The sequence below is a fragment of the Schistocerca gregaria genome, chromosome 4 (genome assembly GCF_023897955.1).
Source record: "Schistocerca gregaria isolate iqSchGreg1 chromosome 4, iqSchGreg1.2, whole genome shotgun sequence".
Taxonomy (NCBI): Eukaryota; Metazoa; Arthropoda; class Insecta; order Orthoptera; family Acrididae; genus Schistocerca; species Schistocerca gregaria.
The window spans coordinates 198,173,744-198,245,832 of record NC_064923.1 but is presented as its reverse complement, the minus strand read 5'-3'; the positions used below and the strand labels follow the sequence as shown (position 1 = coordinate 198,245,832).

At 43.8% G+C, this 72,089-nt stretch overlaps 1 protein-coding gene across 1 annotated transcript; it reads left to right on the top strand.

Moving 5' to 3' along the window:
• The first annotated feature begins 30,872 nt into the window (after positions 1–30,872).
• LOC126267217 (peptidoglycan recognition protein 1-like) lies at positions 30,873–68,909 on the top strand. The gene is made up of 4 exons (XM_049972190.1): positions 30,873–30,997; positions 45,005–45,109; positions 65,078–65,277; positions 68,407–68,909. The coding sequence occupies exons 1-4, from the start codon at positions 30,913–30,915 to the stop codon at positions 68,809–68,811; spliced, it is 795 nt and encodes a 264-aa protein (XP_049828147.1). The 5' UTR covers positions 30,873–30,912; the 3' UTR covers positions 68,812–68,909.
• The last annotated feature ends 3,180 nt before the right edge of the window (positions 68,910–72,089 follow it).

Sequence of the window (72,089 nt, the reverse complement as noted above, 5' to 3'; positions counted from 1 at the left end):
CAGCCTTCAAGGTCCGGGCAATCGCAGAGGGTGGGCTTACTGGTAGTTGGGAGCTCCAATGTTAGGCGCTTAATGGGGCCCCTTAGGGATACGGCGGCTAAGGAGGGGAAGAAATCCAGTGTGCACTCCGTGTGCATTCCGGGAGGAGTCATTCCTGATGTGGAAAGGGTCCTTCCGGATGCCATGAAGAGCACAGGCTGCAGCCAGCAGCAGGTGGTGGCACATGTCGGCACTAATGACATGTGGCGCTTTCGATCTGAGGAAATTCTCTCTGGATTCCAGCGGCTATCTGATTTGGTGAAGGCTGCCGGTCTTGCTTACGAGATGAAGGCAGAGCTCACCATCTGCAGCATCGTCGACAGAACCGACTGCGGACCTTTGGTGCGGAGCCGGGTGGAGTGTCTGAATCAGAGGCTCAGACGGTTTTGCGACCGTGTTGGCTGCAGATTCCTTGACTTGCGCAATAGGCTGGTGGGGTTTCGAGTTCCGCTGAATAGGTCAGGAGTTCACTACACTCAGCTGGCGGCTACACGGGTAGCGGAGGCTGTGTGGCGTGGACTGGGCGGTTTTTTAGGTTAGAAGGCCTCGGGAAAGTACGGGGTGGGCTGCAATGTCAAAGGGTGCATGGCAAATACAGGACGTGCTTGGATCAAGGAACAGTCGGAATTATAGTTGTAAATTGTTGTAATTAAGATGGAAAAGTCCCTGAACTTCAAGCGCTAATAGAAAGCACAGAAGTTTATATCGTTATAGGTACAGAAAGCTGGCTAAAGCCTGAAATAAGTTCTGCAGAAATTTTTACGAAGTCTCAGACGGTGTTCAGGAAAGATAGATTAGGCAGAATTGGTGGTGGAGTGTTTGTGTCTGTCAGTAGTGGTTTATCTTGTAGTGAAGTCGAAGTAGATACTCCGTGCGAATTGGTATGGGTGGAGGTTATACTTAACAGCCGAATTAAGTTAATAATTGGCTCCTTCTACCGACCCCCAGACTCCGATGATACAGTTGCGGAACAGTTCAGAGAAAGTTTGAGTCTCGTAACAAATAAATACCCCACTCATACGGTTATAGTTGGTGGGGACTTCAACCTACCCTCGGTATGTTTGCAAAAATACTTGTTCAAAACCGGTGGTAGGCAGAAAACATGATCCGAGATTGTCCTAAATGCTTTCTCCGAAAATTATTTCGAGCAGTTAGTCCACGAACCCACGCGAACTGTAAATGGTTGCGAAAACACACTTGACCTCTTAGCCACAAACAATCCAGAGCTGATAGAGAGCATCATGACTGATACAGGGATTAGTGATCACAAGGTCGTTGTAGCTAGGTTCAATACAGTTTCTTCCAAATCCATCAGAAACAAACGCAAAATAATTTTATTTAAAAAAGCGGATAAAGTGTCACTAGAAACCTTCCTAAAAGACAATTTCCATTCCTTCCGAACTGACTATGCAAATGTAGACGAGATGTGGCTCAAATTCAAAGATATAGTAGCAACAGCAATTGAGAGATTGGTAAGAGATGGAACGGATCCCCCGTGGTACACAAAAAAGGTCCGAACGCTGTTGCAGAAGCAACGGAAAAAGCATGCAAAGTTCAGAAGAATGCGAAATCCCGAAGATGGGCTAAAATTTACAGACGCGCGAAATTTGGCACGGACTTCGATGCGAGATGCCTTCAATAGGTTCCACAACGAAACATTGTCTCGAAATTTGGTAGAAAATCCGAAGAAATTCTGGTCGTATGTAAAGTACACAAGCGGCAAGATGCAGTCAATACCTTCGCTGCGCAGTGCCGATGGTACTGTTACCGACGACTGTGCCGCTAAAGCGGAGTTATTGAACGCAGTTTTCCGAAATTCCTTCACCAGGGAAGACGAATGGAATATTCCAGAATTTGAAACACGAACATCTGCTAGCATGAGTTTCTTAGAAGTAGATACCTCAGGGGTTGCGAAGCAACTCAGATCGCTTGATACGGGCAAGTCTTCAGGTCCAGATTGTATACCGATTAGGTTCCTTTCAGATTACGCTGATACTATAGCTCCCTACTTAGCATTCATATACAACCGCTCGCTCACTTATAGATTTGTACCTACAGATTGGAAAATTGCCCAGGTCGCACCAGTGTTTAAGAAGGATAGTAGGAGTAATCCATTTAACTACAGAACTATATCATTGACGTCAGTTTGCAGTAGGGTTTTGGAGCATATACTGTATTCAAACATTATGAATCACCTCGAAGGGAACGATCTATTGACACGTAATCAGCATGGCTTCAGAAAACATCGCTCTTGTGCAACGCAGCTAGCTCTTTATTCGCACGAAGTAATGGCCGCTATCGACAGGGGATCTCAAGTTGATTCCGTATTTCTAGATTTCCGGAAAGCTTTTGACACCGTTCCTCATAAGCGACTTCTAATCAAGCTGCGGACCTATGGGGTATCGTCTCAGTTATGCGACTGGATTCGCGATTTCCTGCCAGGAAGATCGCAGTTCGTAGTAATAGACGGCAAATCATCGAGTAAAACTGAAGTGATATCAGGTGTTCCCCAGGGAAGCGTTCTGGGACCTCTGCTGTTCCTGATCTATATAAATGAACTGGGTGACAATCTGAGCAGTTCTCTTAGATTGTTCGCAGATGATGCTGTAATTTACCGTCTAGTAAGGTCATCCGAAGACCAGTATCAGTTGCAAAGCGATTTAGAAAAGATTGCTGTATAGTGTGTCAGGTGGCAGTTGACGCTAAATAACGAAAAGTGTGAGATGATCCACATGAGTTCCAAAAGAAATCCGTTGGAATTCGATTACTCGATAAATAGTACAATTCTCAAGGCTGTCAATTCAACTAAGTACCTGGGTGTTAAAATTACGAACAACTTCAGTTGGAAGGACCACATAGATAATATTGTGGGGAAGGCGAGTCATTGGTTGCATTTCATTGGCAGGACACTTAGAAGATGCAACAAGTCCACTAAAGAGACAGCTTACACTACACTTGTTCGTCCTCTGTTAGAATATTGCTGCGCGGTGTGGGATCCTTACCAGGTGGGATTGACAGAGGACATCGAAAAGGTGCAAAAAAGGGCAGCTCGTTTTGTATTATCACGTAATCGGGGAGAGAGTGTGGCAGATATGATACACGAGTTGGGATGGAAGTCATTACAGCAAAGACGTTTATAGTCGCGGCGAGACCTTTTTACGAAATTTCAGTCACCAACTTTCTCTTCCGAATGCGAAAGTATTTTGTTGAGCCCAACCTACATAGGTAGGAATGATCATCAAAATAAAATAAGAGAAATCAGAGCTCGAACAGAAAGGTTTAGGTGTTCGTTTTACCCGCGCGCTGTTCGGGAGTGGAATAGTAGAGAGATAGTATGATTGTGGTTCGATGAAACCTCTGCCAAGCACTTAAATGTGAATAGCAGAGTAGTCATGTAGATGAAAGAAAAGCAACTTACCTCTTGCACAGCATAAATTTTTCTTTATTTGTCAGAAACAAACTGTGACTGCATGCTCACACTACAAAATATTTAAAATTATACAGGGAATGATGTAGGAAGCTTTTACTGTGTAGAAAAGCGTCTGTGAAACATTAAATTCTGACATGACTTAAAAATTATGAAGTTCTCTCGTTACAAAAATTACAGACGTTTAAACCAATTGCATTACTAGTGACATAATGAAAACAGAGAGATCAAATTAACACTAATCATGAATATTAATTATGTAAGGCATAAAGATTTCCTTCAGTCAATGGTCCTGACAAATAAGTATTTCATTGTTATGCATGCATTGGTTACCTTGAAATGTTCCTCCAAAAATCTCTCCATCAATGAAGTTAAGAAAACATCTTTAAAAACAAGCTTTCATCTCCACAAGAAAGTATTCCTGATAATTTCTCAAAGACTCACAAATGTAAGTAAGGATGCCCTAGCAGTCCACAACTGACTAGTGACCAAGCGCATCCCAGGTTAAATTACACACAGAGTCAAGGTTCTTATCCACTACCTGTGAGTAGTAGGACAACCTTCGTGCCACTCCACTCTCCATTGTTGCAAATTTATTCAAGATGGCAGCGATGACGTCATCCAAGATGGCGGCTTTTGGCGGGAAAATAGGCCAATTGTGCTACGTCCACTAACCTAACCTCAAGAAAAAATGTCGGGAATTTTGAATTTTGGCGGGAAAATAGACCATAGGGCTATGTTGACTAACCTAAGCCTCTAGAAGAAAAAAATGGCGGCAAGTTTGAATTCCAATAGGATAATGCAATCAAAGACCATACTAGTCTTTATTATTATTGATTATCATTTATTAACATTCATTATCATTCATTGTCATTTATTATCATTCATTATCATTTATTATCATTCATTAACATTTATTATTATTATTATTATTATTATTATTATTATTATTATTATTTATTATAGGCCTACCACCACTACAAAATTGCGCCAAATTCAAATTCCAACACGATATTGTCTCGAAAAATGTACTTCTATTTATTATTATCATTTATTATGTATTCAAGATGTCCGATTTTCTCTGTGAGAAGGCCATTTTCCTTACATCCATAACAAAAATCTATCACAAGTTCAAATCCCAACACCATAATTGATCATACGTATGAGCTTTCTCCATCACTTATCTTTTTTCACTGGTAGCCTATCATAATCACATCAAATAATAAACTGCACTTATAGTAACATAAGTCACGTCCTTTGATTTTGCAGGGGGGAAGGGACTGAAGACTTTATTTCAAGCAGCACAGTCGTCACTTGTTCTCCAACACAGTCAGCATGCACATCTTTGATATCGCAGTGCAGTCACCACGGCATCCGCGCTCCAACTGAATTAGTTCAAATCCTAGCCACCCCTGGCCAGCGTGTGGAGACAATGCCGACGCCTGACACGTGAGGCCTCCGGCCGCTCGCGCTGGGGGCGAGCCCAGCAATCACTCCCACGTAGTAAATATGTTTTCTCTGGACACTGGAACTTGCCGAGTTTGACGTCACAGCGGTCCCTTGTCCGCTTACCACATGTATTCGTCGCCTCCACAGGTTTCCCTCAAAAACTGTTTGCCTCGGAGCTGAATCACACAACGGTCAGCTGTTCCCTGCCACACTTTTGGTACCCAAGTTGTTTTCCAGGACACATTCAAACCTCTCGATGCCGACCGCTCACCGTCCACCACGTGTCCCTGTGTGAGCGAGAACGCAGTGCTACACTTTTGGCGGCAAAGTTTGCTCGACAGTGGAATCCGCCATGACTATATAACAGCACATTTGGACCGCACTAGAACGCTCGTTAATTGACTCGCTCTCGTGCGTGCGTAATAACTGTACAATCGCTGCACCGCCGCCCCGCTTACGTCACACACCCTCCATACACGCGATGGATATAGTCTTCCGTAAATACCTAAGTACTTAAGTTTGAATTCTGGCAGTAAACAAAGCTCACTTGCGCTCCCGCCACCAACCTAAGAAAATTGTTGCAAACGAAGCTCATCACTACTAAACTAAGCCACCAGCACTCAACCTCTTCCTACACTTTTCATCCAAAAGGACTCACCCTGCACTAGACCCATGGATGGAGGAACCAATTTACTTTATTTAGGAATGGAGTATATGTATCACACCGACATGCTCCACACCATACAGACCTGCAAAACACTCCTACATAACTCATTTATAATGCTCTAGACACACGCTTGCTAATTGTAAACAGTTAAAAATAACTCATAGCACATCCTACAGACATGTGAACCGCTCGTAAATAATATAAAACATTTATGTCCAAATAGCCAAACAACTGCTAATTTTCGGAAATAATTTCAGTCCATAGGCTGATGGATGGAGCAACGAGTGTACTTTATTTATTTGGGGCATATCTTTTTGAAACTTTTGCTTCTCACAGGTTTCGATATGTAAGGCTGACCTAAAGCATGTTCTGAACTCCATTAGTGCACTACACTTGGCAACGCAACCACACCCACCAAGATATTCATTCCAACCCAGACCTGTAACTCCTATAAAGATAAATTTGTCCAATTATTTGTCAACTCATTTACAGTCTGACCAGATTGCTGTTATTGCGCAAAAACAGCTCAGACTGTGCTGTGCTGCTCGGGGAAGTAAGGAAGGACTGCACTCTATTTATTTCAAGCCCTTTTATTTAGTCGTGGAGTCTATTTGTCACAAAACACCCACACAGATCCGACTGTGGTCATCTGACACAGGCCACAAATACGTAAACAAATCCTAATTTTACCACACAATAGCAAACAGCTCTTAAATAATGCAGTACACAATATCCGCTACCCAAATAAAGCACAGCACTGTGCACAGACATGCTCGCAAAATAGTGCAACAGAGGAGCCCATACACACACAGCTGCCAAAATGACCAAAAGTCTCTGTTCGGTCCCCCCCCCCCCAACCCCCCCCCCTCCCAAACATGACCACAACACAGTCGCATTCGCGCCTAACACCAGGGAAATTGATATCGCCTATGCACCTTAGATTACGCTCCAAGGCATGCTGGAGAGAGGGTTCCCAAGTTGCTTCCGCGCTCGCTCGTGATGGCCGACCAGAAAGGGCAATTCACGCGCCATAATCTCGTGAACCGTATTTCTATTTATTATTATTATCATTTACTGTTATGTATTATGATTTATTGTTATTTATACAAGATGGTCGATTTTTGCGGCAAGAAAGTCAATTCCCTTACATCCATAACAAAAAATCGCTCACAAATTCAAATTAAAACACGGTAATCTGCCCCACGTACGAAAAAAAAGGATCAATTGGGGCCATGTGCAATAACCAAAGTCCACCTCATCCTACGAAGTTCGAATTTTTCGCCCTCACTTATTTTTTCACTCCTAAGCTATGAAAATCGCGTCAAATAGTAATAAAGTGCACTTTCACTAACGTAAGTCATCTCCTGTTAATTCGTGGGAAAAGGACTGAAGCCTTTATTTCAAATAGTACCGTCATCACTTGTTCTCCAATAGAGTTAGTACACACGTTAGATCGCAGTCCAACCGCCACGAGGCCCCCAGTCCAACTGAATTAGTTCATACGGTCGCCACCGACCCGCGCGCCACCGGCCAGCCAGCGGTCGCCTCACGTGATGGCCGTCAGCTGCGTCCGCGCCCGCTGCCCGTCCAGCGGCCCGCCCACGTCACAGCCCATGCCGCCGGCTCGCGTCACAGGCCTGCGCTGGTCCAGCGATGTAAACATGTTTTCGTGGACAGTGGAGTCCACCCACACCGACCGGTTGGCGCCAAAGCTCTTTGCTGCACAGTTTGGAACCTGCGGATTTCATAACGGTCGGTCGGTTGATCCAGCACCCGGTTGACAAAGAATGCCCTTCCGCACGATTGACGCCAAAGTTTGCTAGAGAGTGGAACCCGCCTTGACGTCACACAGGTGGTCCAGCACATGTGCTCGCCACGACGTCCCATGCTACGTTAATTGATCAACCGACGCAGGTCCAACTTCGAAAAATATTTACCCAGGCACAGTTTGTCAAAAGATCTTCCGGGCGGGGTAAAGGAGAAGTTGCAATCACTAGTTGTGGTTCCACTGTTGCCTTGAAGTCCACACAAAGTCTCAACTTTCAGGAAGGTTTTGGCAAAATTACTATGGGTGATTCCCTGAGAGAAGCCTGCACACACCTTGTGATTCCAAATCGTATAATGTTTTTGCGACCTCATCACGCAATGCGTGGGGAACATTGCGCGCTCTGAAAAATTTTGGTTGCGCGTTTGCTTTTAGTTTCAAATGTGCTTTATAGTTCTTAGCGCAACCGAGGCCCGGTGCAAAAATGTCTGCAAATTCTTCACATAGACGAGAAACACTGTCTGATGGCACCGACTGGTTCTCTGATAGGACCTGATATACTATAGGCAAGTTCAACAACTGAAATAAATCGAAACCAAACAAGTTCACTGCAGAAGAAGAACGAAGGACGTAAAATGACACAAGTTTTGTTTGTCCTTTGTATGTTTCAAGAAGGCTACACTGTCCTAACACAGGGATATATTCACATGAATAGCTACTTAACTCAACATTTGCGGCACGCAACGAAGGTGTGCCCAGCAGTTTGTGAGTGTCTTGATTTATCAGTGAAACTGCAGCTCCGGTATCGAGCTGGAATGGTATCACTTTGCCCTTAATGTCCAAGTCCACAAAAAGTTTATTGTCATGCTGACGACAAGAGCGACTGTCTCGTGCAACGTGAACTGACACTGGTACATAATCACTTGCGACTTGACGGGAGTTCCGGCGATGTCGACACACACTATTTTTGGGACGAACACAGTCACTGTTAGAGAGAGTGGCACTGCGCGGAGTGGAATGAACTACATGAATTTCCATGGGCGAATTTTCGCGAGCCTGAGTATCCTTGGTTCGATTCCGATTCCGCCGCGAAGCAAAGGGCCTGGAACGGTTTTGAGCTTCCGATCTGAGCTTTTTCTGGCAAACACTCTGAACATGTCCTTTTTTATTACAATTAAAGCAAATAGCTTGGCGTGATGGGCAATTCTCACGCGAATGTTTAGTAGCACACCGTGGGCATGATTTGATCACTGCATTTGCTCGCCGGCGCGGCACACGTGGCTGAGAGCCTGGCGGCAGCGGTGCGGCTGGGCGCGAGGGCTGTGTACTGCTCCGTGCAGCTCGCCGGCGGGCCGGTTAACCTGACACACTGCTGGCGAAATTTCAAATGATTCCTGAGCAAAGTCAGGTGTGTCCTGCCGATCTAATATGTCCATCACTTGTTGAAGGGAGGGATTGACTAGTTTCAAAATCTGTTCCCTTATACGAACATCAGAAACGTTCTGTGGAATTGCATCACGTACCATGGTATCTGAATAAGGGAGTCCACATTGACACTCAAAAGCACAATCCCTAGTAAGGCCTTGCAAGGTTGCAACCCACTCTGACCTGCCGTACGTTTTGTACGAAAGAAGGTATACCTCTTTGCAACTACATTGTCTGATTCTTTGAAATATGCCTCTAATGCAGACAAAATTTCTTCGTAGGACAGAGTTGCTACATCGCGTCGGGGAAATAATTTGACTACCACACGGTACGTTTGTACGCCGACCGAAGACAACAAAAATGGCTGCCGCTCGTTACCTTGAATTCTGTAGGCGGCGAGATGGAATCCAAATTGGCGTGACCACTCCGTCCAGCTTTCCAGTGCAGCATCAAAAGGTCGAAAAGTTGGTGCAACAGCGTGTTGTGCCTGCGTTAGCGGTGAAGCGGCTGCTGCCGCATCGTTTTGTATCGCACGTTGACCCTGGATGAGCTGTCCAAGGGCATCCAGTAAGGTCTGCGTCTGCTGATTCTGTAAGCGATAAAATTCGGACATTACATCTGGACATTGTGGCGGAGCCATTGCACAAGAAAATCAGGCCAATATCGATAAGAACGCGGTTTTGCGTCGTCGCCAATGTTGTGGTCGGCAGGAGAGCCAACACCGTGTTACTAGAGGAGGCCGAAAGGCATGCAATTTAGCTCACGCAGGCTGGCGTGAGGTCTGGAACAGGACAAGGAAATTAGAATTTAGAAACAACGGACGTAGCTGGTGGAATACTTAACTTTAGTCCATGAAGGATGAACGTCGCTCTTGACGGTACATATTTCACAATATAAATAGTAACTGATAATGGCTCCTTACTAGGTCGTAGCAATTGACGTAGCTGAAGGCTATTCTAAACTATCGTCTCGACAAATGAGAGCGTATTTTGTCAGTGAACCATCGCTAGCTAAGTCGGTTGTACAACTGGGGCGAGTGCTTGGAAGTCTCTCTTGACCTGCCGTGTGGCGGCGCTCGGTCTGCAATCATTGATAGTGGCGACTCGCGGGTCCGACGTATACTAACGGACCGCGGCCGACTTAAAGGCTACCACCTAGCAAGTGTGGTGTCTGGCGGTGACACCACATGATAATCAATAATAATAATGACAAGTACAGTCTTTGCATGCATTATCCTGCTGGAATTCAAACTTGCCGCCATTTTTTTCTTCTGGAGTCTTAGGTTAGTGGACGTAACACAATTGGTCTACTTTCCCGACAAAATTCAAAATTCCTGCCATTTATTCTTGAGGTTAGGTTAGTGGACGTAGCAGAATTGGCCTATTTTCCCGCCAAAAGCCGCCATCTTGGATGATGTCATGCGTTGTTGCGAAGTCTACATGCCGCCATCTTGGATGACGTCATCGCTGCCATCTTGAAAAATTTGGCAATAATAGAGAGTGGGTTGTCCCACTACTCCTGAGCAGCGCGCTCATGCATCTTTTTCGCAGTACAGTAAAGGTGAAATATTCACAGTGTCAGAAAACATATGCAAACCATATACATTTAGTCTACGTACTACGTTCTTTACAGATCGCTAACGAACGATGTAGTAAGAGAAATAGTTTACATTCGGCCTTAAAATTAACCATTCTATAACGCAACAGGGTACTCCTGGATGAAAATGAAGAGTAATATTGAAACTTACTGGCAGATTAAAGCTGTTTGCCGGACCGAGACTCGAACTCGGGACCTTTTGCGTTTCACGGAGAAGTACTCTACCAAGCATTTGCTTCAGTCCGGAACCACGCGGTCTTACGGTCGCAGGTTAGAATCCTGCCTTGGGCATGGATGTTTTTGGTGTCCTTAGGTTAGTTCGGTTTATGTAGTTTTAAGTCTAGGGGACTGATGACCTCAGATGTTAAGTCCCATAGGGCTTAGAGCCGTTTGAACCAAGCATTTGCTTGCGAAAGGCGTAAGGTACCGAGTTCGAGTCTCGATCTGGTACACAGTTTTCATCTGCGATGAAGTTTATCACTGCACACTCCACTGTAGAGTGAAAAATTTCATTCTGGAGAATAATTTTCATTTCGTCGTAATTTCTACGGTTTGAGAGAAATAAATTTAAAACTTACTGTGTTTCAAAAATGCAACACGCATGTTCGTGGTTAATTTTTCTGTGCTCACGTTGTCCCATGCACTGCGTTGTAACAATGGTGCGACACCACCGAAAACTGATGATACAAGAAATGTTTTTAAACATGTTGTTAATGACAGACGATACAGTAGATACTTCTGAGATGCCTGGTGAATGGTATGGATATACAGTGAATAGGAAAAAGTGTGAACAGTGGTAGTAATGGGATGGTTGTGTTTGGTAGTCAATAACGCACGTAAGGCAAGTGTCGCGCTGGATGTGCGTGTTCAGTACGGACCAGGTATCAGTTCAGGTTGTTTACCAGTAGTGCACACTTCGCATTTGGATTCAGAGGTCGAGGTCCACGTCCAATGAAAGACCTAATAGAGTTCCAAAGAGGGTAGATTGTGGAGGCCCGATTAACTGGAGAATCAGTAAACAAGTCAGCCAACTTATTGAATGTTTCAAGAGCTACTTTTCCAACAGTCAGGACAGCCTACACAAAACTTGGAAAGAAATCATCGTGTAAATGTAATAGTGGGCGCAAAATAAAACTAAATGACAGAGCTCGTCGTACGCTAACACGAATTGTGTCAAAACAACACAAAACTACGGCGGCTAAAGTGACTGCCGACCTCAATAGCCACCTTCGAAACCCCGCATCTGTCGACACTGTCCGCCGAGAACACCATAAAGCGAATTTTCATGGACGAGCTGCTATACCAAAACCATTAGTGGCGACAACCAACCGCAATGAAGCGTGCTACATGGTGTCAAGAGTATAAATCCTGGACGGTTGATCAGTGAAAAAAGGTCGTAATGTCTAACAAGCCAACAATTTCATTATTTCCAACATAGGGACTGGTTTACGTCTGGAGAATGCCAAAAGAAGCCTACAATCCTGATTGTTTGATTCCAACGGTTAAGTATGGACGTGAAAGTGTGATGGTGTGGGCAGCCATACCATGGTGTTCTGCTGGTTCCGTGATTACTCTCAAAGGCCGTGTTACAGCCAATGATTATGTGAACATTTTAGGTGATCAGGTGCACCACATGATTAAAATGTTGTTCCCCAACAATGGTGACGTATTTCAGGACGATAACGCACCTATTCACACAGCCAGGATAGTACAAGTGGTATGAGGAGCATGCAACTGAACTGCAGCGTCTTCCCTGGCCAGCACAGTCCCCAGACCTAAACATTATTAAAATCTTGTGGGCGGTATTGGAGCGCAGTCTCCAGAGCAATTTCCGCCTCTCTCGTCACTACAGAATTAGAAGAGATTCTGATCGAAGAGTGCCATAACATTCCACTGGAGAGTATACAGTCATAATATGCCAGTATTACAAGAAGGATCGCAGCTGTATTACATGCAAATGGGGCTACAATCCCTTATCAATGAAGCACTCCCAAGAAAGTATACGTGTTCACACTATTTTGTCTATCCCCTGTAGATGGGAACGTGCTTAAAAAGAAGCGTGCGTCAGCATGTTTAAGCCCATGTAGACGTACATTCGATATGACCACAGCTCTAAAATACAGAAACAATTATAGATAATATACATTAAACCGAAGCGGAATTGTCTGCTGCATCAATCGAACGTAGCGAGTACATCACTATCAAGCATGCCCCCGCACCTACCCCATGCCACCCGCTGTATACTCTACAGTTAGTGAATGATGCACGAGAAAAACGAATGACGACAAGCTTCCGCATGATTTCTAATACCTATGCTTTTCCCGTCATGTTCATTTCGTCAGCTATATAAGGAAACAGTATGTTGTGTGACGGCTTGCAGCATACGCATTCGCAAACTTAAACAGTAAACATCTCCGTAATACGTAACCCCACCCCTGTGGCGTCTGCCACCTGGGACTGATGGGCATAACGCTCTCGCACTAAGAAACTCATGGCGAAGCGTGCAACATTTCTTTGGATCTTCTCTATCTCCATTATTAATACAACGTGTAGAGGGCGACAGACTGACGAACAGTACTCAAATATCGGTCTAGTGCGGTTTTGTTCGCCACATACGAGGCTAATCCCAAAAGTAAAGTCTCCTATTTTTTATAAGTACTTAGATCTATTTATTTCTACAATGGTTTACATCAGTTTGCAGCTAACATTTAGCTATTTTTCGACATTATCACCATTTCTGTAGATGCATTTTTGTAGACGCTGTGGCAGTTTTTGTATGCCCATGTCATATCAGCTTGCCGCCATGCTGTTTTGAAAGTTATGAACCTCTTCTTTCACCGCGTCGTCGGAGCTGAGTCGCTTTCCGGCTAAATGTTCTTTTAACTTAGGGGACAGGTGAGTGATTGTCACTGGGCGCCAAGTCAGAATTATAGGGCGGGTGGGTGATTATGTTCCACTGAAACTATTGCAGGAGAGCAACGGTTTGCCCAGCAATGTGTGGGCGAGCGTTGTCACGGAGAATGTGTACCCCCTTGCTCAACATACCTCTTCTCCGGTTTTGAATTGCCCGTTTGAGTTTTGTCAGAGTCTCAGAGTACCTGTCAGCCTTAATTGTGGTCTCAGTGGGCATAAAGTCGACTAACAATACCCCTTTCCGATCCAAAAAACGGTTGTTATGACTTTACCGGCAGACTGTGTTTGAATTTCCGCAGCTTTGGCGAAGAAAGATGCCGCCACTGGCGTGATTGCTGCTTGGTCTCAGGTGTAAAGTGGTATGCCCAGGTTTCGTCACCCGTGACAATTGAGTCCAGAAAGTTGTCCTGTTCGGCTGTAAGATGGTGTAGAAATGCGCGGGAAGCATCAACTCGTTGCCGGTCCTCAGTCAGCATGCTTGGCACCCATCTTGCGCACACCTACCGGTAGTTCAATGTTTCCGTAAAAATTCTGTGAGCGGAGCTCCGGGAAACCTCACGAACCAACGTGCAGAGATCATCCAAGGTGATCCGCCGGTCTTCACGCATGCTTTGCTCAACCTTCAACACTGTACCGTCAAAAATTGACGGTCTGCTGCAAACTCTCTACACCACTCACGAACATTTTTGACATCCGTGCACATCAGTCAAATGGCGATGGATTCCAATCGGCGCAGTGCCCTTTGCGTTCAAAAACCGAATAACTGTGCGAAATTCGCACTCGGCAGTAACATCCAACGGGAGCTCCATTCTCAACGGCTGCCAAGGCAAGACTCAGCGCCTGTGCACGGCGTGCACATATTTACACACAACGCGTGAAGCACTCTTCATAACAGTGTGACCAACTGAGTTTTGTACTTACAAAAAAATAGGAGTTCTTACTTTTGGGATTACCCTCGTAATTCGCGAATAAGTTATATTGCTTTAGAATTTTTCCAGTTAATCTCACCCTGGCACCTGATTTCTCCATAAAATGTTCTTTTGCGGTGTTACTACTTTAGTCGCTTCAGTGCGGTAACTACCCAAGTTCTTTGGTGTTGGTACTGTTTAAACAAATTAATCTGAATTCGATACTACGTTCAGTTTGCATATTGACGATCAGCACCCAGCGTCGATCCTCTGCAGTTCTTTCTGCATTTCTCTACAATTTTCCGCAGTGGCAACTTTCATATGTACAGCAGCCTTGCCAACCTTGCCGCGATTATACACCAGGTAATTTACACGTATCGTGTGCCCAACGGCCGTCGAGGCGTCCACAGAAATTTATGCAAAGGAGGGGGGAGGGATATTCTAAAACGGTCATTTTTTGTATCAGAAATCTTTGAGAAATTCATGTTGATTATTAATAAAACTAACCATTAAAAATGCCACAGATTATTAGAGGAATTCGGTGCGGAACACGATAGCAGAGCACCACGGGCTTGTGGTTGTTTTCAAAAGCTAGTATAGTGACATATAAATATGTCTCTGAATGGAAGGTAAGGTACGACAGCCATTCTGACTTGGTTTGGAGAGCGACTTGGAAGTGGACGCTTGGCCTTCATGTTTTCAATTGTATTTTTATAATTTTGGGTTATTTTCAACGCAAGATAAGCCGTTAATTGTACGCCCTTAAATGACATATAATCTTAAACTGCATGTCATTCTCCGGCCGCTGTGACCGAGTGGTTCTAAGCGCCTCAGTCCGGCTGGGGTGGCCGAGCGGTTCTAGGCGCTACACTCTGGAACCGGGCCACCACTACGGTCGCAGGTTCGAATCCTGCATCGGGTATGGATGTGTATGATGTCCTTAGGTTAGTTAGGTTTAAGTAGTTCTAAGTTCTAGGGGACTGATGACCTCAGAAGTTAATTCCCATAGTGCTCAGAGCCATTTGAGTCTGACACTATCTCGTCTCGTACCCTCCAAACTTTACAGAAGCTCTCCTGCGAACCTTGCAGAACTAGCACTCCTGAAAGAAAGAATATTGCGGAGACATGGCTTAGCCACAGCCTGGAATATATGTTTCCAGAATGTGATTTTCACTCTGCAGCGGAATGTGCGCTCATATGAAACTTCCTGGCAGATTTAAACTGTGTGCCGGACCGAGACTCGAACTCGGGACCTTTGCCTTTCGCGGGCAAGTGCTCTACTAACTGAGCTACCCAAGCACGACTCACGCCCCGTCCTCACAGCTTTACTTCTGCCAGTATCTCGTCCGCTACCTTCGCAGAGATTAGGTCTGGATAGTACGGAGAATGTAGCAGCACAGTGATTTCGTTTTTTGTGCAATAGTCACGCATCGACAGGGATGAATGTACAGGTGGGTTATCGTGATGCAACACCCGTGAATTGTCTCGCCACATTTCAGGCCGTTTCCTTCTCACATTTTCCCGAAGGCGTCGCAACACGTCGTTGAACAGTTTGTCCTTGTGGCACAAATTCATGATACACTAATCCTTAAAATATAGTGAAAACTATCAGATGGTTTTGACATTTGACCTGCACTGGAGAGCTTTTTCTGGTCGTGGAGAACCTTTCCCGACCCACTGTGAAGATTGAACCCTGATCTCAACATCATAACGGTAGACCCATGTGTCGTCACCAGTTCTGTTAAGGAACACGTCGTTCTCATTTTCGCGGTCCAAAAGCTCTTCGCACATTCCAAGGTGAAGGTCTTTCTGGTATTGTCTCATGAGCCGTGGAATGATCTTGGCAGCAACACGATGCATTCCAAGATGCTGTGTCAGGATTTCATGACATTATCCAACTGGAATGTCACATTCTTCTGCAATCTCTCGGACAGTCAGTCTTCGATTGGCACGCACAATATCGTTGACGTTCATGCCATGAGCGTCGCCGGTAGACGTCCTGAACGGGGGTCAGCTTTAACTTACGTCCGCCCATTTTTAAACCATGTTAACAATTTGTAACACCGAGTCCGGTTTAAGCACTCAAACCATATGCTTCCTGCGTCATTTGGTGTGTCTCTGTAAAGGTTTTCCTGAGATTCACGCAAAATTTAATGCAGGCGCGTTGCTCCTCTAACTCTGCCATCTTGTAATACGGCACTGAACAATGACTAACAGACGTACATCAATGAAACTTCCGGCAGTTAACACATTAATTACAGGCATGTGCAGGGATGCTAACCGAATTTCGCTCAAACACACCATTGGCACGAAACTACACAACTGGCCATTAAAATTGCTACACCACGAAGATGACGTGTTACAGAGGCAAAATTTAACAGACAGGAATAAGATGCTGTGATATGCAAACGATTAGCTTTTTAGAGCATTCACATAAGGTTGGCGCCGGTGGCGACACCTTCAACGTGCTAACACGAGGAAAGTTTCAACCGATTTCTCATATACAAACAGCAGATGACCAGCGTTGCCTGATGAAACGTTGTTGTGATACCTCGTGTAAGGATGAGAAATGCGCACAATCACGTTCCAACTTGGATAAAAGTCGGATTGTAGCGTATCGCGACACTGCTGCTCGCGTTGGTCGAGATCCAATGACTGTTAGCAGAATATGGAATCGGTGTGTTCAGGAGGGTAATACGGAACGCCGTGCTGGATCCCAACGGCCTCGTATCACTTGCAGTCGAGATGACAGGCATCTTATCCGCATGGCTGTAACGGATCGTGCAGCCACGTCTCGATCCCTGAGTCAACAGATGGGGACATTTGTAATACAACAACCATTTGCACTAACAGTTCGACGACGTTTGCAGCAGCATGGACAATCAGCTCGGAGACCATGGCTGCGGTTACCCTTGACGCTGCATCACAGACAGGAGTGCCTGGGTGGTGTACTCGACGACGAACCTGGGTGCATGAATGCCAAAACGTCATTTTTTCTGGCGAATACAGGTTCTGTTTACAGCATCCGACTTTGGCGACATCGCGGTGAACGCACATTGGAAGCATGTATTCGTCATCGCCATACTGGCGTATCACCCGGCGTGATGGTATGGGGTGCCATTGGTTACACGTCTCGGTCACCTCCTGTTCGGATTGACGGCACTTTGAACAGTGGACGTTACATTTCAGATGTGTTACAACTCGTGGCTCTACCCTTCATTCGATCCCTGCGAAACCCTACATTTCAGCAGGATAATGCACGACCGCATATGGCAGGTCCTGTACGGGCCCTTCTGGATACAGAAAATGTTCGACTGCTGCCCTGGCCAGCACATTCTCCAGATCTCTAAAAACGTTTGGTCAATGGTGGCCGAGCAACTGGCTCGTCACAAAACGCCAGTCACTACTCTTGATGAACTGTGGCATCGTTTTGAAGCTGCATGGGCAGCTGTACCTGTACACGCCATCAGAGCTGTGTTTGACTCAATGCCTAGGCGTATCAAGGCCGTTACTACGGCCAGAGGTGGTTGTTCTGGGTACCCGTTTCTCAGGATCTATGCACCCAAATTTGCTTGAAAATGTAATCTCATGTCAGTTCTAGTATAATATATTGGTCCCGTTTATCATTTGCATTTCTTCTCTGTGTAGCAGTTTTAATGGCCAGTAGTGTATGAATTTTCTGCAATTTTTTGAACAGACCTCGTATATTGCAGCCATCTTAATTTTACGCTGAGAATAGGCGCCGGTATTGGGGTGCCAGACTGCTGGATGGGTCCCCTTCTGGAGCTCGATAAGAACTGCACGAAGAAGGGACAGAGGGTAGTTTGGGGACTGCATTTTGGCAAAGCTATGCAAATTGTTACATCCGCATTGAATGCAGGGCAACGCCGAAACCACCTCTGTCCAAAGAAAAGGCATAGTTTCCCGCGAACAGCCTGTGTGAAAATTCTGTGTGCATTTGTACTGCCGCTTCTTTGTCCACCTTTAATACCCCTAATGAAAGGGTAGATTGGGGATAGTTGTTACATGGAGAAACTTTTTATTTGTGAATTTTAGGTTAACTGCTATTGCAATGCATTTTCTTTCCAGTAGATGGTAGCGCCTGATAGTACAGTTCACCTGCCAATTGCTACTGCAGTTAGCAGTAGGACAGCAAGACGCAAGGTTCTTTCTCTGTCTGTAATTTTTTCTTCACGAAGTACTTTTTTTTAACAGTGCAAGTGCTGTTTCATGTGGAAATCTCAACTTCAGACGAGTAATAAAATGTTTAAAATTTCTCTGCAACTGAAAACTGACGCTTATTTGTAACCAAATATGAAATGGTAACGTATGGGGCAATTTGAACAATTTCGTTGCGGACTAGTTGTTACGTGTAACAACCTGCCCCGTCTCACGCGCAATTTCTTGTTATGTATTTTCCTTATCAAGGCAACATCAGAAATTACAAAAAGGGGACAGGAGCATAACACGAAAAGAAACATAAGAAACATATAGTGAAGCAGCAAAGGATGTTATGCCAGATTAACGGTAATTCGTAAAAACAAAACAGACTTCCCTGTAATATTCACCAAAAATTACATGTAATTTTAATAGTAACCTAGCCTTTCCGTACACCTGTGCAAGTGCTCTAACTTGTAGGTCTCAACTTCAGGTGAGTGATATAATGTTTAAAAATTTCTCAGAAGTTTAAAACTGATGGCCGGCCAGAGTGACCGAGCGGTCCTAGGCGCTACAGTCTGGAACCGCGCGACGGCTACCGTCGCAGGTCCGAATCCTGCCTCGGACATGGATGTGTGTGATGTCCTTAGCTTACTTAGGATTAGGTAGTTCTAAGTTCTAGGGGACTGATGACCACAGCAGTAAGTCCCATAGTGCTCAGAGCCATTTGCACCATTTTTAAAACTGAAGCTTGTCACCATCCAAGTTTGAAATGACGATGTATACGGCAATTTGTTATGTGCAGTTTCTTATTATATATTTTCCATGTAAAGCAGCATGCGAAACTACAAAACGAAGACAAAAGCACCACAAGAAAAGAAACATATTGTAAAGCAGCAAAAGATGTAATGTCAGAGCCGCGCGGGATTAGCCGAGCGGTCTGTGGGGCTGCAGTCATGGACTGTGCGGCTGGTCCCAGCGGAGGCTCGAGTTCTCCCTCGGGCATGGGTGTGTGTGTTTGTACTTAGGATAATTTAGGCTAAGTAGTGTTTAAGCTTAGGGACTGCTGACCTTAGCAGTTAAGTCCCATAAGATTTCACACACATCTGAACATTTTTTTGTACTATCAGATTGCCATGAATTTGTAAAAACAAAATCGATTTTTCTATAACATTGGTCACAAATTACATATAAGAGAATAAACAATAAACAAGAGGAAGAATAGCTTCATGTTCCTTCTTCTTTCCTCTGAGACTTGGTTTAGTAAATCTGGACGTGTTGCATTTCTAAAAATGTTTGTCCATGACACTACTGAACCACGGGTGTTAGGTATCCTGGCACTGCATTACCAAGCACGATCGGAATACGTAGGCAGTATCATTGCAGTTTACATTTTTTATAGATGTGATACAGCATAGATCATCCTTAGATCCATTATAGAACTTGGAAACCCATTTAGGGAATATTCTTTCACATTTTTGTTGAACGTAGTTGGTTTTTATCATCCTGTATTAAAATATTTCCTTTTATTAATAGTTTAATTTATAAACATTGTTTTGTGACTGGAATAAAAAATTCCAATGGTAAACTTAACTGCTTTTTCGACGTTATTTTACCATCTAACTAAAAATAGGAAAGCCTTGAACCCCTTCCACTAAATGTAATTAGTATTAAGATTCTTTTACAGGGAGTGCAGTGGAGCTGACGCTGAAATCATTAAGTATTTGATTATATCATCGCTAGTCTCAATGAACTCTTCTGCAGTCTACATGTCATGTGTGGGCTAGCGTCTCCTTACCAGCAACAGGTCCCAGGTTCAAACCAGTCAATTCCCTAGAAAACACGCTCAGAGCGACTTTGCGCGAAAGTGGTAGGGAGACACAACTTAGAACAAACAGACACCACGTAGAATGTTAGAACACAAACACACACACACATATGCCCCTTCTCATCCCATCAAGCCGTTCAACCATTTCAAGAGACTACACCTTTCTGAAATTGTTTCAGAAACTATTGAACGTATTTTAAATCTGTCTTTGCAGCTACGAGAAAATGCGTATTTTTGTCACAAAATGCGTTTCGTTTTATTGAAATAAACCATTATCAGTGGTCTGTGAAATTTTCATACGATCTGGCTCGCTTTCTGCATCTGAAAACAGTTCACTACATTATACGTTAGAGCTACTTACTATATTTTATGCCAGATATTCGTTCACATCAGGAAACGGTGCCTGCTTGAATGTTTATGAAGTATTCCCTCGTTCGGAAATGTTGTTAGTTTTTGTAAAACTTTGATCCACAGCTGGAATACTGTCTAGAAATATTTCAATCATCTCTTTGTATGCCCTATTTTTTTCATTCTTGTTTCTGTAATATCCATGGGTGTTTCCCGATACAGTTGTTTTCAAAGTGGTAATTTTTACTATACTTGTAGCAATTAATACTTGCTGTAACGTGAACATCACACGTTCATCAACGGCTAATTTCGAGTATCACCTATATTACTCTTCTTGCACTGTTAAAATTTGCTTCGGTTGTCAGAACAAAGTGAAGTTTAGACAGTGCCATCTCGTAATGAAGTTGCGAATGCGCCAGAATCCTGAAATAGTCGTTTATGAAACAAGTAACTGGGGACAAAGCTGGTAAAAAGCTTATGAAAGAGTACATTCTCGGTATAAATATAAACGTGTAATTTCTTTACTTCCCTTGTTGCAAAGCGACACCAATCCTCGTTTCACCACCCACCGCAAAAAAATTATATTATTCCACTGCAGAAGTCTGCTATTACTCGTATATCGCGGTAGATAAGAAAATTCCGCTTGTCTACCATATGGCAAAATACTCTTCTATCATTTGCCAGCACCTCATTTCAATATCTCAAAGTGTTTCTGATGTATGAGTATTTCATTTTAGTTATAATGCTGGCGCGCGCAATCGCAGATGAGTCTGACACATAACATCAATTTTCTCGAGCCCGGTGACAGATAGTGATCTCCTCCCACGTCTAAAGAATAATTCAATATGTTAGCTAAATTCAGTACGAAGCAATTACATGGTCTAATATGCTGAGGTGACAAAAGTCATAAGCACATATATAGATGGTGGTAGTATCGCGTTTTCAAGGGGCAGTTCTTGTACAGGTTTCCGACTTGATTATGACCGCACGACGCGTATTAACAGACTTTGAACGCAGAATGATATCTGGAGCCAAACGCATGGGTAATTCCATTTTGGAAATCGTTAGCGAATTGATTATACCAAGACCCACAGTGTCAAGAGTGTGCCGAGAATAACAAATTTCAGGTATTACCTCTCACCACGGAGAACGCAGCGGCCGATGGCCTTAACGACCGAGAGACGTAGCATACGCGTAGACTTATCAGTGATAACAGACAAGCAGCACTACGTAAAACAACCCCAGAAACCAATGTCGGACGTAAGATGAACGTAACCTATAGGACACAGTACGGCGAAACGTGACGTTAATGGGCTATGGCAGCAGACGACCGACTCAGGTACCTTCGCTAACAGGATGGCATGGCGTGAAGCAACTCACCTGGGCTTGTGACCATATAGGTTGGATCCTAGACGCCTGTATGGCCTAGTCAGATGAGTCCCGCTTTCAGTTCGTAAGAGCTGACAGTGGCGTTCGGGAGTGGCGCAGATACCACGATGCCATAACCCGTCAACAAGGCACTGTTAAAGCTAGTGGTGGTTCCATAATGGCGTGGGCTGTGACTATATACACTCATGCTCATAAATTAAGGATAATGCTGATACATAATGAAACAACGCTCTGGTGGGCGGTTTGTAGGTTTAAATCACCTCGGGGTATGACTATGCGGTGCATTTGACCTGCGGTCGTCGCACGGTGGCGCTGGCAGCAGTCCGCATACGCAGAGGTGTGTTGGTGCATGTCAGAGTACGGTGCAGCGAGTAAGTGTGCAGAGGTTTTAAGGCGTGCTAATGATGACCGTGTGTTGAAAATGGCTCAAAGAACACATATTGATGATGTTATGAGGGGTAGAGTACTAGGGCGACTGGAGGCTGGTCAAACACATCAGGTCGTAGCATGGGCCCTCCGTGTGCCACAAAGTGTGATCTCAAGATTATGGCAACGATTCCAGCAGACAAAACGTGTCCAGGCGATACATTACGGGACGTCCACAGTGTACAACACCACAAGAAGGCCGATATCTCACCATCAATACCCGCAGACGGCCACGGAGTACTGCAGGTAGCCTTGCTCGGGACCTTATCGCAGCCACTGAAATAGTTGTCTACAGACACACAGTCTTCAGGCGACTGAACAGACATAGTTTATTCGCCCGGAGACCTACAAGGGGCATTCCACTGACCCCTGGTCACAGGAGAGCCCGTAGAGCCTGGGTCAAGAAAACAGTACATGGTCATTGGAACAGTGGTCCCATGCTCCGTTCACAGACGAGTCCAGATACAGTCTGAACAGTGATTCTCGCCGGGTTTTCATCTGGCGTGAACCAGGAACAAGATACCAACCGCTTAGTGTCCTTGAAAGGGACTTGTATGGAGGTCGTAGTTCGATGGGTGGGATTATAATTGGTGCACGTACACCCCTGCATGTCCTTGACAGAGGAACTGTAACACGTCAGGTGCACTGGGACGTCATTTTGCACCAGTATGTCCGCCTTTTCAGGGGTGCAGTGAGTCCCACCTTCCTCCTGATGGATGATGACGCATGGCCCCACCGAGCTGCCATCGTGGACGAGTGCCTTGAAACAGAAGATATCAGGCGAATGGAGTGGCCTGGCTGTTCTCTAGACCTAAACCCCATCGAGCACGTCTAGGATGCTCCCGGTCGACGTATGGCTGCACGTCTTCAAAGCCCTAGGACAATTCAGCAGCTCCGACAGGCACTAGTGCATGAATGGGAGGTTATACCCCAGCAGCTGCTCGACCACCTGAACCAGAGTATGCCAACTCGTTGTGCAGCTTGTGTAAGTGTGCAAAGGTGATCATATCCCATATTGGAATACATGTGCAGAAAACAGTGGCGTTTTGCAGCACATGTGTTTCGGGACGATTTTCTCAACTTATCACCAATATCGTGGACTTACAGATCTGTGTCGTGTGTGTCCCCAATGTGCCTATGCTATTAGTGCCAGTTTTGTATAGTGCCACGTTGTGTGGCACCACATTCTGCAATTATCCTTAATTTATGAGCATTTATGAGCAGGACTGAGTTCTCTGCTCAAACTGGACCAATCATTGACTGGAAATGGTCATATTTGGATACTTGGAGACCCTCTGCAGACATTCATGGCCGTTATGATTCCAAACAACGATGGAATTTTTATGCATGACAATGCGGCACATTACTGGACCACAGTTGTCCGTGAGAGGTTTGAAGAAAAGTCTGGACAGTGCGAGCGAATGTTTGGCCACCCAGATCGCCTGATATGAATCCCATCGAACATTTATGGGACATAATCGAGAGGTCAACTCATGCAGAAAATCCGATACTAGCAAGACTTTCACAATGATGGACGGCTGTAGAGGCAACATGGATCAATATTTATGCAGGGCACTTCCAACGACATGTTGAGTCCATGCAGCGCCTAAAAATGGTTCAAATGGCCCTGAGCACTATGGGACTTAACATCTGAGGTCATCAGTCCCCTAGAACTTAGAACTACTTAAACCTAACTAACCTAAGGACATCACATAGATCCATTCCTGAGGCAGGATTCGAACCTGCGACCGTAGCAGCAGCGCGGTTCCGGACTGAAGCGCCTAGAACCGCTCGGTCACAGAGGCCGGCTGCAACGTTGAGCAAAAGCAGGTGCAACACGGTATTATGAGGTATCCCATGACTTTTGTCACCTCACTTTATGCATCAAACGCAAATTCGTAGCGACCCTATTTTTTATTGCAAACTTTTCGAATTTTACGCAGTGTTTTAATGATATGCGAAAGATCACTGTAACCATGAGCGTTAGTGAAATGACAAGCACTTCATCGTGAAGCTGACACATAACGCTACAATTGACGTGAAAAACAATTTTTTTTTACTACCGAACAGTTTCTTGTAAAATTGTTTGAGAAGACTGAGGGGTAGGCGACGTGAGCGCGTCGTTATGCTGGAGTTGCGCGTCGGCCACCTGCTCCCCGAAAACTGACTGACTTGGCTGAACGATGCCCATCCTTAAAATCCGACCGTGTATTTACTTGCTGAGATGCCGGATCGGCCGTTCCCAGAACTGAGGGTAACAGTCTGAAGGTCGTTCTCCACTAACGCACTGGCGATGACTGTGGGTATTCACTAATCAGCCTAGACTATCCGTGGCCCGTCGTAGAAATCCGCTCGTGTATAGCCAGCTAATTATCACTTTCACTAGGGCCGGTGCAGCAGCAAATCATAGTTAAGCTGCGATTTAATACGCGTTTACTATTTCCTCCTCCGGTGCAGGTATGTTCCATTGAGTTCAAAAAACAAAACACCTGGGAGGCGCTGGACCACCGTACCAGCCGACATTAAGTCCTGTACTAAAATATTTAATGTATCTTCATATGCGTCTATTTCAGTAAGAACCATCTTTTCGTGTAGAGGCCCTCTACAAAAGACTGCACAGCTAATTTCTTTTTTCAGGTGGATGTAAAAATGATACACTGAACTTACGCTGAGATTCCAGTAATTAGTACGCTTAAGCCCGCCCGGCTAGCCGCGTGGTCTAACGCACTTCTTCCTGGGCGGGAAAACGAACCAGTCCCTGGCACGAATCCGCCCGGTGGATGGTTTAAAAGCGGTTATCCATCTGCCTCGGTGAATGCGGGCTGGTTCCCCTTACTCCGCCTCAGTTACACTGTACCGGCGATCGCTGCGCGAACACCGTTTCCACGTACGTGTACACCACAATTATTCTACCACGCAGACATTTATGATTACACTCAACTGGTATGAGACGTTCCCGGTGGGGGTCCACTGGGGGCCAAACTGCGCGATAGCCCTGCGTTCTGTGTGGGGCGGCGGTTGGGTGGGTGGACTGCTGTGGCCTGTTGTGAGGTTGTGAATCATTGAGAGCTCCGGCGGGACAAAGCCTCTCCGTCGTTTCTAGGCCACACATACGTACTAGTATAATGGAATGTAGTCGAATTAAGTCGGGTGATTCTGAGGAAATTAGATTAGGAAATGAGACACTTAGAGTAGCAAAGGAGTTTTGCTATGGGGAGCAAAATAACTGATGATGGTCGAAGTAGAGATGATCTAAAATGTAGAATGACAATAGCAAGGAAATAGTTTCTGAAGAAGAGAAATTTGAGTATAGATTCTAGTGTCAGGAAGCCGTTTCTGAAAGTAGTTGTATGGAGTGTAGCCATGTATGGAAGTGAAACATGGACGATAAATACACTTCTGGAAATGGAAAAAAGAACACATTGACACCGGTGTGTCAGACCAACCATACTTGCTCCGGACACTGCGAGAGGGCTGTACAAGCAATGATCGCACGCACGGCACAGCGGACACACCAGGAACCGCGGTGTTGGCCGTCGAATGGCGCTAGCTGCGCAGCATTTGATCGAGGGCGTATAGTGGGCATGTGGGAGGCCGGGTGGACGTACCGCCGAATTGCTCAACACGTGGGGCGTGAGGTCTCCACAGTACATCGATGTTGTCGCCAGTGGTCGGCGGAAGGTGCACGTGCCCGTCGACCTGGGACCGGACCGCAGCGACGCACGGATGCACGCCAAGACCGTAGGATCCTACGCAGTGCCGTAGGGGACCCACTTCCCAGCAAATTAGGGACACTGCTACTCCTGGGGTATCGGCGAGGACCATTCGCAACCGTCTCCATGAAGCTGGGCTACGGTCCCGCACACCGTTAGGCCGTCTTCCGCTCACGCCCCAACATCGTGCAGCCCGCCTCCAGTGGTGTGGCGACAGGCGTGAATGGAGGGACGAATGGAGACGTGTCGTCTTCAGCGATGAGAGTCGCTTCTGCCTTGGTACCAATGATGGTCGTATGCGTGTTTGGCGCCGTGCAGGTGAGCGCCACAATCAGGACTGCATACGACCGAGGCACACAGGGCCAACACCCGGCATCATGGTGTGGGGAGCGATCTCCTACACTGGCCGTACACCTCTGGTGATCGTCGAGGGGACACTGATTAGTGCACGGTACATCTAAACCGTCATCGAACCCATCGTTCTACCATTCCTAGACCGGCAAGGGAACTTGCTGTTCCAACAGGACAATGCACGTTCGCATGTATTCCGTGCCACCCAACGTGCTCTAGAAGGTGTAAGTCAACTACCCTGGCCAGCAAGATCTCCGGATCTGTCCCCCATTGAGCATGTTTAGGACTGGATGAAGCGTCGTCTCATGCGGTCTGCACGTCCAGCACAAACGCTGGTCCAACTGAGGCGCCAGGTGGAAATGGCATGGCAAGCCGTTCCACAGGACTACATCCAGCATCTCTACGATCGTCTCCATGGGAGAATAGCAGCCTGCATTGCTGCGAAAGGTGGATATACACTGTACTAGTGCCGACATTGTACATGCTCTGTTGCCTGTGTCTATGTGCCCGTGGTTCTGTCAGTGTGATCATGTGATGTATCTGACCCCAGGAATGTGTCAATAAAGTTTCCCCTTCCTGGGACAATGAATTCACGGTGTTCTTATTTCAATTTCCAGGAGTGTTGTTTGGACAAGAAGAGAAAAGAAGCTTTCGAAATGTGGTGCTACAGAAGAATGCTGAAGATTAGATGGGAAGATCACGTAACTAATGAGGAGGTATTGAATAGAATTGGGGAGATGAGTTTGTGGCACAACTTGACTAGAAGAATGGATAGGTTGGTAGGACATGTTCTGAGGCATCGGGGTATCATCAATTTAGTATTGGAGGGCTGCGTGGAGGGTAAAAATCATAGAGGGATACCAAGAGATGAATACACTAAGCAGACTCAGAAGGATGTATGTTGCAGTAGATGGGAGGTGAAGAAGCTTGCACAGGATAGAGTAGCCTGGAGAGCTGCATCACACCAGTCTCGGGACTGAAGACCACAACAACAACAACAACAACAACAACAACATACATACATACATACATACAACTAGTATGTTTACTCTTTTCTTCAAGTACACATGCTGCACAATCATGTATTGGCTATGAAAATTTTTAACAGTCATATATAAGAAACTTTCGCTCCATTACCCTATTGTGTATTATACATTACAGGAGTACAGTAACATTGTTGTACAGGATACCGGAAGATGTCAGAAGACTTCAACCAATAGTACACACAACGGTGACAGAGGTCATTGTACAGCAATATGCAAATATATAAATGGCGATAGTATCGCGTGCACAATGTACAAAAAGGCAGAGCTTTCATTTGTACTTGGGTGATTCATGTGAAAAAGTTTCTGGCGTGATTATGGCCGCACGACAGGAATTAAAACTTTGAACGCGGAATGGTAGTTGGATCTAGACGTATGGGACATTCTATTTCGTAAATCGTTAGGAAATTGAATATTCCGAGAGCCACAGTGTCAAGAGTGTGCCGACAACACCAAATTTCAGGCATTACCTCTCGGAATGAACATCGCAGTGGCCGACGGCCTTCACTTAACGACCGAGAGCAGCAACATTTGCGTAGCGTTCTCAGCGCTAACAGGAAAGTAGCACTACTCGAAATGTCGACAGAAATCAACGTGGGTAGACGAAAAACGTATCCGATAGGACAGTGTGGCGAAATGTGCGTTAATGGCCCGTGGCAACAGACGACTGAGCGAGCGCCTTTCCCAACGGCACGACATCGCCTGTAGCTCCTTCCCTGGGCTCCTGGCCATATCACCTGGACCCTAAGCGCCTGAAAACCGTGGCCTAACCAGATGAGTCCCGATTTCAGTTGCTGAGAGCTGATGATAGGGTTCGAGTATGTGGCTGATCCAACGAAGCTATGGACCAAGTTTGTCAACAAGTCGGATTGCCGTCCTACGGGGCCCGGGTTCGATTCCCGGCTGGGTCGGGGATTTTCTCCGCTCAGGGACTGGGTATTGTCTTCATCATAATTTCATCACAATCCGGCGTGCAGATCGCCCAGTGTGGCGTCGAATGTAGTAAGACCTACACCAAGGCGGCCGGACCTGCCCCGTAAGGGGCCTCTCGTCCAATGACGCCAAACGCTCATTTCCATTTCCATGGACGTCATGTTTCCAAACAACGATGGAATTTTCGTGGATGACAATGAGCTATGTCACTGGGCCACAATTATCCACGATTGGTTTGAAGAACATTCTGGACAGTTCGAGCGAATGATTTGACCACCGAGATCGCCTGTCATGTGTTCCATCGAACGCTTATGGGACATAATCGAGAGGTCAGTTCGTGCACAAACTCCTGAACAGGCAACACTTTCGCAGTTACGGACGTTTATAGAGGGTGCATGGCTCAGTATTTCTGCAGGACAGTTCCAACGACTTGTCGAATCCGTGCCAAGTCGAGTTACGGCACTATAGAAAGGTGGTCCAACACGATATTAGGAGGTATCCCATGACTTTTGTCACTTCAGTGTAAAGAATGATGTTGTCTGCAGCTCTTGGTAGTTTTAAAAGATTGCCTCTTTTTTCGAGTGCTGTTTCTGGCTACACTCTTAAAAGTTCTATGTTGTCGGATTGTATCTGTTTTCATTGGGTCCTGGTCTCGTAAAAAAGTTCGTAGTTCAGGATTGCGTATTCCTTTCCGTTTATCCCACGCCTAGTGAAGATCACACATGTGTTTGCATCTGTTTAGCTCACTCTGAGGCCACAAAATGGAGACAATGAACGAAAAAGCAAAGAATAACTTTGGTAAACATTTTTCTACTTCGGCAATTTTTATTATTCCGTTCGCAATATTAGATCGTTAATTAGTTGACATGGTGCTGCATTCACTGACAGCAGCAACTGTAATCAATTGTAAGTAACAAGTCACAACACCCGCCTCTGGTCTCTGTCAGTTATGATTTTTTTACGACCACTTTTCTTACGACATGTTACTTGCTTGAAAGCGATACAGCAATCCTTGCAGACAAGTTGGTCTCTCAGCACTATACATTAATAAATCGGGCAACTTCGTTCCCTGTGTGTTCACAGGCATGTCCAACTTCCTTTTTGCCATCCTGTCACGCCCCTACGTAGACACATCTTTCAGCAACTATTCCATATCAATGACTGGCATTTGCACGACTATATGTCCGAATTCCTAGTAAGATGGAAACAAATTTTCATTTGTGGTACAATGCTTTTAACCGCGTTATAGATTGAGCAGTATTTTATGTGCAGCCGATGTTGTTATTTTGCAAAATTTTATAACCTGAAGATACAGTACGACAGTTGCTTAACCCACAATATTTTATTTTGTGCATGTTCGTTTACAGAACGCTTGAAGTTGCATAATCTGGTGTAAAAGATAAAAACACTTAACTACCTGAGGTTATACTCGCCTCAATCTTGTCATTTAACCAAACATTTCGTGTCAAAAGGATAAAAGGGACATAAATTCCGTAAGAACCGTTTCCCCATGCTGCATGACTGTTAACACAAATAGGAAAAGGCGCTGTTATTGTATGACAGAGGATAATTTACGAAGGGGGCTATATTCTTAAGAAATATAGGAGAAGAATATGGACTGAAAGTTTCTCCATATAAATCAAAAGCAATGGCATGTATATGGAAAAACACGGGATGATCCAAAATTGAGAAAAAGACAAAATATTGGAGAGGGAATCAAGCGTTAACTAACTTAGATGTGAAATATCGCCGACGGTAGATCGCGACATAGAAACAATACTTCGTAAATTTTATACGTATAATCAAATAATATGTATAATATAATATAATATGTGTGGCTCAATTGACAGAACTCTGAAACCCAGAAAGGAGACTATGCTGAAGCTTTATAAGGCAACAGCGGTACGAAACTTCTTAGGGCAATTAAAAGCAAAATATGACACACAGAAACAAGACAAGAGACACAGATTTGCGATTTGGGAAGCAAAATTAAAAATTATAAAGTCAACTAGTGTAACCATTTAGAAAGAATGCAGCCAAACCGCGTGCCTTGGATCGCCGTGAACTAGGCAGCGATGTGTCTGTCGAACGTCCCAGGACGAGATTTTTCCGGTACGAGTTGTTGCTTACTCCACGAAGTGAAGATGATGATGATGGTGACTGGCACATACGCACCTCTTCAATACCACGACTTACTTCAGCTGTTCAGGGTCACGTGAACGCCTCGAACCGGTCGTACACCATCTGCAACACTCCGAATTATGTCTCCTTTTAAGTGAGTGACTGGTATTTTCCCCGGTGACGTCATCGAAGTACTGCGTCGTCATGGTTCTGCAGCTTCGCCTCTTCAGCTTAGCCGCTGTAGCGGCGTTCGTATGCGGGAGCGCAGAGTCAGGCTGCAGGCGAGGAAGGGGAAGTACTGTTCCGTGTTGTTTGTGCTGAGCAAATCAGCGAGCGCTACGGAGAACATCCCCACCACTAGGTTGGCGTGTGGCGAATAAAGGAGCGCGAGTAGAACTGCCTCCATTGAGTACATGTCGTCATTCGGCAAGATGCGCATTCTCAAGGCGGTGAGCGGCTCACAGAAACGTGGATCCGTTGAGATCCAGCAGGATGGTGGCAAGTACACACAGTAGTTTAATAGTCAGCCGGGCTTGGCGAGTGTTATAGGCATTGTTTACACCTAAACACAAGCGAATGTGCATTCGCTTGTGCTTGTGAAGGGCGGGAATAGGGGTCACAGTTTCTTACTTTCCCATCCGCTGCCCCCCCCCCCCTAATATAGTATCTTGTTTCCCCACTTTTTAACATACCTTAGCTGCTTTAGATTTTAATAATAAAAACAACATAACAAGTAACATTTTAATACAATGGTCAAAATAAATGTCGCACTTCTCTGAAACTTTAATATCGAACGTTGCGATGCAGAAACGCGTTACGATATCTACATTGGTTTGTTTTGTAATGCAAGCCTAGCAGAAACAGTTCATGTTTCTATCGTAAAGATTGTAGTACTTTGAGCTACGTGTAATCAAGAGTCCGGCCGTAGTGGCCGTGCGGTTCTAGGCGTTTCAGTCTGGAACCGTGCGACCGCTATGGTCGCAGGTTCGAATCCTGCCTCGGGCATGGATGTGTGTGTCGTCCTTAGGTTAGTTAGGTTTAAGTAGTTCTAAGTTCTAGGGGACTGATGAGCTCAAATGTTAAGTCCCATAGTGCTCAGAGCCATTTGAACCATTTTTTTTTTTTTTTTTTTTTTTTTGTAATCAGGTGATTCGTGTTGCTTCGGGATGGTTCGGAGAACAATAACGTACGGTCAGAGGCACCGTTTAGTCACTCTAACGGAGGAGAGAATGAGACAGATGGATGTTGCAGCAAATCTTCATATGAGTCAGTCGGACAAGTTTCTAGTGACCTCAGTTAAGGATCTTCAAGTGGCTGCAGATGAAAAACAACAGGAGAGCAGGACCGATATCTGCGTATAGCGGCAAGCACAAACCTTCAATGCAATGCAACGCGTCTACGGCGACAGTTACAAACAGCTATAGGAGTGTAGGTGTCAACTAAGACGATACAAAATAAGATCCATGAGCTGGGATTGCGTGCCAGAAGACCCCTCCTAGCTCCTCCTCTAAATGGGTTTCGGTGAAGCACTCGTGTATCATGGGCACGAAGTCACTCTTTGTGTACTAGGCAACAGTGGGGCACACTCTTTTTTCTGTTGAGACCCGTTTCGGTCTGCGCCCTGACAATGCTGATACTCGTGCGTGGAGGCAACGAGAACAACGTTTACAATCTGTATAGCAGACCGCCGCCCTTATAATGGCGATTCCGTCATATTTTGGTGTGTAATCATGTGTGGCCGCAGACAGCCCATGTGCCAACACATTGGAGGATGACTGGTTAAAGTAACGGGACGACATCTTTCCACGCATTGTGGCTCCATTTGAGCTACACGTTGGAGCGTGATTCACGCTGATGGATGACTTCGCACGCCCCAGTCGTCAGTCTTGTGAACGTTTCCCTAGAGGAGCGTATACTCAGTTGGATGGAAAGGCTTCCATACTCAATGAATTGTATGCAACGGCTTCCATATTCTCCAAACCTCAGCTGCATTGAGAATGCATGGGCCATGTTGAACGAGCTGTTTGCAATCGTCCTGTCCCACCACAGACCTTACAGGGCATCAAAGAGGCCGATATGGAGGAATGGGTCAATATCCCACAGGCTTCTCTGGACAGTTTGGTAAGGAGTTTGCCTAAACTGCATTCCAAAGTCTCTCCAGTTACGAGGAGGGTCGATTGGTCCATAAACAATGTTACAGTGAAAAGAAACGGTAGTGTTTGTAGTGGAATCTTTTGTGAGGTTTTGTTTTTCTTTTTTGTTGGTGTTTATCAAGATGATATGTGTCTATCTCCTTAGTTTTTCTTTTCTTATGTTTGCACTTGGCAAAACAAAATCAGTTTTGTTTCCTGTTATATACATGATTGGCACTAACGGAATATGCAACTTTTTTTTACCACTGTATTGTAATAATAATTTGTTTAGTTTTGTGCTTAACACATCACTTCAGCATAAGTGACAATAACAATTATTAACACGATATAAATAGAAGAAGACGCTACACATTACCAGTATTTCACTTAGCAGTGCGATTATGAACACCAGTCTGCAATCTATAACTATGCGAGCATGTGAAAGGCAGGACTGCTGTCTTTTAGTTGTTCCCATCTACGGCTAGTGTTTCTTCTATTGTTCCCTTGCAGTAGAGCCTGTCCATTTCTGTTGCCGCACACTCAACTCCCTTTGGTTTTGCCAGTTCTACCTGTAAACTCAAGGATAGTAACCGATTTGTTGTTGGTAGCACGTGCGGACAGCCTGTGAATGAATGACCGCCTTTACTCAGCTGGAACGCTCTCTGTAGCCTGTCAGCCCGCTTGTGACCATCCAGAATTTCTTGTAGCACAGGGTGCGATCATGACGCCTATGACATGTGCCCCACTTCCCCATGGCCGTGAGTAATCATTTGCACTGGGAACTGGGGGGGGGGGGAGGAAATAAGGGGGAAAGGAGGGAGGAGGAGTAAGACAACTTGAGAGGACGAGTATACCTAGTCTATTCTAAAAAAGCTGCTGTTTTTTTTCTTGTTTCGGTAGTGATCGGCGCATTGGTGTCACCTGAGACAACACACGTTTTCAAGATGCTTCTTCACGGGCCAAATACACAGTCCAGCCACATACATTAGCCTTGTGGCGCATAGCGTCCACTACAGTGGACAGATGGTAGTGGTCGCTTCTTTGGCATTTTCAGCCAGTCCTGAGGCTGCAAATGCACGCAATTCACTGCAGTGGGCCCTCCCTACTGGTGTTGTGTCCTGCATGCATTTGCAGCCTCATGACTGATTGAAAACGCCAGAGAATTGGCCTTTAAAAGTTGTCCACTGCAGTGAAATTCATGCACCACAGAGTTAACGTGACCGCCGCCATGTGGACGTCTAAGTGCAGTAACCACACGCAGACGGCAGATGGCAGCACTAAAGGTGGACGGTATACAAAGCTGTCGGAGGGACTTGGAAAACAGTACAGTCGTTGTCGTAACGCGAAAACGGAGCGATTTACCTTATGTCCACGATCATTGTCTTTCGGGCCAAGGGTGGAAGTACTTCGGAAGCAACTAAGTTTGTAAATTGTTCGCGTGCTGCTGTGGTTGAAGTATACCGTGCATGACAAAATGGCGCTATCCAAAACCGGCGTCGAAGCAATTGTGATGCATCAGGGGCAATAGATGACAGGGATGAACGACGGCTGCGGAAATGTGTACTGGCGAATAGGCATGTCCGGAAGAACAGATACCATATTCATATAGTTAAGGCTAACCGGCCATTGACCTTCTTCTTCTGTGTTGGATGCACACGCATTGCCCGAACTCTTGCGGAGCTTGGAAGATTGTCTGCCGCGAGTAATGAGCTTAATGGGCAGGGGCACTACGAATGTAGTGTGTGGACATTACGTTGGGAATGTGGGTCTCATGGGGAGCGTGAAAGGGATAATCCCCGCAGTCGCACTATCCTCTGTGCCGTCGGTGGCTCAGATGAATAAAGTGTCTGCCCTCTAAGCAGGAGATCACAGGTTAGACTCCTGTCCCCATTGATGTATATCAACGCCTGTCGACAGCTTAGGGTCTTGATTTAATTATCATTTCTAAACCAAAAATAAGTCAAATCTGTGAAACTCGACAAATACGGAATTCTGAAGACATATACCAGCATAAGCAGGTAAGGGCAATTCAAACAGACCATCCATTGTTTGTCGTTGACATGGTGCCCTTATAAAGTCAGTCTAAATTCCTCTATGATAAGTCTTTTCGTATTTAAGCATACGATGGCAGTTGGATTCAGATGATATTTTAATAGACTGAGTTTTGAAAAAGTATTTTGTAGTGTCCTTTGAGTCCAACAGTGTTTTCTATTTCTCGATTGACACTGACCACAGTCAAAGAAGTTGGATTACATCTGGATGCTTCGATCTTTTCCTTGAAATCCGTAGGTGTTTCCATCGGTGTCTTTGCATCCCATAATCCAACTAACCACGCTCAGGAAATGTGTTTTTTATCTTCTGCAGGTCACCAATTTGCTTAGAGACGAAAAATTTGAAGTTTTATTTTGACCACCAGCAGGATCAGTGCCCTCATCAAAGGCATGAGTGATGAAGTATGAAGAAATGACGTCCTTTAGCGCTCTTTTCCGCAGTGAATTCAGGATAAATATGTAGAAACGAATTCGCCTCTTGCAAGAACGTGGATACTGAACGAATACACCGAAAGTCGCCACCTTAAGTAATCTTCATTGGTTTCTATATTTAGCACAGATATACTTTTTTGCAAACTGTATGCAGTTAGCCAACTTCATTTTGTTCTTCCTTGGCTCTCATTTACTGGGGGGATCGATTACATCAGAATTCTGTTTGCTCTGCCCTCTCGTAGCTGGATGAGTTCTATTACGTATTATGTTCGAGTATAATATCTTTTCTGGAGACTAGAAATCTACTCTGTAGGAATCAGCATGGGTTTCGAAAAAGACGGTCGTGTGAAACCCAGCTCGCGCTATTCGTCCACGAGACTCAGAGGGCCTTAGACACGGGTTCACAGGTAGATGCCGTGTTTCTTGACTTAGGCAAGGCGTTTGACACAGTTTCCCACAGTCGTTTAATGAACAAAGTAAGAGCATACGGACTATCAGATCAATTGTGTGATTGGATTGAGGAGTTCCTAGATAACAGAACGCAGCATGTCATTCTCAATGGAGAGAAGTCTTCCGAAGTAAGAGTGATTTCAGGTGTGCCGCAGAGGAGTGTTATAGGACCGTTGCTATTCACAATGCACATAAATGACCTGGTGGATGACATCGGAAGTTCACTGAGGCTTTTTGCAGATGATGCTGTGGTGTATCGAGAGGTTGCAACAATGGAAAATTGTACTGAAATGCAGGAGGATCTGCAGCGAATTGACGCATGGTGCACGGAATGGCAATTGAATCTCAATGTAGACAAGTGTAATGTGATGCGAATACATAGAAAGATAGGTCCCTTATCATTTAGCTACAAAATAGCAGGTCAGCAACTGGAAGCAGTTAATTCCATAAATTATCTGGGAGTACGCATTAGGAGTGATTTAAAATGGAATGATCATATAAAGTTGATCGTCGGTAAAGCAGATGCCAGACTGAGATTCATTGGAAGAATCCTAAGGAAATGCTATCCGACAACAAAGGAAGTAGGTTACAGTACGCTTGTTCGCCGACTGCTTGAATACTGCTCAGCAGTGTGGGATCCGCACCAGATAGTTTTGATAGAAGAGATAGAGAAGATCCAACGGAGAGCAGCGCGGTTCGTTACAGGATCATTTAGTAATCGCGAAAGCGTTACGGAGATGATAGATAAACTCCAGTGGAAGACTCTGCAGGAGAGACGCTCAGTAGCTCGGTACGGGCTTTTGTTAAAGTTTCGAGAACATACCTTCACCGAAGAGTCAAGCAGTACATTGCTCCCTCCTACGTATATCTCGCGAAGAGACCATGAGGATAAAATCAGAGAGATTAGAGCCCACACAGAAGCATACCGACAATCCTTCTTTCCACGTACAATACGAGACTGGAATAAAAGGGAGAACCGATAGAAGTACTCAGGGTACCCTCCGCCACACACCGTCAGGTGGCTTGCGGAGTATGGATGTAGATGTAGATGTATTAACTGATTAAACCAAACCAGCAATAAGACTCCTAATTCAGGCGATAGTAAGGTAAGGTGCCTGTATCAATCCCACGAACCGTTTTTTCGCAATAAAGAACAGCGGTAATTGTTTACTTCCTATTGTACTTCGACGAAGCATGAGTAATTGATAGTCATACCAACAGTGTTTGTCAGTATTTTGCTTAAGATTTTAAAGTCGCCATGGAGACCTTTAGTTTGACGAGCTGGCTTAGCGTAATGGGCAAGGTTTTTGGCTACAAAGCGAAAGGTTTTGAGTTCAAACCTTGTGCTGTCCATAATTTTTTTCTTCATTTAAAAACACAATCGAAGTGTCTTACTTTACGAATTTTATTCGTTTTAATGTAGTTTTTTTGAAATTTCTAGTGCTTTGTGTCTTCATTAACCCTTTCGCTGCTGCAGTCACGTGCTCTTAGCATTCCGCGCTGTGCGCGATTTTGTCATCACTGCACTGCTCACCTTTGCAGACACATGGTGCTCCGGCTGCTTTGACACTCTTATCATTCGATTCCACAAAAACTATTTGGGTAAAAAATATGATTTTTACACATCTTCTTGACTGATACCTTCCCCCCATAAATGACTAAATTTTGTTTCGATGTTCAGGGCAGTTATTCTGCAACATTAAATGTAGTAAGCCATTGCACGAAATTTTGAAGAGTTTGCAGAGGTAAAAGTCCATAGCGTATACTTTCCGTATGGTCGATTTTAGTTGCCACAATGTTGAGAATATAAAATTTACTGTATAACAGTATCTTATATAATTTAAGTACCACATAGGTGTCGTATGTAATATTGAGAAATATTCCGTCTTTTGCGACTGTAATAAAATTTTTATTTACACTGGGCGCGTTTGGCTTTACTTTAAAGCACTTCAATCAATGAAAGGTATGGCACATACACAATGGTAACCATGTTCTCTTTCTTGTTTTTGTTTCACAGTCGCAGTTTTACCAATGGTATTGAAATATATTCTTCTTCTGCAACTGTAATAAGCGACTTACTCCATTGCCAAGTCACCTTTCGTAGTTTTGTGCTGCGGTAACACAATATTCAACGTTTGTGTCGACTGATCAGTATTTTAGCAAATAAATGCTGTCTGTGTGTGCCACACACAAAAATTATATTTGACATAGCTCAGAGCACTTCGCTGATAGACGGTGTATTCAAGTCCTAATCTTTTTGTAAGTCCACAGTTTTGTTTAATGTATTTTGTCTACTTCCTTTTGATTGATTGAAGTGCTTTAAAATAAAGCCAAACGTGCCCAGTGTAAATAAAACTTTTATTACAGTCGCGAAAGATGGAATATTTCTGAATATTACATACGACACCTATGTGGTACTTAAATTAAATGAGATATTGTTATACAGCAAATTTTATATGAAATTTAGGTATCTTGTCCACATTTCATTCTCAACATTGTGGCAACTAAAATCGACCATATGGAAAGTATACTCTATGGACTTTTACCTCTGCAAACTCTTCAAAATTTCGTGCAATGGTTTACTATATTTAATGCTGCATAATAACTGTGTTGAACATCGAAACAAAATTAAGTCATTTATGGGGGGAAGGTATCAGAAGATGTGTAAAAATCAAATTTTTGGGCCAAATAGTTTTTGTGGAATCGAATGATAAGAGTGTCAAAGCAGTCGGAACACCATGTGCCTGCAAAGGCGAGCAGTGCGGTGACAAAATCGCGCACAGCGCGGAATGCAGGGAGCACGTCTTTGTAGCAGCGAAAGGGTTAATGTGCCCGTGGTGGCTTTACTTCATGAACTGCGCGCTCCCCCCTAAACGTAAGCTTGCGAACTATGCTCTACTATAGCGCTGCTCCTCTTGACACGTGCGTCGTGTGCAACTGGCAACGCAGTAATCTCCCGCGTCTGGGCGGGCATGCGCGAGCCGCGAAAATAAAAGAATTCAACTACAGTAATCAATTTCTGGACGCCAACAAAATTTTTTATGCTTTTTGGTTTCCAAATACAAGACCAAGTTAATCTAGTTTCAAATACTATACCATTTACAGAACTTGATGCCTTATGTCCGCAATATAAGCAACTATTTGAACCCACCTTAGCGTGTCCAACTGATTTTCCTAGCCCACGTATCCCCCAAGCAATCAGCAGTGCCTAATTTCTGTAGAGCTGATCAAATTGAAGTAGAACTAGATAGATTGGAAAGTATGGGTGTAACATTATCGTCTAGCCAATGGGCAGCACCCATAATCGTAGTTAAGAAGCTGTATCGATCACTTACGATTTGTGGTGAATTGAAGGCTGCCATTAATCCTCGAGCAAATGTCGATCTGTATCCAGTTTATATGCCGGAGGAAATATTTGCAAAATTGACTGGAGGCAATTGTTTTAGCCAGCCGCTGTGGCCGAGCGGCTCTAGGCGCTTTAGTCCGGAACAGCGCTGCTGCGACGGTCGCAGGTTCGAATCCTGCCTCGGATATGGCTGTGTGTGATGTCCTTAGGTTAGTTAGGTTTATGTAGTTCTAAGTCCAGGGGACTGATGACCTCAGCTATTAAGTCCTATTGTGCTTAGAGCCATTTGAACCATTTGCAGTTGTTTTACAGAGATAGAACTCACTGGCATCTCCCTTCAGCTGATCACTGGAGACAATTTTTAGTGATTAATACGCCATTTGGCAAGTATTTTTACAATAGGTTGCCATTAGGGGGCTCATTTCGGCGCTCTGTGACATTTCAGAGATTCCATGAGCAACTCATCGAAAACATGCCCAACAGTGTTAATTATTTAGACGGCATGCTAATTACCGGGGCCATATGGAAATAGCACCTGCACCATCTACAGATGATGTTTGAGCGGCTCCAAGCCAAAGGTCTGCATTGTCGACTCGACATATCTAGTTTCTTTGATCCAAGTGTAAAGTACCTGGGGCAATATTAAACAAAGAAGACCTCACACCTAAACAGAATCATGCGGACGCAATCACTAACTTACCATTTCCGAAGAACCTCAATGAACTACAGTCGTTCCTGGGAAAAATAAATTACTATGTGAAATTTATTCCAATTGCGGTCCAGATGCTGGTCTCGGTGGCCGAGCGGTTCTAGGCGCTTCAGTCCGGAACCATGCTGCTGCTACGGTCACAGGTTCGAATCCTGCCTCGGGCATGGATGTGTGTGATGTCCTTAGGTTAGTTAGGTTTAAGTAGTTCTAAGTTTAGGGGGCTGATGACCTCAGCTGTTAAGCCCCATAGTGCTTAGAACTTTTAGAGCGGTCCATATTCCCCATCCTTTTAATCTGTTGCGTGAATAAAGTGTTGAAGCTGTGTGTTCAGAGGCGTGCCAGAAAGCATTCTTGCAACTTAAAAAGTGCACATGTCAGCCTCTTGTTTAGTAATATTCAGTCTCGGCAACTGTTTAAAACTTGCTGCTGATGAGTCAGCATTGGCGGCATGCTGTCCCACAAACACACTCACAGCACGGAACAGCCCGTTGCATTTGCACCTAAAACATTAAATGTTGCACAGAGGAATTATTTGAAACTTCAAGAAGAGGCGTTGGCTATCATAAACGGCGTCAGGAAGTTTCATGTGTATCACTGTTATTGCAAGTCTCACTTGATTGCCGATCACAATCCCCTCATTTCGCTGTTTGGTCCCATTCGAAACTTCCCCATAAGACGACGCAACAGCTGCAACGGTAGGCGCTGTTCCTGCGGCCAAGGCCACTCGCCTAGAACCACCCTGCTGTCGACGGAGACCAAGTTACCCGACGATCGTGCCTCTGTTGACGCCTGACAGTCTAACCGTAGCGCCTCTGATTCGCTATCAGTCACGTCTGTTGCCAGAGATATTACACTGCCCAGCCACACCTGTTACCAAATGTCAAAGGCCTGAATAGCGAACTGCTGCAAGACATGCAGAAAGAGATTCAGCGAGGTTCTGTAAGATACCGACAGCTGGATTGAAGAGATTTTAGCAAACAGAACACAGCATGTTGTTATCAATGAAGGGACGTCTACAGACGTTAAACTAACCTCTGGCGTGCCACAGGGGAGTGATATGGGACCATTGCTTTTCACAATATATATAAATCACCTAGTAGATAGTGTCGGAACTTCCATGCGGCTTTTTGCGGATGATGCTGTAGTACACAGAGAAGTTGCAGCATTAGAAAATTGTAGCGAAATGCAGGAAGATTTGCAGCGGATAGGCACTTGGTGCAGGGAGTGGCAACTGACCCTTAACATAGACAAATGTAATGTATTGCGAATACATAGAAAGAAGGATCCTTTATTATATGATTATATGATAGCGGAACAAGCACTGGTAGCAGTTACTTCTGTTAAATATCTGGGAGTATGCGTGCGGAATGATTTGAAATGGAATGGTCATATAAAATTAATTGCTGGTAAGGCGGGTACCAGGTTGAGATTCATTGGGAGAGTCCTTAGAAAATGTAGTCCATCGACAAAGGAGGTGGCTTACAAAACACTCGTTCGACCTATACTTGAGTATTGCTCATCAGTGTGGGATCCGTACCAGATGGGGTTGACGGAGGAGATAGAGAAGATCCAAAGAAGAGCGGCGCGTTTCGTCACAGGGTTATAAGGTAACCGTGATAGCGTTACGGAGATGTTTAGCAAACTCAAGTGGCAGACTCTGCAAGAGAGGCGCTCTGCATCGCGGTGTAGCTTACTCGCCAGGTTTCGAGAGGGTGCGTTTCTGGATGAGGTATCGAATATATTGCTTCCCCCAACTTATACTTCCCGAGGAGATCACCAATGTAAAATTAGAGAGATTACAGCGCGCACTGAGGCTTTCAGACAGTCGTTCTTCCCGCGAACCATACGCGACTGGAACAGAAAAGTGAGGTAATGACAGTGGCACGTAAACTGCCGTCCGCCACACACCGTTGGGTGACTTGCGGAGTATAAATGTAGATGTAGATGTAGAATGTGGATCCGTTCCGATTGCACTGCCGTAGCCAACTGCGCTAAGTTTCTCTGTTGACGATTCAAGGCGGGAACAGCCTGATCGAGATGGTCCCACAGATTTTGGATTGGGTTCAAATCCGGTGAGTTTGGTGGCCAGAAAAGTACGATAAACTCATTCTTGTACTCTTCAAACCACACACGTACACTGCGAGCACTGTGGCACGTTGCGTTGGTAGATGCCATCTTAGCTAGGCAGGGCTTGGTCTCAAAGGATAGATGCATACTTGAGTTGATCCATTCTTCCTTCCAGAATGACGAGACCACACAGGGAATACCACGAAAACATTTCCCAGACTCACAAGCTGCGACAGTGTAGCGAATAAAACAGTGACCCGCATACAAAATAAATTTCCTGTAATTTACGTCTATGGTCACAAACGTTTTGTTCACAGATTACCGGTTTCGGTCTATAATAACCATCTTCAGATCTGTGTTTTATAAAAACAATGTCTTAATGTGCTGCAGCCACAGAAGCATCGTCGAATGTTAAATGCAGATTCAGCACATCTGCATTTAACATTCGCCTAGCCCACTATGGCTGCAGTACATTAGGACATTGTTTTTATAAAACACTGATCTGAAGATGGTTATTATAGACTGAAACCAGTAATATGTGAACAAAACGTTTGTGACCATAGACGTAAATTAAAGGAAATTCCCCAGACTGTAATGCTCTCTCATCCAGCGTGGATCCTTCCGATGATTGTTGCTGCGTGTTTCCTTTCAGTCCAATGGAGCACAAAACGTGATTCATCTGGAAAAGCCGGCTGTCGCCACTCAGTGGACGTTCGGTTGCGGTATTGGTGAGCAAATGTCACCCTCTTTGCTAATGAGCAGCAGTCAGCATGGGTGGGTGAACCATGCGACTGCTACAGAGGCTCATGCACAGCAATGTTCACGAACGGTTGTTGAGGAGACATTGTTGATAGCCCCTTGGATCATCTGGGTGGTCAGTTGCTCAACAGTTGGACGTCTATTCCTGTAACCGTCGTTCACCTCTTTGATCTATGGCCCGTTGTGCACCACAGCTGTCTCGACGCCACTTTTGGTTAGCGCCACTTTGCCATACACGGTGCACTTCAACCATGGCGGCAGGTGACTGGTTTACAAATTTAGTCGTTTCGGAAATGCTTCCACCCTTGACCGAAAATCCAGTAATCATGCACTTTTCGATGTCAGATAAATCGCTCGATTTCTGCATTACGACAACGACTCTGCTTTTGTCCGCGTACCCGCGACACACCTCACGTACCCATCTCTGCTAAAGTGCGCGTCATTTACGACGGGGGCCGAGTTAAGGTTCGTTCTGCGCATCTGACGTCACAAAACACAGTCAGCCAACGAACAGAGAACGACGTTGCCAAAGCTTGACTGCAGTGCAGACCACGGACGAGTGGCTTCAATTTAGAAACGTTCAGTCACAAATAAAGTAATTGAAAAAAAAGCAATGTCTTTACAGCCGACTTTCTTTTATAGAAAGTTTGAAAAAAGCGTTCTTTATACCAGTTGCTTCATATTCTATTAATTAATTAAAGCAAACAAGCAGTATGCCTCCTAATTCAGGCGATAGCAAGGAAAGGTGTTTGTATCATTCTTACGAATCGCTTTTTCGAAATAAAGAACAACGGTAATTGTTTATTTCCTATTGCACTTCGACGAAACAAAAGTGAATAATTCATAGTCATACCAACAGTGTTTGTCGATATTTTGCGTGAGGTTTTAGAGTTGTCCAGGAAACGAGGTGACTGACGAGCTTCGTTAGCATAATGGTTAAAGTGTTTAACTGCTAATCAAAAGGTTCTGTGTTCAAACCTTGTTTGATGCTTAATATTTTGTTTATCTAGAAACAATATCGAAGTGTGTTACTTCATGAATTTTATTCGTTTGAATGTAATTTTTTGAAATTTCTGGTTCTTTGTCTCTTCATTATAATTATAATAAGTTTTCGGTTATTCTAATTTTGCCCTCCAATATTTCTTTCCACAGCAACTAAAAACAATGAAAAGGCACACATACAATATTAATGTTATCTGTTTTTTTTTTTATATCCTCTCTACCGCAGTCGCTGTTTTACTATTCATATTCAAATTTATTCTTTGCGACAGTAGTAAAACTATTATTTAGAGCAGAATTTCGGCTCGTACGTTGCCGAGCTACTTGATTGTCTGACCCAATCCTTTTCTTCGCTACTTTGGCAACATCATCATATTCAATGTTTTCGTCCAGTGACCTATGTTTTGGCAAGTATTTGCTCTCTGTTGTGACGAACACAAAATTTATGGGCATTGTGTCTCACTGACAATATATTTTAGTTTCTATGTTTTATTACGTCCACAATTCAGTTTTGTGTAATTCGCCAATTTTGTTTTAATCAGAACTTTTTAGAAAAAAGCGAAACGACCCTGGTACAAATAAAACTTTTATTACAGTCGCGAAAGACGGTATATTTCGAAATATTACATACGACACCTATCTGTTACTTAAATTAAATGAGATATTGTTATACAGCAAATTTTTTTATGAAATTTAGGTATATTGTCCATATTTCATTCTCAATATTGTGGCACCTAAAATCGACCATACGGAAAATATTCGCTATGGACTTTTACCTCTGTAAACTCTTCAAAATTTCGTGCACAACAATGGTTCACTACATTTGATGCTGCACAATAACTGGGTTGAACAACGAAACAAAATTAAGTCATTTATGGGGGGAAGGTATCAGTCAAGAAGATGTGTAAAAATCAAATTTTTGGGCCAAATTGTTTTTATGAAATCGAATGATAAGTGTGTCAAAGCAGTCATAACACCATGCGTCAGGACAGGCAAACAGTGTAGTGATGACAAAATCGCGCACAGCGCGGAATGCGGGGAGCACGTCTCTGTAGCAGCGAAAGTTGCCATGATGGCTTTACTTCATAAACTGCACGCTTGGCAATGCAACAATCTCCCGTGTATGGGCGGGCATGCACGAGCCGCCAAGATAAAAGAATTCAACTATAGTGCTGCCATCTGCCTTGTGTGAAAGGTTCTTACACTTTGACGTCAAACACGGTCGGGGTCACATTAATGTGACTGGACCTTGTAGATCCGACACTCTGCTTTATTTTATAACCACAATGTAATTATTATTGCGAATATTAAGAGAAATAAGTGTGACACAAACTTTTATCTGCAAAGTAGTTACTGCAGATATCAGCAGATATAACTGCGGATACCCGTAAACAAGCTGACCACTAGCCACGGCTACGCAAAACACCTTTCCTTCCGAAGTACTGGCACCTTTTAAACTGAAAACATACCTATATGGCAGGTCCATATCATGAAGAGAATAGTAAGGCAGAGAAGTGTGATGATAAATAGCTGACCATTTTTTTTTTTGTGTGTTTGCAGGACGTCGACGACCTGTGCGGATGGCGACAACGACTCTGAATGCCTCCACAGTCTTGATTTTCATCATCTTTGGAGCAGTGGCTTATTTCACAGATTTACCAATAGGTAAGTTTGTAAGATAAACAGAGTGGTAAATTAATTTATTCTTCTTGTTGTGGCTTCAAAACCCAGAGTGGGTGTGTGCCACCTTGACAATTTCCACCAATTCTGCCCTCTCTGTTTCTTGCAGCTTTGATCCTACCCTACTCGTATCCTTGTTGCTTAGTTTATTTCGTCTTCATGAAGGAAATCCAGCTTTATCTATTAAGTTATTAGTAAAAATAATTTTACCAAGCCAGCGATTTTGGCTCTGCGCTCGGCCACCTATTCTTTGGAGGACAATTTCTCCCACTCTCATCTGCCTTATCCCTGAGGCTGGGTACCCAATCTTCCACAGGGTTGCTCAGGTTCCCAGGGTTAGCTAAACTGCTTTTATGTTTTTAGTTCACTCTTCGCTAATGACATAATGTTCCTCTTTGGGCATAAATATGTGTAATACCTCAATTTTCAACATGCCTTTGTCATGGTGAATGCTAATGTCACTATACGAGGTGTTCATTTGAGTTGAAGACATTGAAAAATGTCGAAAACTACACATCCAATGCAAAAAGGTTGCAATTCAAATTTGTTTGTCTCGAAAGGGGTCGTGATACCCCATCTGCATGTTACAAGGGTTTTAAGGTGGCATGGTTTCCTGACCTTCATTTCTTACATATTCCGTCCTCACAATCGTATTCTGCACATCAAGACGCTTCATTCGAACCCAAACTCGATAAGGTGGAGTCAATTTTGTATGAATTCATCTAAGCGATATGCAAATCTAATAAGTAAATCGCAATTGCTCACCGAGGTTTAAAAAAGTCGAGGCTGGCGTACACAACATGACGGCCACAAGAATTTCGTTCTAAAGAGGAAACCAGTCCTCTGGGAAGACTGTCTCTTCAGAGGGATGGGTAAACAACATACCTACTTCGGCCAAAGCGACCACTCAGAGAGAAGACAGCTCTTGCCGGAGCGAAGGGATAACGACCCCCATGTTCGACTTAAAAGCAAATTCCACTACATTGTGTGGGAGCACCCAGAAGACGCATTGTTTCACAGACCGACTGTGTAGTTATGGAGTTTGCACCCGAGGACAGTATACGCCTAATGGAGTTGCTACAGATTTCCGCATTGGTCGACTTAAACAAAACGTCGTTCTCCCGTTTGAAACAGCAGCGCTGATTGGCAGAACATTTCTGACGCAAACAGCCAGAGGAGTGAGGGAAGACAGCGAATTATATACCCTTGCAACTTTTAGAGGAAAGGGGCCATTCCGTTGTCGCTCTTGGAGCAGGAACACATAACGAGAGCGAGTGCGCTCTTACGTGTAGGCAAAGAGCGAGGAACAAAGTCTCTCCTCAGTACTTCACTGGGAGAGCACCTCTGTCGCTAGCGAATCGGAGTGACACTCTGTATTGAGTCGCTTGAGTCGCTCACGATTAAGCGTTGTTCACTGTGTTGGCCGCCACACTTATTTTGTGGTGTGGACACGGACAGAGTACTAGTTAAACGCCTGCGAGCGAGTATTGAGTGGCATCACAGTGGACTGGTTATCTGACCGGTGTACCACGCCAATAGACAAGGGGTGGATGGGAGTCCTTGACTTAATCAAGGCACAGGGAGAGTTTGACTGGCGGAGGTCAATCCAGATAGAAAGAGATAGTTGTGTTATTTGTCAGCAGCGAGCGACACAGGCAGCAGTCGTTGCAGCTCACGGTATTGTGCGCTACAGCGTATGAGAGCCCCATCTGTCCTCCCTAACAGTACACTCCACTACATTTCTCACACGACAGCCTTGACCACAGCTAGAAAAGTTATTCAAGTTGTGTAGGCGTGGCTCTCAGTCATTCTGCCGGGTAAATAACATTCTTGAAGAAAAGGGATAAAAGAACCTTTCCATATTTTATAAAATGATAGCATTCCTATCCATAAGGGGCAATCTACTGTTCCGAAAAGAACTCGGAAATTTCTTATCATTTTATAAGAAAAAGTTTTACTTGATTTCTCAGAATTTTTTCTAATAAATAATATTTTTCGTTCGTTTGATGTTTTTCTTACACTAACCAGCAATACTCCCTTACCCATGCATTCCACTAGTTACATAAGAATATATAGAATATTTTTGTGTCTTTTCCTTACGGCAGACGACTCGAGAAGATATTTGTTGCTGAATGTTTTTCAAGCAGTTCTTGTTGGTACATTAGGAGCGTCTGTCTGACTTCTGTAGTAGTGTGAAGTGGCAATTGTATCCTGCAGGAGCCAAAGGGTATTTGTTGGATCAATCCATTGTGCAACTTGACAAAATAAAACTCACACACTGACGGGGTAGTGTGGGGTCCTTCCCACTGGTCTCCTAGATAGACTAGATTAGATTCCATTTTCTTTCCATACATCCAAAAAAGGAGATTCTCGTGGGTGTGTAACATGTCAGAAAGTATAACATAAAAACATAAAACATTTGAGTATAATACTTAATACCTTGATGATTTGTCAGGAGATTGTCGAAATACGTAAGTGAATACAATGCTGTAAACTGGAACAGGGTGCCTAAAGGAAGCTGCTTTCTCGGATAGGTATACAACAGTTCAAGTAAATCACATTAATGGTTTTTATTACAATAAAGTAGATTGACAATACTTAACTTTGGTTTACAATATCGTGTCGCAAGCTATTGGTGACAGGCAAATAATCAGTCTTTCGCCGTATAGAATGTCCATGCAAGTAATGGATATGGATCGCAAGTAAGACCTCTTCGAGTGCTCTCATCTAGTCCGAGTCTGCTAGTGTCTGTGTTCTACCGTCCGTCCGAGGCTGGCAGGAACGGCGCTTATACTGTCTTCATGTAGAGGCTGCTCCTGTCGTCAGCGAACTGTTGCCTGACGTCTCTCACAGTCCTCTCTGCTGTTGCGTTCGTCGCCTTCGTGCTGGCGCTTGTCATTACGCTGGAACCGGTACGACAGGCCAATGTTTCATGATTTCTAATCGAAAGCCCCATTCACAACGTACCATTCCTTCGACGTATCGAACTACTCGGCGTGTGACCGCGGCTCCAGACGAACGCTACTCTACTTTTCCAACTAGAGTAAGTGTTTAAACGTAATACCGTCATCTTCTATACACTGGGCCGCTGTGTAAAGCATTTAACCTTAGGTTAAGACAGAAAATGACCTTAGATCAAGCTTAACCTGAAAATCTGCTTTATATATACATGAATGCTAGATCATATCGCTGTGAAGTCGCATCATATTTGACTGGCTACAAATCGTGCTTCAAATTCAGGTTCAACTCTAATCGCCAGTTTATAGTGTAGTGGCACTACGATTCATTGCTTTTGTTCTTTGTAGATACCAATTAGAATAATAAAAAAAGGTGTTACCAACACAAAAAAAGGCAAGTAAATATCTGACTACGCCATTCCCACGCTGAAGATGCTCAAAACAATTTTTTCGATCTGTTGAGTTAGGATAAGGAAATTACCAGCTACCGCGTGTATTTAACGATCGATGTCATAACAGCTCTTGGCAGGTGATTCGTAATTTATGTGGTTAGTTCAAAGGAACTTTCTAGTCTCAAAGGAACTTCATAGTTACTTTGCAGCAGAGTAAGAAAGCAAAATTCGTTGTCGGCACGGTAGCTCAGCGTGTGTGTTCGGTCAAAGGGTTAGCTGTCCACTGTAATTAAAAAAAAAACTGAGTGAATGGGTTAGCGATGAACATGAAGGGGTGTCATCGGACGTCTGCCCCGAAAAATAACGAAGAAAATGAGATATGAGACCTAAAACAAAACTGCACTAACAGATCACATGTTAGAACCTGCGACAATTCTTGAATTTTTTTTCCATTTGTTACTACTTTCTCTACATCGTTGGTAGTAAAGATAATTATAGCAACACAGCCATTCTGTGTGCAATAACCCTACGTGATGTGGATTACATTGTTTCCTTCCGTTTACTTTAGAAGTATCTGAGCATTCAGATGTGTCCACTGACGATGACGATGACGAGACCCAGCGATCTCTCTGCACGTTTCATGAAAGGGTGAACCCGCTGTTGAAGATAAATACCAAGTCATGTAAGCTGAGGCTTCGTAGAGCAATTGGAAATAAGGCTCAGACGCTATCTGCTGAAACCAACCACTGATTGCAATTTGCATGTTACTGTAACCTTAAGATTTTGCGCCACAAAAACCTTTCAAATAATGGTTGGTGAGCTGCTGAAAGCAATCGACCTTACGAGAGAATTAAAGTCAATAGCAACTTCTCTCCATGCCGTTACCTTGTTGACCATAGTGACTTTATCTGTTTTTTTTCTTTTTTTTGTACTCAGTTATATTTTTATACCGGCCCAACGCAATTTCCGGCAGCAAATCTTTTCTAATTGAAGGAAGTTTGACATTCGCACCTTTTTCTGTTTACTTGCTACCATGGTTATAGCACGACACCTTTGATAATAAATACTGCTATCTACGATGTACGATAAATATCTGCGATCGGAGTGGAATAATCGTGTCAATAGCCGATTTTAGACGTGTTGCCAAGCATTTTACGTGCTACCTAAGATCAAATCTGAATCTGCTTCGGTGAATCTCGGTTTAGCGTTATGGAATACAGTTGAGTCCCGTACATAGTTCGATTTTTAATCTAATGTGGCTTTTGGTCTACAGTCAACGATATTTATACAATGGGCCCTTAGTGACTGATGACCTCAGATGTTAAGTCCCATAGTGCTCAGAGCCGTTAGAAGCCCTTAGTGATCTGCTTTTCTAATGATCGTACACAGAACAGAAGCATATCTGCAGAAATTTCAGCACAGGAGTTTCTGATGCGGTCAATTATATCTTCACGACCTTTTGGCACTTGCTGGTTCACCTTATCTTTTAAATATCCCCTCAGAAAGAAATCCGGCGACGTCAAATTTGACGACCTAGAGGGCCAATTAATAGGACCACCTCTGCCGATCCGCCGACCAGTGTAAAGACTGTCTAAATCTCCCCTTCTTCAATTGCATAGTGTGCTGGCAACCGTCATGCTGAAATCACATACGTTGTCTAACGTCCAGGGCGAGATCCTGCAGTAGCACCGGTAGTTCCTGTTCCAAAGACGTCCGATATTTGCATCCATTTAGCGTGCCGTCGATAAAAATGATGCCACACCATACATTAGTTAACTGATCATGGACGTTGGAGGTCAATTTGCTGTAACCAATGGGGATTGTCTACATTCCAGTGATGCGTGTTATGCCGATTAACGCTGCCATGGTATGTGAATATAGACTCATTGGAAAACATCACCTCGGCAAAGAACCTGGGGGTCTTTGGCATTTGTTGGCATCGCCGTTCACAAAACACAAAATACTACTCGGTTATGAAAATCGGCTCCATGAAGTTCTTGAGCAGTGACACGTGGTACGGATGATACTATGACGATCCAGTGTTGTGACAATTCTACCTTCAGACGTACCAGAATCGTGGTATAATTGCTGAGAGTTTATTCGTGGGTTGCGGTGCACTGTCGCTAGTACAGCTACTTCATTAGCTTCTCCTGTAACATATTTACTTCTTTTCCTACTGCCGGTCTGTACGCTGCCGTCAGGCATAAAGGCTTTCGCAGCCGTGTAAAAGAACGAACTAGAACGATCTCTGCCTGGCAAACGCTCGGCATACAAGGCGATATCAGGTTCTATGTTTTTCCTACATTCTCGGCAAATTAGGATAATTTCAGTTTTCTTCTGTGGTTACAACATACATCGTCCACTTGGACCTCTATTCTCCAAAAGATAAGTAGGTACGCATCCAATAAACACTGTGCAAGTAAGGTAATATTTAGAGCCGCTATCTGTTCTACGTCTGCACGATACGAGATCTCCGGTCGCAGTATACTGCCTGTTATGATACTTTGTAGTTCGCTGTATGACCACGGCGATGCGTCGAGTAGTCCCTTGTTCGATATGTCAGAGGAATACAACGTTGTGAATGGGGTTTCCAATTAGAAGTCATGAAATACTGCCCTGTCCTATCATCGTAGCACGGAGGTGACGTCCCTTGTGCCGGCCGGATTGGCCGAGCGGTTCTAGGCGCTACAGTCTGGATCCGCGCGACCGCTACGCTCGCAGGTTCGAACCCTGCCTCGGGCATGGATGTGTGTGATGTCCTTAGGTTAGTTAGGTTTAAGTAGTTCTAAGTTCTAGGGGACTGATGACCACAGCAGTGAATTCCCATAGTGCTCAGAGGCATTTGAACTATTTTTGAACGTCCCTTGTGCCATTGGATGTTCAGGGCCATTGAGTAACATTAAAACGTCCCCTTAGAAAAATTTATACACGACTGTGCTTAAACTGAAACACAATATTTTTAGCGCAACGCAATCTGACTTTCAAAAATCCATACGAAAGTATGGTCCTGACTAACATTAACCTATACGTTTCACAAATCACTTACCTCACAAAAATCTTCGTTACTCAAGCTACTGCAATACAGCGAGCGCCCCTACTGCCAGCTAAATAAAAGATTCAAACTACTGAATGCACTAACTACTGATAGGCATAGTTAGCAAATGAAAGATTTTAATAGAGAACAAACAATGTATTTACCTCACTAGTCATAATATATATATCAGTTTGTGACACCAATTCTTACAAATTTCAAAACTGCGCCATATCTCTCCCCACGTCCACCACTGCTGGCGGCTCACCTCCAACTGCGCAACGCTACGCGCTATTAACAGCTAACTGCCCAACACTACAATGGCGAGTATTACAACAATGCCAACCAACCACTGACTGCACACAGCACAGTCAGTGATTTTCATACAGAGCGCTACGTGGAGTTACCAATAAGAAAACCTAAATAGCCTACTTACAACATGTCATAAATTACGATCGTGTATCAGTTTCTATTCCACCGACTACAGCGCCAACTGCGGTGAAACAAAGAAATTGCTTCAGACAAAACGTATATAGATCTTGTAGTAGAATGGTAATCTGCAATGAAAAACAGGGGTTCCCATAGAAGATTTCGAATTTGCCCTCCACCACCCTCGCGCGGGGTCGGTTGGCGGGTCGAGTGTGATATCGTTGGATATCCCCCTGCGAGACAAACAAATTGAAAGTTTTTTTTGAACCGATGTGCAGTTTTCGAGGTATTTCAATGTCTTCAGTTTACTCATTAGGCTGCAGATTGCGAATTTCTGAAAGAGAGCACTAACATCATTCCATGTCAGCGCCAGCCGGTGTGGCCGAGCGGTTCTAGGCACTACAGTCTGGAACCGCGCGACCGCTACGGTCGCAGGTTCGAATCCAGCCTGGGGCATGGATGTGTGTGATGTCTTTAGATTTGTTAAGTAGTTCTAAGTTCTAGGGGACTGATGACCTCAGAAGTTAAGTCCCATAGTGCTCAGAGCCATTTGAACCATTTTTTGTTCATGGTATGAGTGTGGGATCTCCTGACGGTGACTAAACATTTGTCTGTTGTGCTTATACAGGGTACCATAGGAGGAAGGTTCGACATTCATGGATATGACAGAAAGGCTCATTTGAAGAAAAAACTTCATATGGAGTGCCAAATAGTTTTCCGAGATACAGGACATTTAATGTACACTCATACACACACACACACACACACACACACACACACACACACACACACACACACACACACACACATATATATATATATATATATATATATATATATATATATATATATATATATATATATATATGCAACGCACCACGAAAGAATTATACGAATGGGACGGAAATACATAGATGCGATGTACATTTACAGACAAACAAATGATTACACTTTCACAAAAAAATGGATGATATGTTCAAGAGCAAGAGTCAATAATTCGTTGGTCCATCTCTGGCTCTTATGAAAGCTTGGCACTGATAGAATTGTTACATGCTCTCCTGAGGAACATCGTGACAAGTTCTGTCCAATTGGCGTGTTCAATTTTTATAAATCTTGAACCGGTTGGAAACGCCCTGCCCATAATGCTCCAAACGTTCTCAATTGGGAAGAGGTCCGACTACCTATCAGACCACGGTAGGGTTTGGTAAGTACGAAGAAAATTAACGGGCGGGCGTTATCTTGCTGAAATCTTTGCCCAGAATGACTCGCCGTGAAGTGCAACAAAACGGAGTATAAAATATCGTAAGAGTGCTTCGGATGACAACCAAAGGGGCCTTGCTATTGAAAGAAATGGCACTCCTGATCATCACCATTGGCTGTTGGGCCACATGGCAGGCAACAGTGAGGTTGGTATCTCACTTCTGTCCGGGGTGTCTACAGACAGGTCTTCACTGCTCATCGGGGCTCAGTTCGCAGTGGGACTAATCACTGAAGACAATCCTAATCTATTCAAGGAGACGTATCTGCAGACGCCCTGAAGTGTTGGGATTTGACTGTGGCCCGTCATACGACCCGACAACTAGGAGTTGTTATCCGCAGCACCTTTACAGCAGAGCGATACGTCGACGATTCTCTACGTCCTGTTTTGTTGCACTTCATGGCAAGGCATCATGAGATTACATTTCAGTAAGATAATACCCGGCTGCATACGGCAAGAATTTCTACTACCTGTCTTCGTGATTGCCAAACTGTACCTTGGCCAGCAAGCTCGCCGCATCTCTCTCCAGTTGGCGCATTATGGGCAGGGTTCTCCAACGATTTCGGTATTTTGACGATCTATTGCGTCAGTTGGACAGAAACTGACATTATACCCCTCAGGAGGACATCGAACAACTCTGTCAGCCAATGCCAGGCCGAATAACTGCCTGTATAACGGCCGGAGACGGTTTAACACGTTATTGACTTACTTGATTTGTGAAGCTCTTTCTCTTAAATAAATTATCCAATATTTCTGTAATGCATCTTCCTTTTTTTCGTCTCAGAGTGTATATTTGTTTTTGGGCTAGCAACGCGCACATGTCTCTTTCCTACCCAACCTCTTTGGTCTATCATTCAACGCTGACCTTCCTCATTCCTTTCAACCTCTTTGCTCGGCTGTTTAGTACGCAGGTCTCCATAGCGCATTGTGAGTGACGTAGTGTGAGGGACTGAGAATGTATCACAGAGAAGCGTCGATTAACTATGTTTGCACATGCGCTGGCTAAAATGCCACACATATGCACAAATGAAGAATATGCAGATTTGGTTCAAGTTTACGGCTTTTGCGATGGTGTTGCTTCCGCTGCTTTTAGAGAATGACGTCGGCGCTTTCCACAACCTCAAATTCCTAATCGTAGAGTGTTTACCAGAGTTTTCTGCACATTGCGTGAAACAGGTATTCTTCCAAGTTCCCATTTTTGTTCCGGACGTTTAATTCAACAACCTATGCTACAGCAGATTGTTGAAACGCTGCAGCTTAGTTCTACCAACACACGGCTACTTTCTATGCGCGTCCCACGAACATGTGTAAGGGGAACATAAAGTATCCATTTCACCTTAAGCGTGTCCACCGTCTTCACATTGCCGAGAATGCCATGGGGCTTCAAATTTGTCACTGGCAAAATAGCAATCGTCATTTGCTTCCATTAATATTATTCTCTTATTGTACACGAATGGAATTAACAACATATGTAATAATCCGATGGTCCCAGGAAAATCCACACGCTGCAGTAAAAACTACTTTCGAAGTTCGTTTTTCCATCAGTGTTTGATGCGACAGGATCGGTAATATGTTGACTGGTTCAATAATTGTGTACAAGGGAGTAACGGGACAGACTTATTTACATTTGTTGAATAATTTGTTTGTTGAACACCTTGTGGATGTTGGTCTGGGCACACGGACAGCAATGTACTTCCAGCAAACAGAGCCCCTCCACATTTTACCAGACGTGTGAGGCAACATCTCAACGAAACCTGCCTTAATCACTGGATTGGTCGTGGTGGTGCAATTACTGGCCACCAAGATCGCCAGACTTTACACCATTAGATCTTTGTTTATGGGGTTGGATCACGTTTGAGAGTACAAACGAAAGACGGATATGTTAGACGAACTACTTAGTCATGTCAAGGGTGTACAGGAGCGCTTAGAGAAGCAATACAATACGTTCTCCCAGTAATCCACAAATTCATTGACGGTGGAATATTCGAAAATTTATTATGAACTGTCCAACAGCTGTAATGTGACGTATAAGACAATGCTTAGAGATGAATGAGTTAAAAAGACGTACTTTTCAGTTGATGCCTTGTAAACCCATGTTGTAATGTTTATTACCTGCTGTACATGTGTAACCTGGCAGTATATTGCATAATACAGAAAATCAATCACAGTGTACATTAAATATGTTCTACCTCGCAAACCATTGTCAATAGGGCGTATGTCCATATGAGGTAGTTTGCTTCAAATTGTCGTTCCGCCATATCCCTGAATATTGGTTATTCTTCCTGGGACACCTGCATGAACAATATCGCCAACAAATATTTTACAGGATACTTCAAAGGTTCAGGTAGGATTCAACAACTTAATGTGCTGTGCAGGTGTATTTAATGTTTATTTTATTTTTATTTTACACTCCTTGTCCCGTAAGATCATATCTCCGTGGTCACTGCACGAGTCAGTACATGGAATTAATAAAAGAAAAGCTAATAATAGATGAGACGTGGGACAGCCGTCAAGGATACTTCAAATCAATAAGTACAAGGCAATAATTATCAATCAAACACAAACTCTGGCTTGTAATTTCCAACAGATTTTATTTAACTATTGCATCACAACAGCAGACTGCTATTATCCCAGAATAATATACATAATTTCCCTAGAATCTGAAACATTACTAAGGAGACAAAATGACTATGGGCGTAAAAGCCCACCTCAAATAATAAATAACTTTAAACCCTTTTTACCCAAATCTTGAGAACCATATGAACAAGAAATGGTTTAGTAAGAAAAATTCCCACAGAAGCAGTACACCTTTTAAGATATAACAGCAGAAACAACTCACAATTTCTCTTTCCTAATAAGATGTTAATAAACCCAGTACAATCAAAGGCATGTTTCAGGTATTACAAAAATTAGAGGTGTGCGGAAACTACAACTCAGATCGAGCCTGAACGAAAGGTGAAAGGAAAGGTGAAGAAAGAAAGACGGACGCCTCGGCGTCACCAGGAACAAATAATAAAATACTCAACTTAAATTCGCCGAAGAACTGCAGTCTACTGATGAACACAGCGACAGCGCCTTCGGTTACAATTCAAACTGGCGGCCGCCAAGGCATCGTCCCCAGGGACCAGCCACAAGGGACGAAGCGCACCGCTGATTATAGCACTAAAACAAAAATATAAAACTACAGCAACAGGGCAGTACCCGGAGTAAAACAATCCTTAAAACATTAGAAAAATTTCAAAACAGGAGTCTAGCACACAATAAATTTTTTCATTAAGCTCCTGCTTGTTTACCTCTGAACACATTACCCAAATACGAGCAGACAGCCAGAAAATCTAACCTGTGGTTATTACGGAGTGCAAGGACACGCACTTAGATATATGCTCCTTGCCCGTATCTCAAATGCGTCCAAAACATGCAAACCCCATTCACACAGGTAACCACTGTTCAATAAGTTGTGTGTCGACCAGTGGTCAATACGAAACAGATAACATGGGCGTCCAAACACTGGAAGAGCCGTTAACTGCAAGCAGCACGAAATTCAATATGCATATATACACCTGAATAATTCCCACAGCTTGATTCTGTAGCATATCCGGCTGCAGGCTGATACATTCCAAAGCCCCTTTCACATGTTCACCCCGTTTAGTAGCACAGACGAAACCATCGTTCTCTCACTAGAGAGACGCAGTACATATTTGCTTACCGCACGCACGTCTCCGTTCGCAGAGGCAGAGCATGCGCAAAGAGCGACCGCCGACAACCAGACTGGACACCGGAGCGCCAACCAACCGACCAAAACCATCCCTCGTCCCACAGCATCGCGCGCTTAAAAGTGACCAAAGAGGAAACCCGTGGCCATGCGATACAGATTCGATTGCAGAGATCTTAAATGAATACAGAGAAGCGACTAGTGCCAACGGCGCCTCATATCAAAAGAATTTACACGAATCTTATAAAGACGACAAGCAGCTGAGTGCATACCACAAAGATAAACAATATAACTGCTCCACAACAGAACAGAAGAACTGAACCACGAAGAAATTCGTAAGTTTAGACTTAAAATTACGAGGATTACTGCTAAGATACTTTAAAATCTTTGTGTCGCTTATTGAAAATGGAGACAACGGAATACTCGTCTTTCTGCAGGAGAGACAAGGAGATTGCGATTCAAATGGTGACTGGATATTTGTGTCATATTAGGCGAATATAAGCTACTAATTTTAGGGAATAAGCTCATACTGTTAACAACAAACGACGTTAAAGAAAATATACATTGAAAGGCCATTGTCAGAATTCTCAGGTTCCATAACAGGAATCGACAAGAGTGTCTCGCATTTATACATGTTGCTCGAACTGCCTGTTGCTGACCTAAAAAAACCGTTAGTGGTTCAGAGCAATTATCCCAGGATATAATGCTGTATTTCATATGCGATTGGAAATAAGCAAAGAAGACTCATTATCTTAGTCGATTTTCACTTACTGCAGGTACCATATTAATTGTAAATAAAGCAGCATTTAGTTTTTGAACAAGATTCTGAACATGAGCTTTCCATGAAAGCTTACCATCCAAGTGAACATCTAGGAATTTTATTTTATTGAGACTCACTTATCAAACGGCCATTCTATGCAATCAGAATGTCAGTATTAGTTGAATTATGTGTTATAAACTACAAAAAGTTTGTCTTACGGTGATTCTTCATCGATTTGTTTTCTATTGTTTGCTGTTTCTTCTTTCTAAATGTTTCTAAATACTATTCGTATCTCTTTTTACAGTTACTACTTTACTGTCATTTGTTTGATAGATGTAGCGATCATTATTTTGTATTCACAATATTACTTTGCCATTCCTTGTTATCACAAACCGTTCCAAGAGATATGTATTTTGTAACGTTCATAAATCGTGTGGCACGTTGTAAGTTTTATAGTTTGTTTATATCGTTAAGAATTATCTCGAGGAACTGAAATACTGTGTTAGAAAACTGAGCAGAGGGCAACCCACATGGGACATAGCGACCAGATTTTTACAAGGCCTTTTGGGCTTCTTATGTACAACTGAGTAGGTAAAAACTTACTTGCTTGCCAGGAATCCCAAACAGTATGCTGAGAGTCGAGTTATTCCTAGATCAGCACAGAGCAGGTGGGCTGTTGTGTTTGAGATTAGAGTTAATTTGATGATTAGTGAAGGCTATTAATATGTTTTTAATAGATTTAATGTGTTTAATATGTTTAATGGTTTTAATATGTTTTAACAGATTTTAGCTACTTTAAAATTATTTATTTATTAACTTTTATTTATTTCATCACTTCATGTTTATATTTTTTACTAAGCGCAAAAATATAATGAAAATCAATGAAAGTACTACAGGCAAGTTAAGATCTGTTGTGCCTTACCTTCTAGAAAAATTTGCGTTTATTGAATAGTGCAGCGAGATACGTTTTTGGACAGGTCTTGAGGAGAGGGAACGGATTACCAAATAAAATAATACAGAGCGATATTTAAAAGAAAGACATACTACTGTTCTTATCTTCTTAACCAACCAAGTTGCGAGATAGGCAATAGTGCTGGCTAAAGTCATCCTGATGGCAGAAAAAAACATTTGCATGATACTGTTTTTAATTTTGCTTATGGACAAAAAGTTATTACGCGTGGTCAATGTAAATTTGACACTCTATACAGCCGGTCCAGTCACATTCTTGCAACCACAGGCTATGTCCGAGGTCTACGTGCAATAATGACCCAAAGACAGTACGGGGAACCAAACTCTCCGGATTTAAACCCAATCCAGCATCTCTGGGACCACTTCCATCAGGCTTTTCGCGCCAAGGGTCCTCAACCGAGAAATGTAGCGCAGCCGGGCACGGCCCTGGAGTCAGAATGGCTCCACGTCCCTATGAATACCTTCCAGAACCTCATTGGCTCTTTTTCTGCACGCCTTGCAACTGTCCGTACTGCAAAATGTGGTTATTCAGGCATTTCAGAGGTGGCGATATTAACGTGGCTGGGCAGTGTAATATCTCTGGAAACAGACGCGATTGATAGCGGATCAGAGGTGCTACTGTCAGGCTCAGTCAGGTGCCACCAGAGCAACGATCGCCGGGTAATTTGGTATCGATCCATTCCACGCGAGTGGTCTTAGCCCCAGGAACAATGCCCACCGTCGCAGCCGCTGAGTCGTCTTGTGGGGAAGTTTGGAATGGAGATCGAACATTTACATCTACATGGATACTCTACAAATCACATTTAAGTGCCTGGTAGAGGGTTCACCGAACCACCTTCACAATTCTCTATCATTCCAATCTCGTATAGCGCGCGGAAAGAATGAACACCTATATCTTCCGTACGAGCTCTGATTTCCCTTATTTTATCGAGGTGATCGTTCCTCCCACTGTAGGTCGGTGTCAACAAAATATTTTCGCATTCGGAAGAGAAAGTTGGTGATTGGAATTTCGTGAGAAGATTCCGTCGCAACGAAAAACGCCTTTCTTTAAAGGATTTCCAGCCCAGATCGTGTATCGTTTCTGTGACACTCTCTCACATATTTGGCGATAATACAAAACGTACAGCCTTTCTTTGAACTTTTTCGATGTACTCCATCAATTCTATCTGGTAAGGACCCCACAACGCGAAGCAGTATTCTAAAAGAGGACGGACAAGCGTAGTCTCCTTAGTAGATCTGTTACATTTTCTAAGTGTCCTGCCAATAAAACGCAGTCAACTGCCACTTTTCGCAGCATTCAGATATCTTTCCTAAAATGTTTAACAGTTTGTTTTGATCTTCTGATGACTTATATTAGGCGATAAACGACAGCGTCATCCGCAAACAGTCGAAGACGGCTGCCCAGCTTGTCTCCCAAATCGTTTATACAGGGTGTTACAAAAAAGGTACGGCCAAGCTTTCAGGAAACATTCCTCACACACAAATACAGAAAAGATGTTATGTTAATTTCCATGTTAAAGCTCATTTTAGTTTCGTCAGTATGTACTGTACTTCCTCGATTCACCGCCAGTTGGCCCAATTGGAGGAAGGTAATGTTGACTTCGGCGCTTGTGTTGACATGCGACTCATTGCTATACAGTACTAGCATCAAGCACATCAGTACGTAGCATCAACAGGTTAGTGTTCATCACGAACATGGTTTTGCAGTCAGTGGAATGTTTAAAAATGCGGAGTTGGCAGATGCCCATTTGATGTATGGATTAGCACGGGGCAATAGCCGTGGTCCTGTACCTTTGTATCGAGACAGATTTCCAGAACGAAGGTGTCCCGACAGTAAGACGTTCGAAGCAATTGATCGGCGTCTTAGGAAGCATCGAACATTCCAGCCTACGACTCGCGACTGGGGAAGGCCTAGAACGACGAGGACGCCTGCAATGTACGAGGCAATTCTTCGTGAAGTTGACGATAACCCTAATGTCAGCGTCACAGAAGTTGTTGCTGTACACGGTAACGTTGACAACGTCACTGTATGGAGAGTGCTACGGGAGAACCAGTTGTTTCCGTACCATGTACAGCGTGTGCAGGCACTATCAGCAGCAAATTGGCCTCCACGGGTCCACTTCTGCGAATGGTTCATCCAACAATGTGTCAATCCTCATTTCAGTGCAAATGTTCTGTTGCTGTGTGTTTCCATTCCATGATTAATGTGATTTGAAGAGAAGTAATAAAATGAGCTCTAACATGGAAAGTAAGCGTTTTCGGACACATGCCCAGATAACATATTTTCGTTCTTTGTGTGTGAGGAATGTTTCCTGAAAGTTTGGCCGTACCTTTTGTAACAACCTGTATAGATAAGGAACAGCAAAGGGCCTATAACACTACCTTGGGGAACGCCAGAAATGACTTCTGTTTTACTCGATGACTTTCCATCAATTACTACGAACTGTGACCTCTCTGACAGGAAATCACAAATCCAGTCATATGATTGAGGCGATATTCCATAAGCACGCAATTTCACTACAGGCCGCAAGTGTGGTTCAGTGCCAAAAGCCTTCCGGAAATCCAGAAATACGGAATCGATCTGAAATCTCTTCTCAATAGCACTCAACACTTCACGTGAATAAAGAGGTAGTTGTGTTTCACAGGAACAATGTTTTCTAAATGAATGCTGACTGTGTGTCAATAGACCGAGGTAATTCATAGTGTTCGAACACAATATATGTTCTAAAATCCTGCTGCATATCGACGTTAACGATGTCGGTCTGTAATTTAGTGGATTACTCCTACTACCTTTCTTGAATATTGGTGTGATCTGTGCAACTCTCCAGTCTTTGGGTACGGATCTTTCGCCGAGCGAACGGTTGTATGTTATTGTTAAGTATGGTGAAATGAGGGGATTGTCATCGGTGATCAAGTGAGACACAGAACAAGAGTGATGTAGGTGAAACTTCCCGTCGCGGCGGGATGAGTTTACCGTAGACCCCTGGCCACCAAACTCTCGTGGTTTGAACCCAGTCCACAATCAGTGCGACCACCTCGAATGGGCTGTAAGCACAGTGCATACTCAACAGAGAAATCAAGCGCAGCTGGCCACGACACTGGAATTAGCAAGGCTCCACACCCCTGGCGGTTGCTTCCAGAACCTCACTGCCTCTCTTCCAGCACGTCTTTGTCAGTGACTATTATGGCTTTTGACAGGTGGTACAATAATGTGACTGGACAGTGTAGATGGCTATGTGGATGATAATTAATTCGTGGTTGTGCTGACGGACAGATCTTTGTTGTAGCTGGTTAGCTGGAAGGTAACACATTGGTTATTAGTGGGTGATGCGAAAGAATTTCAATTTCAATATCAGATTGCGGTGAGAGACCGATTTGTGGTGCGGTCGAGAGCTGATAGTTTTATTTGATGCAAAGGAAAACGACTACTGTGACCATGTGAAGGTATGAGTTCGTTGTGTGGTCACTAGGAAATGAACCCGTCGGACATCATTGGATACCGAAAAGCAGGCGCCACACCTCCAGTTCTCGTCATCGCTCGCAGCAGTCGTTATCGATGTACATTCTAGGTAAGTTAGTGGATACTCCCTCGTACTTTACGCCTGGTTTCGTGCTGTCGAGGTTAGGTTATGTTGTGGTTTAGTAACGACTTTACACGCCTGTTACACTTGTTCGGTCAATACAGCGATGACTAATGCTGGTTGTGGATGACGATGATGTTGTCGTCCGATGACGTCCCATATGAGCTCGATTGGAGACGTATGCTGTGGGCGAGCAGGCCAAGGCAACATGAGGGGACACTCTAGAGCATGTTGGGTTACAGCAGCGGTATGTGGGCGAGCGTTATCCTGCTGGAAAACACTCCCTGGAATGCTGTTCATGAACAGGAGCACATCTCGAACCAACAGGTTGATGTAGCCGTCTGCAGTCATTATACGTGGAATAACCACAAGAGTACTCCTGCTGTTATACGATATCGCACATAGCTCCAAGTGTAGATCCAGTGTGTAGAGCACACAGACAGGATGGTTGCAGGCCTAAATTGGCCTCCTCCTAATCAACACACTGGCGCCGAGAGAGAACGGGCCTTCGCCCAGTCTTCCAATAAGCTCTCGTTTGACCCTGAAGTCGCAATGGTCCCCAGTCGCTCTGCGACCAGACATACCCGTGTCCACCGCTGCCGGGTGTCATGTGCAGTGGCTACATTCCCTCCAAGTCTTTATGCAGTATCGAAGAAGGATCGTTCAGCTTCGTAGCCCTATCACACGACCTCGTTCAACTTCAGTAAGATGCTGATATGGAGTCTTTGTTGCCTTAAACGCATTCCTGGCTAGCACCAACTCACCGTGTCCAGTCTCAATGGTAACTGACACTCACGACCGCTACAGCGAATATTTATAGCAAACCCGATCTGGATCCTTATAGTGGCACAGACCATTGCAGGTCTGCGCTGCAAAAGGTGGTTATTCTTGAAGTTAAAATCTTCTGGGTTATTACGCCTTGTCATGTTTCTTCTAAAATGTTCGACCCCTCTACTGGGATATTCCTCAGGAACTTTTGGTGTCTAGTACTGCTAGAACACTGCTTTTGAGAGATGGTGACAATGTGACTGGACAGTATATTTGCTTGTTATGGCGATGTGAATGATAATTAATTTGTGGTTGTGCTTACGTAAGAATCTTTAAAGTACATGGTTAGTTTGGAAGTTAACAGAATTTGAATTTGGAAATCAGATTGTGGTGAGAGACCGATTTGAAGTGGGGTTTGATGTCAAGTTAGGTAGAAAGGTGATAGTACTATTTGCTACAAAAGAAACGACTACTGTGACCGTATGAAGGTAAGAGTTCGATAGGAAATGCACCCTTCGAAACACCATTGGGTACCGAAAATCAGGCGCCACTCCGCCAATTCGCATCATCGCTTGTAGCAGTCGTTATCGATACAAATTCTAGATACGTTAGTGAATACCCTCTCGTACATTAAACATGGTTTGATGCTGTAGAGGTTAGATTACATCATGGTCTAGTACACTACTGGGCATTAAAATTACTACACCAAGAAGAAATGCAGATGATAAACGGGTATTCATTGGACAAATATATTATACTAGAACTGACATGTGATTACAGTTTCACGCAGTTTGGGTGCATAGATCCTGAGATATCAGTGCCCAGAACAACCACCTCTGGCAGTAATAACGGCCTTTATACGCCTGGGCATTGAGTCAAACAGAGCTTGGATGGCGTGTACAGGTACAGTTGCCCACGCAGCTCCAACACGATACCACAGTTCAACAAGAATAGTGACTGTCGTATTGTGACGAGCCACTTGCTCGGCCACCATTGACCAGACGTTTTCAATTGGTGAGAGATCTGGAGAATGTGCTAGCCAGGGCAGCAGTCGAACATTTTCTGTTTCCAGAAAGGCCCGTACAGGACTTGCAACATGCGGTCGTGCATTATCGTGCTGAAATGTAGGGTTTCGCAGGGATCGAATGAAGGGTAGAGCCGCGGGGCGTAACACATCTGAAACGTAGAGTCCACTGTTCAAAGTGCAGCCAATGCGAACAAGAGGTGGCCGAGACGTGTAACCAATGGCACCCCCTACCATCACGCAGGGTGATGGCGATGACGAATACACGCTTCCAATGTGCGTTCACCGCGATGTCGCCAAACACGGATGCGACCATCGGGATGCTGTAAACATAACCTGGATTCCTCCGAAAAAATAACGTTTTGCCATTCGTGCACACTGGTTCGACATTGAGTACACCATCGCAGGCGCTCCTGTCTGTGATGCAGCGCAAGGGTAACCGCAGCCATGGTTTCCGAGCTGTCAGTACATGCTACTCTAAACGTCGTCGAACTGTTCGTGCGTCCCCATCTGTTGACTCAGGGATCGAGACGTGGCTACACGATCCGTTACAGCCATGCGGATAAGATGCCTGTCATCCCGACTGCTAGTGATACGAGGCCGTTGGGATTCAGCACGGCGTTCCGTATTACCCTCCTGAACCCACCGATTCCATATTTTTCTAACACTCATTGGATCTCGACCAATGCGAGCAGCAATGTCGCGATACGACAAACTGCAATCGCGATAGGCTACAATCCGACCTTTACCAAAGTCGGAAACGTGATGGTACACATTTCTCCTCATTTCACGAGGCATCACAACAACGTTTAACCAGGAAACGCCGATCAACTGCTGTTTGTGTATGAGAAATCGGTTGGAAAGTTTCCTCATGTCAGCACGTTGTAGGTGTCGCCACCGGCGCCAACCTTGTGTGAATACTCTGAAAAGCTGATCATTTGCATATCACAGCATCTTCTTCTTGTCGGTTATAATGCGCGTCTGTAGCAGGTCATTTCTGTGGTGTAGGAGTTTTATTAGCCAGTAGAGTAGCTGTGTGTGAAAGGTAATGTCTCACTGTTGTCACGTGCAGTTTGCGGGAGCGGCCACACAGCGTCACTTCCGGTGTACAGCTCAGAGCGGCGCATCGTGCCACACTCGTCTTGGAGCCTGCGGCAACAGACCCACACTATCCAGTTGGCGCATCCGACGCCGTACGCTGTGGTGAAGCACACAGCGGGTCCGGAGTGCTTCGGCCTGAACAACTGCACTTCCATACTGCGAGCCATACAGGTATGTCTGTTCTTCTTCGGCATGTTTTCAAGCTCCCTGGGCCAGCAGTTCGACACCAGCTCTCACTAACACCGCTACTTTTACCTGCTCCACACACGAACTCCGCAACTTGTCCAAATCCACCCTTGCTGCGGGTGCGTGAACTCGATGACTAGTGGCAGACCTCTTATTTTGTCTTGGCTACTCTCCACAACTTCTCAGTAACCCATATTGCAGAAGTGTGACAATGTTTACCGAATTACGTACACTGACCGGAAAAAATTGCAACACCAAGTTGCAAGTGAAATTTCGGAAACAGATTTGGCTAGGTAGCATGTTTAAGTGTTTAACACTGCTAAGTCACAGGTTAATGTATGCGCGAGATAAGCCATTGCAAATGTGTAAAAAAATGGTTCAAATGGCTCTGAGCACTATGGGACTCAACTGCTGTGGTCATCAGTCCCCTAGAACTTAGAACTACTTAAACCTAACTAACCTAAGGACATCACACTCATCCAGGCCCGAGGCAGGATTCGAGCCTGCGACCGTAGCAGTCGCACGGTTCCGGACTGCGCGCCTAGAACCGCGAGACCACCGCGGCCGGCAAATGTGTAACACTGGTACATTAATCACCAGTGTAGCTGCCACAATGTTGAATGCAAGCATGCAAACGTGCATGTATTGTATCGTACAGGCGCCAAGTCATTCCTGTTGCACTTGGTCGGTCAATACAGCGATGGTTAATGCTGGTTGTGGATAACGCTGGAGTTGTCGTCCGATGATGTCTCATATGAGCCCGATTGGAGACAGATGTGATGACTGAGCAGGCCAAGGCAACATGAGGACACTCTCTAGAGCATCTGGATTACAGCACTGATATGTGGGCGGGCGTTATCCTGTTGTAAAACACTCCCCTGGAATGCTGTTCATGAATGCCAGCACAACAGGCCGAATCACCAGATTGGCGTACCACTCTGCAACCATTGTGCGTGGGATAACCAAGAGAGCATTCGTGCTGTCATACAATACTGCACACCAGACCACAGCTTCAAGTGTAGATCCAATGTATCTAGCACACAGACAAGTTGGTTGCAGGCTCTCAACTGGCCCCCTTCTAACCGACACACGAGAACCATAGGCTCCGAGGCAGAATAGATCTTCACCCAGCCCTCGACAGAGCTCTCGTTTGACACTGCTGAAGTCGCAATGGAGCCCAGTCTTTTTTCGACCATACATACCCGTGACTACCACTGCCAGCAGTCATGTACAGTGGCTACATTCCTGCCAATTCTTTGTGCAGCATCGCAGAAGGAACGTCCAGGTTCTCGTAGCCCTGTCACACGACCTCGTTCAAACTAAGTCTGAGGTTGATATGACGTTTTTGTCGCCTTAAAAGCATTATTGGTTAACAGCAACTCACCACGTCCAATCTCAATGGTCCCTTACGTGGATAAATGCCACTTTTATTTTAAACCCAAATAACGATTGGTTTCAGTCATGGACCATCTTCATGGATAGGGTTAAAGCCACAACATTATATTTGTCATTACTTAAATAATGTGTAGAGCATTTCATGAATATCAATATATGACACAGAACTCTTAGAAGCAAACATACTAATGACAAGTGAGTACAGAGTACTGCTCTGTATACATATTGATATCCATGACATGCTCTAGACATTATTTAAGTAATGACACACGTAATGTTGTGGTTTAACCACTTTAACCTTTATCTGTGAAGATGGTCCATGACTAAAACCGGTAGATATTTGGGTTCAAAATAAAAGCGGCTGATGGTTAAAAATGCATTTTGTACGTTACCTGACGCCTGTAGATAGCCACCTCACAAAAATGTTCCGTGGTAATTAAAGCTCAAGACCGGTGCATCGCGTATTTATAGCACGCCTGATCTGGATCCTTGTAGTGGCGCTAAGAGCGCCACTGTTATGCGACTCGCTTGAAATTTGAATAGACATCATCTTTCAGAAGCAAAAAAAGCCTACCAATTTTTGTTTATGTCGCACAGCTTCTTCTTGGGGTGGCGAATTTTCATTCCGTCGGTGTATTTATTACATAATTAAAAAAGAAAAATTGTTACCGCAGAAAATCCTGTCTGATACAATCAGAAAGAAAAGTTGTTTGAAGAAAATAAAGTGTATAATAAAGAGCTGCGGTTGCAAGAGCTTTTATTCTGAAAATAGTTTTGAGCTAATTATAACATTTCAGCTTTATACGAAACACACGCCAATAAATGTAGCCTATTCATGTAGCCATTGCTCAATTTTGTTCCCAGTAAATATAGTTTTATATTTTCAAAACAATGCTTTTCCTAAGCTAATTCACTGCACTTAAAATGTCTACCTCAATTAATTTATCTCAAGCAGTTGCTACAAGAACATTAATTAAGAGATTAGTAAAATAAGTGATTGTTAGAATTTGTCTCGTTATAAAGTCAGGTTGTGCAGCTGGTTGTTTTCCAGTTCAGGATAACCCCTACCTCAAGACATGACTTTTCTGGAACGTAACTATGAGATGGGGTCTGTAGGACCCCCAGGTTTAAACCACGATTTGAGATGACAGTCACTTGAAATTTATAATTTAAATTATACAACTCTTATTTTTATGTTATTTAAGTGTTGTTTAAATACTTATTTCCATTTCATAGCCTGAAATAGAGTCTTCAGTATTCTTCTTTTCATCACATAGAATAACATAATTTTGGTTAGTTTTTTAAACAGAACACATAAATGAACTGCCACAGAATTGAAAATTTTGGGGAGCAAGGATACGATATTTCCCTACCACTGAAGTTTTAAAAGTGGGGCGTAGACTTGTTTTTGGTTTGTATAATTGGAGTTTTTTGGATTATTTAACTGATGTATATATGTTCTGTTTGGGTTCATTTTGTCATTACATACGCTTTTTCTAGAAGTGTACGAATGGTTTTGTTAAGATTAGAGTTCCATTAGAATTTGTTCTAATGTTTCATAAAATCAGAGTCCACCGCAGAGTATGTTAATTGTACACACCAAAAGAAACAATTCTGCATTTTGTGTATTGAAGGAAAGGCAACTTACATACATCCAAAACAACAGTGGCTCTAGAATTAATATTTGTTAGACTCCAGAACTGTCTGCCCTGTTTGCAGGAGCTGCACTGGCAGATGTACGATCAACCAGAGATCTCCTACAACTTCTTGATCGACAGCGATGGCAATATCTACGAGGGCCGAGGGTGGAACAGCACGAACCCCAGTAAGGGTATTGGGCTGCGCTGCAATGTTGATGTGGCGCTCATCGGGAACTATGTCGAGCGCAACATGACTAAGGAGATGTCATCAGCACTGCGCTGGTTGCTGGAGAAGGGTGTGAGCACAGGTATGCTGGCGCCCGACTACCGCCTGCTGGCACACAACCAGGTGAAGAACACGCTCAGCCCAGGGCGCTGGGCCCTCCTGGAGATCGCAGACTGGCCACACCGCTGCCTAGAGCACTGTGACCAGGGCGTCGTCTGCACCCAACCTGCTGACAGCGACGACAGCTCCGGCCACTAGATCTGTTTGGTCTAGAATCCTGCCATTTAATCATAAAATATCTTTATGTAGAGCAGTTGGCAACAAACGTGTGAATAAATGCAAACTTTCGTAATAAATCCACTGTTTATTTCTCTGTTACAAACCGCTATAATTTCTGAAAAGAAAACATAAGATATGGTTTCGACGACAGCAAAAGCCATCGTCTTCCATTTCAGTTCAGAACAGTGCTCACCAGATAAAATATTGGTTACCTTCCATAAAGAGTACACTGATCACCTTGAGGCGCTGTAGATAGTGTAGAACTGCTACTAGGTGGCTATGTCACCATCCACCACTGATATATCACAGCAGTGAAGTGGTATTCTAACCCCCACCCCACTTTGCACAGGTTAATTAACCTTGACCGTGATTACATATAGTTAATAATTTGGTGAGGCATCAAATCTGAAGTATTTTGATCAAAACTGTATTTGAAATTAGACAGCTAATCACCAGAATCGCAATTTACTATATAGCGTCACTGGAGAATTAAAAGGAATCGCAATTATAAAGCTAAGGTTAGAATGGTCAGCTAAAAGTATGGTTGATTGTAATTCTTACTTCACTCATATATAAATAAAATAACAGCAGATCCTAGTCGCCAGACCTGTTCTTGAACTAATTAATTTGATTAAAATTGTGTTCACCCAGTAGTCAAGTTCTACTCGTTCTGATGACGTGTCACTACCTGTGCGAAAGCAAATTTCGTACCTAGAAGTTAGTAAAACTTAATTGAGTCAACATTTTGAACAATAAAACGTTGAGTTATGTAATAAGGTGATTAATAGACTGATAAATGATTAATTGCTTTATTGTAGTAACGAACCAGCATAGCCTCACTGTGGCTCTTATTGCCATGGAGTACAAATATTCAGATATCATCAGTAACTCGAATATCATCAGTAACACATTAAAGGTCTTCGCAGTTGCGAATATGGACAACAATCAACTGTAGAATGGAATGACGACAATGAAAATCTGTGACGGACTGGCACTCTAACCCGATTTCCCGCATACCGCAAGCAATCGCCTTACCATTTGGCTATCCAGCACGACTCCCGGCCAGACCCAAACGTCCATAAGTCGCCAAACATGCTTCTCCAACCAGTACTCACACAGCCATTATGTATATATATATATATATATATATATATATATATATATATATATATATATATATATATATATATATATATATATATACCTGTACAGGTTAGACATATTACTTGAAAATCGCTTTCCCAGTGTCGGCGGATAAGTACGCTATTGCAGTCCAAAGGAATTCGGAATAACACTGGCACTTCAATATCGTTATCGTTAGTAACAGCCCTTCATTGAAATAATAAGGCCTTTAAATGAGGTGATGGTGGTGGTGGTATGTTTCCTATGGGACCAAACTGCTGAGGTCATCGGTCCCTAGGCTTACACAATACTTAATCTAACGTAAACTAACCAACGCTAAGAACAACACACACACCGATGCCCGAGGCAGGACTCAAACCTCCGATGGGGAGGGGGGGGGAGCAACTTTTAAATAAGGAACCAAATACTATTGCAATGCTGAAACTTGTCAGCGAAGGCGTCAGTACAACTGATCACAGTAAATACAAAAATAATGATATAGTCAAAAAATAGTAAAATTTCCCAAATTATGCTCTTTTAAATAGATCTTGTAAACATTGACATCACTTTGCAATTGCTAGTGTTTGCTTTCGATTTCAGATCATTGAGTCTAGTTAATAAGAAATAAACAGAACTTGCATACTTAGAAATGTTTTTAATTTGATTTCTAGGAACATTAAACAGTTTAATCAACTGTCAGAAGACATCAATAGTGGAATGACGCTCTGAAAACAGATCAATAGACCGTAGATCCTGTTCCACTTAATGACAAGTAAGAGAAATGATTACTTCTGTCTACATTTATATTTGTCACAAAAAACTGGCAAGCTTTTTACACTGCTAAAGGTCTGTAAAGGTTAGATCTTAGGCACGGATGGCGATATAACACATTGCAGTGAAGGTCATGTGATGCAGTGCTTATTTGTATAACACTTTTGTTCATATTGGAGTGACAAGATAAGCAAACAAGACAGCACAAATACGTTGGTGGCAGCATTGATTGTCGTTTCTTACAAGATGTAACAAAGCGTATTGTTGTCTTGTTCATTTCTTGAATGAGCGCCAATAACGGCGTTAATGTCTTTGCATCACATGAATTAAGCTACATTATTTCCTTGTACAATAATATTACTGGAAACAGTGATCCTTGCACCAATAAAAATGGAATACTAAACAAACCACATTCAGTATGCACTGCTCTAAAACGAATTGCTTTATAGTGTGAAGAAGCGTCAGTAGTTGCAGATTAGTCTGTTTTATTATGTTTTAGAAGAATTTACAGATACAACTACAGTAAATAACAACAAAGATGGAACAAGAACAATGAAATTAAGAGACTTGAACATGGAATGGGAAATGTGTATGACAGCTCATATTTTGCCTTACGTAAGACCACATATTTTGGTGTCTCACTTAGAAAATAATTAACCATTGGATTTTTGTTTGTTATTGCTTACACATTTCTTCTTCATTCATTCACATTAGTGGCAAATTCAGATTCTTAAAAGTGTCAAGTTTGTGACAGTCAGACCAAAGTATGCTTTGATTATATCGATAGCAAAAACCAGTTTCACATTCATCGCTGAAACATGTGCCGTTTTTTCGACAATATGTGAACAAAAACAGTTACTGAATGTTTCAAGAATGATATTATCGGTGCAGATAGTAAAATTTGATGCAAGCTGTATATACAGGGTGGAGCAAATAATAGTGGCCAAGACGGAGTCGATCCATTCTCGTACCATTTGTAACGGCATTAGTGGACGAGAAAAGGACCTACAATTACTTCCAGCAGGATGGAGCAACTGCCCATACAGTCAACTGTACCCTGGAACACATTTACACAATCCTCACGCCTGACAGAGTTGTTAACAGAGGGCAGTTTGGTCGCGGTCCTACCTGGCCAGCCAGATCCCCTGATCTGTCAGTGTGCGTTTTCTTTGTGTGGAGAGCCCTCGAGTCTAAGGGGTATCGCAACAACTCTCATAGTCTTTGAAAACTGCAACAGAATATTTAACATGAGACTGCAGCAATTCCAGCAGTGCAGTTTCGATCCGCCTTCAGCAACTCGCTGACCAGGGCCCAAAAGTTCCGAGAGATGAATGGTTGTCACTTTCAACATCTTCTACACTCAA

Bases quoted from the DNA above. Each gene is read 5' to 3' on its own strand.
- LOC126267217 (XM_049972190.1), top strand. From the start codon at position 30,913: ATGTCGTCATTCGGCAAGATGCGCATTCTCAAGGCGGTGAGCGGCTCA. The intron at 45,110-65,077 runs GTAAGTTTGTAA...TGTCACGTGCAG, and splicing joins TTTCACAGATTTACCAATAG to TTTGCGGGAGCGGCCACACA. The intron at 65,278-68,406 runs GTATGTCTGTTC...CCCTGTTTGCAG, and splicing joins CCATACTGCGAGCCATACAG to GAGCTGCACTGGCAGATGTA.